Source organism: Sphaeramia orbicularis, chromosome 16 (assembly GCF_902148855.1).
Source record: "Sphaeramia orbicularis chromosome 16, fSphaOr1.1, whole genome shotgun sequence".
Taxonomy (NCBI): Eukaryota; Metazoa; Chordata; class Actinopteri; order Kurtiformes; family Apogonidae; genus Sphaeramia; species Sphaeramia orbicularis.
The window spans coordinates 3,807,742-3,879,830 of record NC_043972.1 but is presented as its reverse complement, the minus strand read 5'-3'; the positions used below and the strand labels follow the sequence as shown (position 1 = coordinate 3,879,830).

Below are 72,089 nucleotides of genomic sequence, written 5' to 3'. Positions count from 1 at the left end.
TTCGGCTGATGATAGTTTGCGTGATAGGAAAGCACAAGGATGGAGTTTGTTGTCATGGGGGGACCGTTGTGACAAAACCCCTCCAATTCCCTCATTGGAGGAGTCAACCTCAACCACAAACTGCAGCTCTGGGTTAGGAATGGTGAGTATGGGGGCTGAGGTGAAGGCTAGTTTTAGGCGTTCGAATGACTTGTTGGCTTGTTGTGACCAGACAAAGGAGGAATTTACTGAAGTTAATGCATGTAGGGGAGCTGCTATTGAGCTAAAGCTTCTAATGAATTTTCGGTAGAAGTTAGCAAATCCCAAAAACTGCTGCACCTTCTTACGGGAATCTGGGACAGGCCAATCTCTCACTACCTTCACCTTAGCAGGATCCATCTCCACCTTTCCTGGGGAAACAACAAACCCAAGAAAAGTTACAGAAGTGGCATGAAACTCGCACTTTTCTGCTTTCACAAACAGTTGGTTCTCGAGTAAACATTCTAAGACCTGTGTGACATGCTGTTTGTGGGACTCTAAGTCCTTAGAAAAAATCAAGATATCATCAAGATATACAAACACAAAACGGTTCAAAAAGTCCCGTAGCACATCGTTAACCATGCTTTGAAACACAGCTGGAGCGTTCGCTAACCCGAACGGCATGACCAGATACTCAAAATGCCCAGATGGAGTGTTAAAGCCAGTTTTCCATTCATCCCCCTCACGTATGCGGACTAAGTGATAAGCATTTCTTAGGTCTAACTTAGTAAAGTATTGGGCCCCCTGTAGTTGGTCGAATGCGGACGCCATTAAAGGCAGGGGATGACGATTCTTTACTGTGATTTCATTTAGAGGGCTGTAGTCTATACATGGACGGAGAGAGCCGTCCTTTTTGGCAACAAAGAAAAAACCAGCCCCCGCTGGTGAGGAGGAAGGACGAATTATCCCGGACTTAAGTGATTGTTCTACGTAGTCCTCCATAGCTTTAGTCTCCGTCTGCGATAAAGAGTACATTCGTCCCTTAGGAATAGGAGCCCCTGGCAACAGATCAATGGGGCAATCATAGTCCCGGTGGGGAGGAAGAGAGGATGCCCGAGTTTTACTGAACACCTCCCTCAAGTGGTGATAGTGGGAGGGTACATTAGATAAGTCTGAAACTTCTGATTTCCCCTGATTCTGCGTGATCTTGGGGTGCTTGGTAAAGGCAGCAGAGGCCACATTGTGTGTATTGCTATCACAGTTTACATAGCAATCTTTTCCCCAGGCCTCAATCCTGCCTGTGACCCAGTCTATGGAGGGACGGTGTTTCTTTAGCCAGGGAAATCCAAGCACAATGGGGTGAGCAAGAGATTTTACAATTTGGAAATCCACCAATTCACTGTGGTCTTCTATGTTCATCTGCAGGGGTTCTGTGTGATGAGTGACCTGAAAAAGTTCCACCCCAGTAATACCCTGAGCCGTTACCCTAGAGGGAAGCTCACACATCTTTAAGCTCAAGCTTTTCACTAAAGCCTCGTCCATCAGGTTCTCATCGGCCCCTGAATCTATGAAAGCCCCCAGCTCTACCCTGCTATTACGTACAATAAAAGTAACAGGAGTCAAAGTGCGTCTGGGTGAGCTAGGAAGGGGGTGTATGCTTGTGAGTTCTTGAAGTTCAGCAGAGGAACGAGGTTTTCTTACCAGACAGGCTGCCCTCAGATGTCCCTGCTGACCACAGTAAAAACACCTTCCCTCTTGACGACGGCGCTGCCGCTCTGCTGGGGAGATGTGGGTGCGACCCAACTGCATAGGTACCTCCTCTCCAGCAGGAGGCGCTGAGGGAACGTTGGGTCTCTGAGCTGATGTGGATGGGTATGGAAGAGCTGACTGGAACGAGCGCCCGCCGTCCTCGTATTGTCGCTCCTGGTCCCTCTCCCGATTGCGGATGTCCAAGCGGGTTGCCATGGAGATCAAGGAGTCCAGGTCTGCAGGCTCCTCCAGCGGCGCCAGTTGATCTTTGATGACTCCCGACAGCCCCCGGCGGAATGCGTCCTTCAAAGCCGCATCATTCCATTCAGTGTTGTCTGCAGCTGAGCGGAAACGGATGGCATATTCACCCACGCTGAGGTCCCCCTGGCGTAGGTTTTCGAGCCTCCGGACCGCTTCGCGGGTGGGAGCAACGTGGTCGAATGCCCGTCGGAGGGCGACGAAGAATGCCTCTGCAGACTGGCAGGAGGCGGACCCCCGGTCCCACTCGCTCGTTGCCCACTCTGCTGCCCGTCCGGTGAGGTGGGAAATGATGAAAGCCAGCTTGGTATATTCTGACTCATAAATCACAGGAGACAGTTTAAAATGAAGGTCACATTGAAAAATAAATGTTCTACAGTCACCTGATTGTCCAGAGAATTTGTCAGGAGGGGCAAGCTGTGGCGAGGAGCAGGGAGGAAGGCTGACGGTGGGTTCAGCTGGCGGAGGCATTGATGAGGCCGCAGGAACCATTCTGACAGGCTGGGTAGGAACGACATTCCCAGGTTCCAGGTGAATTAGAATCCTTTGCATGGTCTGGTTAATCTTCGAAATCTGATTTGATTTATTTTCTCGGTCCCCTCGCTGCTGCTCTATGAGCTGCTGCACAGCTTGGCTTAGAGCAACGAGGTGTGCTTCAGCTTCATGGAGCCGACGTCCATGTGCTCCAACAGCTGTCAAAATTGTCTTCGTCTCGGCTGGGTCCATTCTGGTCAGTGCGTTCTGTTAGAACACGACACTAGGTGTGGACCCAAATGCATCGAGACTCCAGGATCAGTGGTCAAAAAAGATTTATTTTACAAAAAACAAAAGCACAAAAGACAACAAAAAGAGAAAGCACAACGTGCTCTACAAATAACCTAAAAAAACTCTAATGAACTAAAAGAGAAGTACAACGTACTCTATAAAAACTACAAAGCCTGAGAGGATAATACAAGGAACAAGATTCAAGATTCAAAATACTTAACATGAGACGGTCTTCACAAGATCACAGATACGACGCACTGACAAGAGACAAAGGGAACGGGGAGAATATATAAGGGAGGCAGGGATCACAAACAGGTGTGGACAATTATGAGGAGACACCAGGTGCAGGCAATGATGGGACAGGGAAGACAAAGACAAGACTGACAGAGTGCAGACAGAACAGGAAGGAAACCACCATCACCAAAATAAAACAGGAAGAGACAAAAACCCAAAACTAAATCAACATAAACGTCGACGCATGACATTATTTTTATCACCGGAGTACTTCCAGTCTGGAATATCACTGACAGGCAATACATGCTGTTGATGCGCCCCCCCCCAACAACTATGCAATTAATCGCAATTAATCGCAGAAAGCCATGCTATTAATCGCGATTAAAAAATTTAATCGCTGCCCACCACTAGTAAAAAAGCTAAAATTTCCCTTTCCTGGGTCTCAGGAGGATATTTCACTGCTTTGTTCCTGATACATAAATGAATAAATAAAACAGGCTCCGTCCCACTGCAGTCAAACATCCACTGGGTCCATCTTTAACCTCCTGAGACCCAGGAAAGTTAAAGTTTTGGCTTCTTTTTTTTTTTTTTTACATTATATAAGTGCATTCACTGGAGACAACATGATGGAAATTTTTTTTCAGATAATTTTTCATGCTTTTATGAAATATCTTTTTTTTTTTTTTTAAAGTAAACCTGTCAAACCTTTGTCCCCTACAGAGGACAAAAATGCATTGTTGGGTCTCAGGAGGATTTGTTCACGACATTTCACTGCTTTGTTCCTGATAAATAAATGAATAAATAAAACAGGCTCTGTCCCACTGCAGTCGTACATCCACTGGGTCCATCTTTAACCTCCTGAGACCCAGAAAAGTTAAAGTTTTGGCTTTCTTTACATCAGATAATTAATAATAATCATCATCATCATCCTCATAATAATGGATTATTTTGGCTACATTTGCCTGCAGTCTGTGCAGAACATCAGGGGTTTTAGGCTACGTTCAAAGAGTACATGGCATTTAGTTTAATTATTTAGTTATTTTGGTTTTGTTTGCAAATCTACGGAAGCGTATTGCATTCACAAAAAAAAATAATTTCGGCTCTGTTTTTCTGAATTAATGAGATAATTATCTCATAATTACGAGAAAAAATAAGTTAAAAAAAAAATCGGCGCTGTTTTTCTGAGTTTATGAGATACTGTTTCCTGAAAAAAAAAAAAGCTCTGTTTTTATGAGTTTATGAGATACTGTTTCCTGAAAAAAAAAAAAAAAGCTCTGTTTTTATGAGTTTACGAGATACTGTTTTCCGAAAAAAAAAAAAAAAAAGCTCTGTTTTTATGAGTTTACGAGATACTGTTTTCCGGAAAAAAAAAAAAAGCTCTGTTTTTATGAGTTTACGAGATACTGTTTTCCGAAAAAAAAAAAAAGCTCTGTTTTTATGAGTTTACGAGATACTGTTTTCCGGAAAAAAAAAAAAGCTCTGTTTTTATGAGTTTACGAGATACTGTTTTCCGAAAAAAAAAAAAAAAAAAAGCTCTGTTTTTATGAGTTTACGAGATACTGTTTTCCGGAAAAAAAAAAAAAGCTCTGTTTTTATGAGTTTACGAGATACTGTTTTCTGAAAAAAAATAAAATGTGGCTGTGTTTCTCTGTCAGTGGGACAGTGGTCCCTGGTCCAGGCAGGAGCTCCTTCTATCTGTGCTGCTGAAAGCCTCTCGGGGGAGCGTGAAGTTGTTTCCGTTCTCGTAACCGGTTCCGATTACGGATCATGGAACTAGTTTCGTTCACAGAAATCAGAACCAAGCCCCGCTTTGTGCACGGATCAAGCCCTTCAAGCACACCGGCGCTCGGAGCCTGTAACCCGGCTTCCTGACAGGGCACGACCGCGGTGATGGGAGTTGGCATTAATGAAGTCAAATAAAATGACATTCACCAGCATTAAAGAAAATATACACAGCAGAAGAGTGCAAATGTGGATTCATTTATTTGTCGGACCTGATGGAAAGCATTAGTCAGAACTAGATCCATGGAGGAGCGGCTTGGTGTACCGGTTCGTCCCCCCTCCAATAACTTTCCATCAGGTCCAGGTGGACAGCTATCCGCTCCCCGGTGTGTAAGCCGGACTGGAGCGGGTGGACGGAGCAGCTCAACTCGACAGAACCCCGGCGCTCGGAGCCTGTAGCCCGGCTTCCTGACAGGACAGGACGCGGTGATGGGAGTTGGCATTAATGAAGTCAAATAAAATGACATTCACCATGATTAAAGAAAATATGCGTCTTGGTGTCCCGGTTCACCCCCCACCCCCGGACAGCTTTCCATCAGGTCCAGGTGGAAAGCTATGGGGGTGGGGGGTGAACCGGGGCACCAAGAGCTCCTCCACGGATCTAGTTCTGACTAATGCGTTCCATTAGGTCCGACAAATAAATGAATACACATTTGCACTCTTCTGCTGTGTATATTTTCTTTAATGCTGGTGAATGTCATTTTATTTGACTTCATTAATGCCAGGACCTGGAGTACGCTGCTGACACCATCCTGCTCAGCACATCCTACAGTCAGCTGACAGATGCTCTGGGCAGTTACAGTGAAGAGGCACAGAAGCTTGGCCTCCAAGTGAACTGGACAAAAACCAACCTCACGCATGTCAGTGATGGGCCAGATCCACCTCCCTTGCAGCTTAGTAATGACATTGTAGAACCTGTCAAGAGCTTTGTGTATCTGGGGTGATGACAGACAACGGGGACCTAAAACCAGAGATTACCCACAGAAGGGCCCTGGCAGCATCAGCTCTGCAGTCTCTCTGGAAACCACTGTGGCGGAACCAGACCATCTCACGCAGGACGAAGCCCCGGATCTACAACTCTGCCGTCCTCTCCATCCTGCTCTATGGCTCGGAAACATGGCCCTTAAACCAGACTCTGGCTGCCAGAATAGGTGGCTTTGATAGCAGGGCTCTCAGAACCATCGAAAACATCAGGTGGACCCGGCGGGTTTCCAATCAGGTGCTTGGAGCCCGCACACGCCAGCCCAAAGCATCCAGCCTGGCCGCGCAACGTCGCCCCCGCTGGTTCGGTCATGTCCTCCGCCTCCCTCCTGACCATCCAACAAGAGCCATCCTTCAGTTTGACCCAAAGGCCGCAGACTGGAAACGACCACAAGGCAAGTCCCGCACCCGATGGCTCGACGTCATTGCAGGCGACCTCCGACAACATGGAGTTACCATGGAGGACGCAGAGCAGCTGGCACAGGACCACCAGCCATGGAAAACACTGGTTCACCTGGTCGGCCCAATGCACCGGGACAGGACACCTGCCCCATGGCAGGAGTCCTAGTAGTAGTGGTAGTCATTAATGCCAACTCCCATCACCGCGTCCTGTCCTGTCAGGAAGCCGGGCTACAGGCTCCGAGCGCCGCTGTTCTGTCGAGTTGAGCTGCTCCGTCCACCCGCTCCAGTCCGGCTTACACACCGGGGAGCGGATAGCTGTCCACCTGGACCTGATGGAAAGTTATTGGAGGGGGGACGAACCGGTACACCAAGCCGCTCCTCCATGGATCTAGTTTTGACTAATGCTTTCCATCAGGTCCGACAAATAAAAGAATCCACATTTGCACTCTTCTGCTGTGTATATTTTCTTTAATGCTGGTGAATGTCATTTTATTTGACTTCATTAATGCCAACTCCCATCACCGCGGTCGTGCCCTGTCAGGAAGCCGGGTTACAGGCTCCGAGCGCCGGTGTGCTTGAAGGGCTTGATCCGTGCACGAAGCGGGGCTTGGTTCTGATTTCTGTGAACGAAACTAGTTCCATGATCCGTAATCGGAACCGGTTACGAGAACGGAAACAACTTCACGCTCCCCCGAGAGGCTTTCAGCAGCACAGATAGAAGGAGCTCCTGCCTGGACCAGGGACCACTGTCCCACTGACACAGAAACAGAGCCACATTTTATTTTTTTTTCGGAAAACAGTATCTCGTAAACTCATAAAAACAGAGCTTTTTTTTTTTTTTTCCGGAAAACAGTATCTCGTAAACTCATAAAAACAGAGCTTTTTTTTTTTTTTTTTTTCCGGAAAACAGTATCTCGTAAACTCATAAAAAGAGAGCTTTTTTTTTTCCGGAAAACAGTATCTCGTAAACTCATAAAAACAGAGCTTTTTTTTTTTTTCCGGAAAACAGTATCTCGTAAACTCATAAAAACAGAGCTTTTTTTTTTTTTTTTCGGAAAACAGTATCTCGTAAACTCATAAAAACAGAGCTTTTTTTTTTTTTTTTCGGAAAACAGTATCTCGTAAACTCATAAAAACAGAGCTTTTTTTTTTTTTTTCAGGAAACAGTATCTCATAAACTCATAAAAACAGAGCTTTTTTTTTTTTTTCAGGAAACAGTATCTCATAAACTCAGAAAAACAGCGCCGATTTTTTTTTTTAACTTATTTTTTCTCGTAATTATGAGATAATTATCTCATTAATTCAGAAAAACAGAGCCGAAATTATTTTTTTTTGTGAATGCAATACGCTTCCGTACAAATCCTGTCTGTGGTTGGATTTTTAACCTGTAAAGACCCGAGCAGCCACCGGTGACACAAACCATCTACTGATCAAAACTCTGAAATGCCTGTTGATCCACTAATCCTGTCAATGCATGTTAATAATTGGTGTAAAATACAGTTTGTCATCTTTTCATGGTCATCAGATATGACCCATTTGGACGTTCGGAGGCTCTGTAGTTACCATGGAAACACCGTCATCTTCTACAACATTGATTCACCAGTAAAACCCATGGAGTTGGATCAGTGACAGTGGATGGACACACTTGGTTTATGTTCAGTTAATGATAGATTCTACTCAAAAATTCCCTTTTTCTTCAGTTTTCACTGGTTTTGATATAATAACCCTCAACTTTAATCTGAGCTTTTACAAACATTTTCATGATCAGTAAATTTAATATAGGGAAAAAACTTGATTTATACTGATAATATGCAAAATACAGATGATAATATAATAATAAATGGTGATAAATCACTTGAGAAATATTAGATACAGAAAAAATATCATTTGGGAACTGACCCAAAAGTAGCACTTGGGTCTTTATGGGTTAAAAAAGAAAATACATTAACAGTAAAAAAAAAACAAAAAAAAAACAAGAAGAATATAAAACCCAGTATGAACTTAAACAGTATAAAAGCCTATTTACATCTACCACACACACATATTCACACACTCGACAAAAGAAATGAGTCCGACCTCACAAACATTCGACATTTTCGATGTTTTCAGCCAGTTCTTACCCTTCGCTGTGAGCGTTTTGACATCTGTTTTCAGTTTTCTGTCATTTGGTATTGTTTTCCAGACGTGACTGTCCTTTATAAAAATAAGTTGTGGTTTTACAGAAGGATATTTTACAGCTGCTGGTGTCTCTGCTGCCGTCCTGTCTTTGGATGAAACTATGAAGTGACTCTGGTGCTGATTCATAAATACATCTGTGAATTAGTTCCACAAAGCAGAGAAGAGTGAAGCTTTCAAAACTGTTCTGTGTATTTTACTGCACGGAAAAGCACTTAGATGTCGTATAAATGTGTTAAAGTTACCATTGGCCCAATCCAGTCTACACTTAAAATATGTTAATTTATCTTAAGTAATATCCTCAAGGTGACCTGTGACAGGGTTCGGGTTACATTTGAACTGTGTGTAAACTGATGCACTTCGATTGTGTTTCAGCCACATGTTAAATACAGAAAGTAGAAAATGAAGCCCAGTAACATGTGTATTGGATTTACAGATCTTTTGTGTAACCTTATCTTATGGTTTAGGTTCCCAGAAAGGAGAGGATGTGTGACAGGTCTTATACTGGAATGACTGGGAAGTTGATATTGTATTTATAAAGTTAACCCTCAAAGACCTGAACAACCAAAACCTAATCCACTGATCTACAAAAAAAAAAAAAAAAAGGAAAAAAAAAGCCACTTTTTTCCCCTGAGTTTTAACCCTTTCATGCATGAGCTATGGCAACCTTAGTCCAGATTTCTTTTCCTGAGTGTTTTTATTCCTCTTTAGGCATGAAAAAAACAATGTGATTGAAATTTTTTTTATGGACCTTTTCTTCATCACCCCTTTTTGGGCATGTAAATGGAACTATTGTGCTGTTCTTCTAAGATTGTTATGATTGTTGATATTTGTATTATTATTTATGTTTGCTTGTTTGCATTTATGTTAAATTTCACTGCATGTCAGTCCGCAGAGGGATTGAGGGCAACCATGGAGGGGCTCCGTCAATCTGCCGGACTCAAGGAGAAGATCGAAGAATTGCATAGAGACCTCACTGGACAAAAGGGCTAAGGAATGCTGTGGCCAGGTATAACAAAAATTAAGTTATACCAAATTTATGCAGCAATCAAGTCTCCCCCAGCGGTCTAAATTATTTCCCCTGGGAACTGAGGAAGCAGCACATTCTTTCTCTATTCTCACTCCCACTGCAGTCAAAACATCTTCCATGGTCAAGACAACAGTGGCTGAACTGATAAGAACTGATAAGACTGAAGGTTGAACTATGGACAGAGCGAACCCACTGGTGTCTCTTATCTTAGCACACACATTCCACAATTCTTACACAGCTCATGCATCTCCCATTCCCCCATCCCCCCCACCCCCCACTTGACGTCTGCTGTCGGTCTAATTATTCACACTGTCCCCCGACTCCCTTTAAATCCATGAAAAAATTCCAGCATGTGTCCCCGTGTACTATGTGTAAACTGTATGATGTCTTATACTTGTGCTTTGCATTATTCTGTCAAGATTTATGGCGCCAGGGATGCTGGCAGCCTGTTACGTCTTGTGTTGTTACTGTAACAAAGTAATTTCCCCATTGTGTGGATCAATAAAGTCTAATCTAATCTAATCTAATCTAATCTAATGTTCGGAATAAATCCCTAAATCACAATCACTAAACATCTACATGATCAGTAAATTAAATATCAGAAAATACATGATTTTCATTTTTTTAAAAAAGAGGATAATATTGTAATAAACGACAAACCACTTAAGAAAGGTTAAATCCACAGACAAATTCATGTGGGAACAGTCGCAGAAGTAGCAGTGGGTCTTTAGGGGTTAAATGAACAATGACAGCGATTATAAACGTACACTTTTTTACTCGCATCATAAAACTGTTAGTTTTCATTTGTTCTGTCCTCCGTCTGTCAGAATGAAATGTGAGCTGTTCACTGAGTTTCTGAAGTGCCCTTGAGCCATCTCTGTATTTAATTCAGACTGTGACCTGTAGAATGTGTTTGGGCTGAAAACACAAAACCAGATCCTTCTCTTCTAATGACAAATCCCCCCTTCAGACTCAACCAGCTGGGCCTTGTAATTTTCTTTAATTAAGAATAAAAAGCTTGGTTTTTCATGCTGTTAAACACTAACCTTGGACTTTTATGTTGTTCTCATCCACTTAAATACAGCGGAGCACAGTGAAGTGGACATTCAGGTCCAGACCTTCCAGTTGAAGGATGCGTTACGTTGGTCAGATGTACTTTTTCTGTTCCAACCCCTCCCCCCCTTTGGTTGAAGACCATCCAAGCATTCACAGATACAGTATATGACTCATTCATGAGCAGAAGCAACCGTCGAAGATTATTATATCTATATGGAGCTGGAAAATTACACTGGGTTACAAAAAAATGTTTTTTGCAAGTTGTCTCGGTTTTTTCAACTGAATTAGGACCATTTTGCACCGCTAAATCCAAAAATGACATCTGTTTTTCTCAATCAGGTCAGGTTTTTTTGCTAATTTGATTTTGAAATATTTGATCTTCTCACAAAATATAATAATTAATACCAAAATAAGACTGGTAAGCACACTTTATGAAACCTGTGACTTGATTCCTGTTAGGTACAATGGCGTATTCAGCGCAGATGTAGCAGAATACGTCAGGCTTATTTTTGCCAGATCTTCTAGTCGAAGCCATTTCATTCACCTGTAATATTAAAAAAAACATTAATCATAAATTGGCAAAAGTCAAATCTTCAGAACTCGTTTATTGCAAGAAATATGAAAGAATTTTGTATCATATGATGTGAAAATGCCCATAAATGTAAGCAAAAATGTTCAAAAGCCAATATGTAGCATAGTTCAGAAAGTTGACTTGATTGAGCAAAATTAATGTGATTTTTGGATTCAGCACACCAAAATTATCCTAAATCAGCTCAAAAAATGTAAACAATAAATTTGGTGTTGACCAGTGTAATGCTAAACATGTAGAAAAAAGCATTTTCTTATGAGCTGTCATGCATAAAATATCAAAGGTGGAAAAATGCAAAGATATTGCTGATGTTTACATGTTGCCATGTTCTGCACTAATGCGTTGGACAAAAAAAAAAACAAAAAAAAAACACAAAGAATGTGAAATAGCTGAAAATATTGTGTTTAATCCTGCTTTACTCTTCATCAGATCACATTGTATTGATCTTCGGGGGTCTACATTGGCTTCTTGTTGCTTTAACTCTTTCATGTATGAATTATGAGAACCTTAGTCAAGATATTTTACCTGAGTGTTTTTATTCCTCTTTAGGCATGGGGAAAAAAAACAAAAAAAACAATGCGATTGAGTTTTTTGTTTTGTTTTTATTTTTTTAAGGAGTTACAAATATGTCCACTCAGCTGGACACCATGCGTTTAATTTTTGAAGCGAAGAAACATGTATTTAACCATTTCATACATGAATTATGAGAACCTTAATCAAGATTTTTTTTCCTGAGTGTTTTCATTTCTCTTTAAACATGAAAAAAAAACCTCAATGTGATTGAAAAATTTCTTATGAAAAATAAATAAATAAATGGAAAAAAATAGATTAAAAAAAAATTAGTAGTAATAATAACAATAATTTTAAAAATGCTGTGAACCTATTTTTCATGAAGTTGCAAAAATGTCCACTCAGCTGGACACCATGTGTTTAATTTTTGAAGCGAAGAAACATGTATTTACCGATAAATTGCATGAAAACTGTAACTATTACGTTCATGGGGCGGGCACACTGTTGCCTCTCGGGGGGGGGGGGGGGGGGGGGCAGGCTGGATGCCCCCTCTCTGTGGTGTCTGCTGGATGGCCGGGCTTTGGGGCCCTCTTGGTCGGTCCCTGATCCTTGGAGGGGGGGCGGTTGCGGTTGCATGTGTGTGTTCTTCACCTCAGTCTGTTTGCCTGGTTCACTCTGTCACAGCAGATGAATGTGAACAACTGATGTGTGTGGATTTGTTTCTGGTGTTATTTGTTATAGGTATTATTTGTGCGAACGTGGTATACGACATTTTGTTCATGCTTTCTTATATTCTTTATTTCATAGGTCTTATGTATCTCATTGTTGTGTTTTGTTTTGGGGTTTTTTTGTAGTTTGTTTTGTTTTTTCTCTCTCTTCTGCCCAGTTTACTCAGTCCAGGTTGTAGTTATTGTTTCCATTATAATTGTCTCCATGGTTGTTACTGTTTGTATTGTTGATACTTTCTTGTGAGGGTCTTCGCCACCTTCTTCTCTCTTGTTTTCTCCCCTTCTTCTGCCCCCCCCCACCCCCACCCCCCATGTCAGGTCCGGCATCGAAATGTGGTTCAACAAAACTCATAATAAACACAGTAGAATATCAAAGGGCGCTTCATATACTTTATGAAGTTACCCTTGGCAAAGCAAATGTGTTCAGCACCAAAAGGAACCAGACTACCATTCTGCTGTTAGGACGCTGGACAAGACAAGTAGAAAAAAAAAAAAAAGTAGTGTGAGATACTCCCTGGTAAAATGTCCAAATAAAAGAGGATACACAAGCAAAGGTGTCAGAAAAATGGGCAATGATGACTGGGAGTACAGTTGGTGTTGGCTGCTGCCTTATCGGTACAGACAGCTGCCTGTCAGCCAGCTGAGCCCAGAAAGAAAAAAGAAAAAACTATTACGCTCATGGGAGATCTACACAATGTTACCAATTCATGTCAGAAAAGATATGTAGTGTCTTAAAACTTTAATAAAGATATGTGCAAAAAAACAAAACAACAAAAATCCATGAATATACAAGAGAACAGCTGTAGAGCAGCTGTCCACTGGAGTGACCAGTATGTGTGAAAGGGTTAAAACCTTATTTCAGAAAGTGATATGGAAAACTATGTGACAAAAACATTTTTTATGCTGCTAATCAGATGTTTTCTCACATTTAAACATACCCTAATACTAATTACACTGGTCAACAACAAATGTATTGTTTCAGTTTTTTGAGCTGATTTAGGATCATTTTGGTGCTGAATCCAAAAATCACATTCATTTTGCTCAATCAGGTCAACTTTCTGAACTATGCTACATATTGGCTTTTGAACATTTTTGCTTACATTTATGGGCATTTTCACATCATATGATACAAAATTCTTTCATATTTCTTGAAATAAACGAGTTCTGAAGATTTTACTTTTGCCAATTTATGATTAATGTTTTTTTTAATATTACAGGTGAATGAAATGGCTTCGACTAGAAGATCTTGCAAAAATAAGCCTGACATATTCTGCTACATCTGCGGTGAATACACCATTGTACCTAACAGGAATCAAGTCGTAAGTTCCATAAAGTGTGCTTGTGAAAATGATTTTTTTTTCTCTTAAAACCTATTTTGGGTGAGAACTATATAAAAAATCAACTGATAAAGTCACAAAAATGTAATCAATTTTGTGAGGAGATCAAATTTTTCAAAATCAAATTAGCAAAAAAACCCTGACCTGATTGAGAAAAACAGATGTCATTTTTGGATTTAGCGGTGCAAAATGGTCCTAATTCAGCTGAAAAAACCTAGACAACTTGCAAAAAACATTTTTTTGTAACCCAGTGTTATTATTCACTTCATGGAGGTAATATGCAAAAAAAAAAAGTGTTCATTACAGTTTCATAAAAATTAACAATTGGTTTCCACTCAAACATGTTAGTGCAGATCAGGTTTATCTAGAACAGTAAAGTTACAGTAATGGTGTGAATGTCAGTGTATGAGCTGATGCATATGCGTCCACTGTTTTGGCTGAAATGGAACTAAAACAACAAAACCTGTGAATAAACAAGAGAACAGCTGGAGAGGAACTGACCACTGGAGTGACCACTGTGCATGAAAGGGTTCAGAGTTAATTTAACACTATTATTGATTACTTTAAAGTCTCATGAGGCCTCAGCCCTTCTCATCTGTAGGATTTGTCCCATCCTGTTCATTCATCTTGATCTTCAGATACATCGTTTCTTCAGGTTCGGGTTCATTAATAAAGCCTACAGAGCTTTCACAGTCAGGTCTGGAATCACCAATAACTGGGAAGAAAGAGGAGATCAACGCTGCAAACTCAAGTCTAAAGCACCTGTAAAAACCTGCTGTTTTAAAATCACTTGTGGTTGATTCACATTTTATGATCTGTTCATTTTATTCTCCCGTTTCTCCAGCTCATGTTTTAACGCTCCATAAATGAGGCATTTATGGTCTCGGAGTTTCTTTTGTTTTTATCATGAAGCACTTTGGGCACCTGAGACTCAAGGATGAATGTGCTGATCTTCCTATTGTGGTATTTATGACTTCTTACTGTTAAAAAGCAAAGGCCAAAGCACATTTTCCACTAGAACAAATCAATCAAAATTGTCTTTATCATGTATGAACAAAAATACTGAGACACACTGAGTTCAGGTGGTTCAATAGTTGCTTTTCCATTGGACATCTACACAAAACTTTACCGATATTTACCAAATGTCCAAAAAAACACAAGTGCGTAATGTTGGTTTTTCCATTCACCTCCTCAGACCCAGCTATGGGTTTTCTGTCCACATCTGTGGACAAGAGTTTCACAACTTTATCCAAAAAAAGAAAAGAAAACTGTCCACCACAAAGGACATTCCAAAAAAACTTTAAAAACTGCATCTGAAAAAACTGTTGCATCAGGATGTTTCCAATATAGGCACTGATTTAATAAAAAAAAACAAAAAAAAAAAGCTGGTACTTTGCTGACATTTCCTGGGTCTGAGGAGGTTAAATCACACATGCGCTGATTTGTTTATTATTGCGAGATATCACGAGAAGTCATTCCATAAACACTGTGACGAACATAAATATCTGTTGTTTTGAATCTAGAATGTTTGTTAGCCCTCTATCCTGTACTAACTTCAAAAACGATTCGGTTTCCTCATGTGTCCACACATACCGCACCATGCTTGTTTTAAAACTCTTCTTCGCTTGTTGTAACATCCATCAACATGTTTGGTTTTTTTTTTTTATTCACGTGACTCTAGTTGTGTAAAAAGGTCTTTCCGTTGCACTTTTGTCCGATATACCAACTGCGCTACGCCTGAAAAACCACCTCTTGCAAGCAGAAAATTTTTTTTATCAAAAAACAAGACTTTTGGCAAAATTGTTGTTTTCCCATTTGGCAAATTTTTATGTGCAAGTTATATTTGCACAGTTTGAGGGTCAATGGAAAAGCGGCTATTGTTAACATCTGGGTTTCAAAATATTATCATGTTATTATGAGAAACATCATTAAAACAAGAAAAGCACACGGAGAGTGCAGACCTCCGCCAAGACAGATCTGTGCCCCCCACCCCCACCCCACCCCCGATCACCACCAAAATTTAATCATTTCTTCCTTATGCCAGTATCAACATTTCCTGAAAATTTCATGAAAATCCATCTATAATTTTTCGAATTATCCTGCTAACAAACAAACAAACAAACAAACACGCAAACACACAAAGCAAAGCGATCACAATACCCCCTGGCGGAGGTAATAACAGTTTTATTTTGTCTTTAAGGCTAATCTTCTTTGCTTTATCGTTATCTAGAACACTTACAAAATGCTCCAGAGCTTGTTTTAACAAGGGGCAAGGACCTCAGCCCCAAATGAAGCCAATGTGGATGTATTTTACAGCTGTAATACCACTGACAGCCACTAGAGGTTACTCCACACAGCTATGACTTCCACAACCTTTCTGTTACAAAAATTTATCATTTTTTCTCATTAGACCCTCCAATAAGAGAGCTGGTCCCCCTTTACATTTTTCCCCATATTGTTCTTTGATTGACAGGTATATATGACTGCATACTAACCTCAAGTCACTTTCGCAGTTTTTGCTTATTTATTAATTTTCACTGACATACAGCTGTAATGTAGTTATGATAAATATATTCCACCAAAAGACTGTAAAATGACTGTTTGTTAGTTTTAGCATGTTAGCATTAGCTCACCTGGGGCTGACTCCTTGGGCTCCCATAGCACCACCCCTTTTGTCCAAATATGGACAAATCAGCCTTTGAACATTCAAGAAATAGTGATTTGAACATTTTTCATTATATTTCCAACCAACAGGAATGCAAAGTCTTACTTGTATCTCATAGATATTTATTACTTTTTTCTTTGCAAGTTTTCATGACTTTGTCGATCAGTTTGATCCAAATTCCTTCAGGCCATTGTTTTGTGTTTTTTTGTTTCTGTTTAGATTGGTATTTTCAGAGAAATTATTAAAGTGTGAACGTCTTCCCAGTCGACAGCCACAAACTGTGTCCATGCAGTAACAAACAGAACCTAATTTAACTTCTCACAATATGAGGGGACATAAAAACAAACAAGTTTTCTTATGTGCATATCTTCTTTTTATAAATAATATACAATAATAAACAAATGAATCCTAACTTTCCTAAACTAATAATAACACGTTCTGATGATTTCATACCTGACAGTGTTTTTGCGGACAGATAAGCTGCCAGTCCCCTATGGCTTCTGTCTATTTCTGTTTCTCCAGCTGTTCGTCCTTCCAATACTCTGACCTTTAGCAAAATAAACTTTTCTTGCCATGAGCCAGTTACAAAGATCAGTGAGTGTTCAAATGAAGCTGTACAGGGTGAGTCAGAAAAAACGCTCTTTTCATTTAAAGAAATTGTACCACTGAAATGGAAATGCTTATTTTTCTTTTGATTATACAGTCATATTGATGTGGTTATTGAGCATGTCTGGCGATTGAATCATTGATTTATGGCATAGCATAACAGAGGGAATGTCCATTGTTTATTGTGCACCGAAATATCTGCCAACACAGTTTATGCCACCGTGAATGAAACTGAAATTGTCAACCATTACAGCATGTTTACTCACCATCAAAATGTTTTGTCTCAACGAAGTCGTCCGGCACGACCTTCAACCTGGCTACCATTCAGACTGATGCAAATCTGTGCTCATTGTCGCATCTCTAACACAGCTCTTCTCGCCATTCGTGTTTGTCGTAGGGCTTGGATTTCAGCCGTGATGCGATTTCGGAGTTCCTGAAGAGTTTGTGGAACAGTCTGATACACCCTGGGCACTGTCATGTAGGCCTATGTCCTGAGTGTGAAAGCAAAGCCCCGACTCCTGTAATTGTTGTCAATTTCAAGTTTGTTCACTGTGGCATACATTGTGTTGGCAGGTATTTCAGTGCCCAATAAACAATGGACCTTCTCTCTCTTATGCAATGCAATAAATCTATGACTACATCACCAGACATGCTCAATAACTACATCAATATGACTGTATGGTCAAAAGAAAAATCAGTGTTTCCGTTTTTTCTTTTAATTTCTTTAAATGTAAAGAGCGTTTTTTCTGACTCACCCTGTAGATCGGAAATACCATTGTGACTGTAAGATTCTCAAGCACCAAAAAGAGACTCTGCAGAAATTTCACCATTTTTACAAAGATAGAATAAATTAACGGATCTTTGGTTGGTTTCTTATATTCCACAATGAGCCTCATACAAAATAAAGACAACAATTTACTTAGACTTTCATTAATTTAAGCTGTTTGTAGCAAAGAAAATATACATCATTATTTAATTGGCTCCGGGAAAAAAAAAAAAAACAGGAGAAAACTGAAAAAGTACACAGGTTCATAAATGTTAGATTTTTTCCAATGGAGCCGACATTAAAGATAACAAGAGGAGATTATTTATTAAATTGTGTTCATTATTTGCTTCTAATTTCAGATTATGCTCTGTGATATTTCTATAGTTGATAAAAACTGCAAAGACAAAACACATACTGTAAGAAATAAGCTTCTTTTATTCAATCACAGTCACTGAAAAAGAAACTTCATCTATTCGCTAATGTAGAAAACAGAGACTTTCACTCAGCACATACAGTATAATGTCTCCTCTGTGGGGGGGGGGGGGGGGGGGGGGGGTACAGACAACTCTAGCCGACGACTCAAACACATACACATCTAAATCACATCACATTCAGCACTCGATGGCGCAAAATAATCTCTTATATGTGACAGAACTGCATCCAAGAACATGGAAAAGGTGAACTAAATAAAAGAATGTACATCGATCATCCAGAACATTCTGATCACAGACAGGAGAAATAATACTGATACTTTCATTCCATCGCTACCTTTCACTGGGTTGGACATGTTAAGCAGCAAGTGAATATTTATATTTAGTCCATTTTAGACGTTAGATGTCAACGTTTAGATGTGTTGGAAGCAGCAAAAAGAGGAACGTAAGAAACCGAGCGCCTTTTCCAAGGGCCGTATTATAACAGTGATGACTGGACCAGAGCACCTCCACAACTGCAGGTCTTGTTGGGTGTTCCTGGTCTACAGTGGTTCATACTAAAGTCTGACCAATATGGGATTTTTGGGGCTGATACAAATATTGGGGGCTAAAAAAAGCCGATATCTGATATATTAGCCCATATATCCAGTAAGAATATTGATAAACACAGGATATAATAGTCTTATATTAGATAATGGTGGATATATGAATTAATAGTTGCATGAATGTTTGTTTATCTCACAAAGATAACACTGGTCAACAACAAATTTATTGTTTAAGTTTTTTGAGCTGATTTAGGATAATTTTGGTGTGCTGAATCCTAAAATCACATTAATTTTGCTCAATCAGGTCAACTTTCTGAACTATGCTACATATTGGCTTTTGAACATTTTTGCTTACATTTATGGGCATTTTCACATCATATGATACAAAATTCTTTCATATTTCTTGCAATAAATGAGTTCTGAAGATTTGACTTTTGCCAATTTATGATTAATGGTTTTTTTAATATTACAGGTGAATGAAATGGCTTCGACTAGAAGATCTTGCAAAAATAAGCCTGACGTATTCTGCTACATCTGCGGTGAATACACCATTGTACCTAACAGGAATCAAGTCACAAGTTTCATAAAGTGTGCTTACCAATCTTATTTTGGTATTAATTATTATATTTTGTGAGAAGATCAAATTTTTCAAAATCAAATTAGCAAAAAACCCTGACCTGATTGAGAAAAACAGATTTTTGGATTTAGCGGTGCAAAATGGTCCTAATTCAGTTGAAAAAACCGAGACAACTTGCAAAAAACATATTTTGTAACCCAGTGTAATTGGCACAACTTTCAAAGGCTGTATAATAGTCGTATATTAGACTAGTATGTGACCTGTGGAACCACGGGTTGTAGATGTGGTAGTTTTTATGCTGGGGAGAGCAGACTTTTGGGAAAAGATGTGAGTCTATATTTTATAAGTAGTGACATAAAAACTGTTTGGTGAATCATCCTTTAAAATGTAAGCCACAATTAATATACAGTATTAATACTAGTATTAATACCAGTATTAATATACAGTATTAATAGCCAGGCAGAATGAAATTGTGAGGTACAAAGGAAGTGCATGGAGGGGGGGTGGGGGGTGAATAGTTTGTAAGATAGCCGGATAGTGGGCTGTGAGGAGGGGATAGCGGTCCATTCATGTTGGAGCGGGGGGGGGTTGGAGGTCGATGATTGGGATCGGTCGGGCTCTCGTTAGTACTGACCAAAAATGGCCTAAGGAAGGACATCTCAATCTCAGAACAACTGAGGATCCATTGAACGTACTGGATAAACTTGTCCCACCCCTCCCATTTCACAACTTCCAGGACTTCAGGGACCTGCCGGTACAATCTTGTTCCAGATACCACACACTGTCAGAGGCCTGGTGGAGTCTAGGCCTCGGGTCAGAGCTGTTTTTGTGGAAACAGTGGAACCTACACAATATTAGACAGGTGCTAATAATGTTCTGCTGTCATAGATGCTGGATCGGTTGAGATCCGAGTTGTTCATTCGAACACTTTTGGCAGGTACTAACTGATTTACACTGGGAATGAACAGGAAGATCTGGAGATGCTCTGGCCCAGTGATTCGGACATGACAATTTCTCCCCTGTCAAAGCTGATCAGATCCCTACTCTTGAACACTCTTGAATATTGTTCAACTTTCGAAGTCTACACTCTCACTTGCTGCCTAACATATCCCACCAGCTGATAGGTCCCACTGGAATGATACAGTCAACATTAATACCACGTTACATGTCAGTGAGCCCGTTTGTATGCACACCAGTACTCCCATCATTATCCGATTTCTGGAGTTATCACATTATTCATGTGATCATGTAAGCAGGATAATCTGATGGGCTTTATCCGATAATGGCAGTAATCTGATTATGAGAAATCCGATTAACACACCTAGATTTCTCCCCAATACTCCGATGTCTTCACGTACGTATACAGGTTAATCTGATTTTTTTTTTTTTTTTTACATCTGCGCATGTGTAAAAAAAAAAAAAGAAAAAATCTATATAAATGGAAGTTCCGCAGTGACAACGTGAGCCGAAGGAAAAAGGTAAACAAACAATGAAATGAAGGATAGCAGCAACATGTAATCTGTTTACTGACACTGTAGGCGTTGCCATGGACAACAAGACAAGACCGGATGTTTTGAAAATGACAGGAAGTGTACGTCTTATGCCATAACGCATGTACATACTCTGAAATAAATCAAATAATGGACTGAAACATGGAAACCAGGGTTTTTCGATAATCGCATTTCTGAAGTGCTTGTAAACGCATCGCATCTGATTACGGTAAGAGTCAGATTACTCCCAGTTATCGGATTTTAACGAGCTCATTGATCAGAATGTTACGGCTGATCGGTGTAAATGGCATTTCAGGTGGGCAGCAGCGGAAACTTTAAAGAACTAAGTATAAAAGAACAACAAAAAGCACATGACATCATGGCACAGTATGTTGGTGGCAGTGAACTGTTTTACATGTGCCGTCTCTTGCTACAGTTAAATGAACACGAATTCTCTTCAGTTCCAAATAAATAAATGTTCACAGTCTAACCACCAACGAGCAGCGCTTCTTTAGCAAATAACAATCTAAAGAGAAGGAAGTAAACACACAGACTTGGGTGTTTTAACTCAATGAATACAGTTTCATACAAGGCTGCAAACATACCTTGTTATCACATAATGATTTTTTTCTTTTTCCTCGTGGCAGTAAAATCCAACTGTCCGGCAGCACAGACGAAAAACTGCTTTACACTAATTATAGCCTGGCATAACAAATTTAGTGTCGAGAGGAAATTAGAATTATTACAGTATTAATTAGTGCCAATTAGAATAAAATAAATTATTTATGTAGTAAAGCAGATTTGTTTTGACTGGACAAGTAGGAAACACCAGTGCTGAGGTTGCGTTACACTGATAATAACTACAGGATTTAAAGATGCTGAGCTGTTTACAATGTTTCAGCATAAAACGCACAGTAATCAACATCAAACGCTCAAAGTTCATTCGCAAATTTCTGACACATTTTCAGAGACACCGCGTGGATGCTGGGAAATCTGTTAAATCACGTTAAAAAAAGAAATATGGCATGAATGAAAAGTGGCTGAGGTCATGATAAAAAAGGTACTTTGGTTTTGGCTATAGATTCTGAAAAGTAGTGTTGAAATTAAACAACTCGTAATCCACAGGTATCACTCGTACAGTCGACAGGAAACATAAAAAATCTTGCTATCCTAAAATCTTTCTTGTGCTCCACGGAAAAGCTACATTGCATACTGTAAAAGGTTAAGAATCAGTGTCTTGACTATCACTAAAAAACATGTTAAATATTATTCTGCACATAAATAAATCTGGTTTTATCAGTAGAGCTGTGTTATTTAGTAAGTTCTTTCTTCAGAAGATATATTTTCCATTTATTTGTTCATTTGTGGCTGTTGCCGTTAAGTCCGGACCCTGTAGATCAAACTGTGTATCCTGAAGCCACAAAGATCCGTGCGTTGGGCAGGAAAACTGTGCGATACCCTGTTCTCAAACTGCAGAAACGGGTCAAATCACATGAACTGACCGCTAATGATCCAACTGCAACCAAAAGGTCCGCTGTTCTGGTTAGGTCCGACACATGAGAACATCTGCGAAGGGTCCCAGAAGGTTCTTGTTGAATATACACCTGACCCACACCAGGTAGGTGGTGAAGGGTTTGATGTTCTCTGAAAAGGTGTAGTTCTGTTGGGGGAGGATATAAGGCATGTAGGTGTTCTCTCCCTGCTCCTGAATCCACACCTCGTACTTGACCTCTCGTACCTTCAGGTATTTCAGATTCCACGGGATCTGCCAGGACACCGTGAGCTTAGCCTCGCTGGTCGTTTGTACCGACGTCTGACACTGAGGCTCTCTGACCCGGCCTGGATGGACCGTGCTGGCCGGCTTGGACTTCTTCGAGACGGGCTTGGTCTTCATGCCCTCTTTGAGCGCGTCCAAGAACGAAGGTATATCTACTAAAGTGTCCTGGTAGATCCGGAAAAGCCACTCCGGGTTGCGGCAGCACAGGTGCCTCGGGACGTCTTTGCTGGCCAGAATTCGCTCCTGCTCATCTTTTTCCAAGTGGCTGATGCCTCCTTGTTCCCAGGGTCGGTCTGGGTGGGTAACAGTGTTCTCCTCCTCAGTGTTTCTCCACGAAATATAGTGGAGGTCAATGCCAGGAAGGGACGCTAGGGTTTTATAAGGTGTGTACTGTTCAGGGTTCACAGCAAATGGGAAAAGCTCAACCACAACAGCCCCCCTGGGAAGGAAGAGTGAGGTGATGAGCTGGGCTCCGTGCATACTGACCAACATGGAACACCCACTGATGACCTGGACGATACTGGGGAACGACTGCTCCTCCAGGGACACTGTGACCACCCTCTTCTGGAACTCCTGAGCCAGCGCCATAATCAGCTCTGCTTCGTTGAGGATGAGTCTTGTCGTCGATCGACTAAAAACGACAATGTATTCGTCCTTTTTGTCTTTGTCCTTCTCGTCCTCGGCACTGCCTCCGTCCTTCTCGGCCTCTTCCACCCCCGTGATGTTCATTTTCTCCATCAGAGCCCTAGCGAACTGACGGATCTCGTTCCCCGAGACCAGGATGTTCGCTTTTGGTCCCTGTGGCTGGACGAAACCGTACTGGTACCAGGTGGTCATCTTGGACAACCCAACGTAAGATTTAGTGAAACACATCAGCTTCCCAAAGTTCCTAAGCTGTTCTTTGAGTAAAGGCTGCTTGCTGCTGAGGAGTCGGTAGAGTTCGAAGTGCGGCCCTTCACCCCATCCCTCCATGAACACGAGACGGGCCTCGTCGTCTAAGTCCGAATACTGTCTCATGGTATAGAAAGCTGGGAGGAGGTCATCGTGGAATACATGCATTAGGTTGTCTGGGTTAAACCGGTTTAGGATCAGTGTCACATCTGGTACAAATACAGGCTTGGGCATGAACTTCAGTGCAGCAGCTGGGAGCTCTAAGAAGTTGAAGTACTGCGTGTTGTGATCTTCTACCGAGGACAGATCCAGGAGAGCAGGTTGAAAACGCCTCGACCCCAAATTCGGCAGCATGACAGAAGAATTGGAGTGGAAGAAGACGAACTCCTCTGCCTCGGAGCAGTAGCAGAGGTAGTCGAAGCGGCAGATGCGGTCCGTGTGCATCTTCCCAGTGCAGACCATGCGGGTGCCGTGTTCCTGGAGAGCCTGCAGGGCCACGTGGTAGTCGATGCGGGCCTGCGAGAGCTCCTGGGACTGCCGTGTCATGTGCAGCTCTTCCTCCAGCAGGGCGGCGTGCTCGCTCAGCTTGGAGTACTTCCAAAGCAGGGCCGCCACCACGGAGACCAGTAGCCCGTTAAGGAGCGCGCCCACGCTCATCCTGCAGCCTGCCACTGAAGCCCGCATCACTGCTGCTGGCGAGGACCCGCCTCCTGACTCCGACTGACCTCCGACCTCAGGGGGAGGCAACGAGACATCCGCTGCCCGGCGAGGACTAGGGAAGAGAAGAGGGAGGAAAAGAAAAGACAGAATGAGATTAAAAACTAACTCATCAAAAAACAACAAAAATATACAATTAGGTTCTTGCAAAATTGTGTATAAGCGCTTCAGTCAAAACATCAGAATGAAACCTAACCTTTTATCATAGCGGCATTTTTCAGGAAATAATACAGACTTACACTTACTAATTTTAATGAATGAACTTTAACCCTTTCATGCACGAATTATGAGAACCTTAGTCACATTTTTTTTCCTGACTGTTTTATTCCTCTTTAGGCCTGAAAAAAAAAACAAAAAACAATGCCAATGAAATGTTTTTAACAAACCTATTTTTCATAGAGTTACAAAAATGTCCACCATGTGTTTAATTTCTTAAGCAAAGAAACATGTATTTAAAACGCAATATCAGAAAGTGATATTCTGTGTGAAATCTATGAAATTAAAATATTTTTAATACAGCTAATCTGATGTATTCTCTCATTTTAACCCTTAGGGGTCATACTCTAATACTAGCTATTACTCACTTCATGGAGATAAAAAAAAAAAATATATATATATATACATATATACATATATATATATATATATATATATATATATATATATATATATATATATATATATATATATATATATACAGGGTGGGGAAGCAAAATTTACAATATTTTGAGGCAGGGATTGAAAGACAGTGTATGACCAATTAGTTTACTGAAAGTCATGAGAATTTATTTGCCACAAGAGAATGTCCATAATAGAAAATGTTTTCATTCTATGTGTCCTCCTTCTTTCTCAATAACTGCCTTCACACACTTCCTGAAACTTGCGCAAGTGTTCCTCAAATATTCAGGTAACAACTTCTCCCATTCTTCTTTAATAGTATCTTCCAGACTTTCTGGTAATAGTTTTGCTCATAGTCATTCTCTTCTTTCCATTATAAACAGTCTTTATGGACACTCCAACTATTTTTGAAATCTCCTTTGGTGTGATGAGTGCATTCAGCAAATCACACACTCTTTGACGTTTGCTTTCCTGATTACTCATATGGGCAAAAGTTTGTGAAAAGGTATGGATAATAGTGTTAGGTATGATTATGACATCAATATATGTTTGGTTTCAAAACAATTGACGTAGTGCCTGCTGAGAAAAAACAACTAAATGTTCAGTGTAAATTTTGCTTCCCCACCCTGTATACATATATATATATATATATATATATATATATATATATATATATATATATATATATAAGAATACTCAAACATGTTAGTGCGGATCAGGTTTACCTAGAACAGTAAAGTTACAGTAATAGTATGAATGTCAGTGTATGGGATGATGCATAAGTGTCCACTGTGTTGGCTGATATGCAAGTAAAACAACAAAACCCATGAATATACAAGAGAACAGCTGTAGAATAACTGTCCACTGGAGTGACCAGTATACATGAAAGGGTTAAAGCAGCAACACTCAAATGTACTTTGCGCAAACCATTGATCCAGAACAGTACATCCGCTCAGTTTAACACAAATGATAAAAACTTAAACAATGACAAGTAGAGTTGCAGTACAATAATCAGTACAGTTATGGGCACAGATTACCCCACAACAGTTTTTCCCTCTGGTTTAGGATCTTGGCCACAGTTCGTTGGTGATTATCAGGTGCACCTGCCACGTTTCCCTCACCTGGCTGCAATCAGTAAGGTAGTCTTTAAAAGGAGCTGCAGCTTCCCAGTTCAGTTGGCTGTGTGCTGTCCAGACCTCAACATCCCCTCTCTTGGTTTTCTGATATTGCGGCCCTGCTTAGTCCCCCTGTCCTGATCAGTGATTCCCATTTCCACACTACTGTTTTGAGGCCCATCTTTTCATTTTTTAGACTTGGTGGGTGACTGCAAATTGTATTTTTCAGTCACCGTTTAGGACCCCTACAAGGACCCTTTCATGGTTTTACCCCTTTCTCATGGTTATTGTGCAGTTTGTTTTGTTGCTTTACCAATGTATGACCCCTGTCCATGGTTTGTTGGATTTTGATTTTGGGGGAAGTGTACCAATACTATGTTAATTTAAAACTGCAGAAACAAAACAAGTAATTTTGAAGGGGAAAAAAAGATGCCCTCGGCTAAATATCACCCTGATTTTGCCGGAAATGTGTCTCCATTTACTGCCTGGTTGCTTTGTTTTTTCTTGTGTTTGTGCCACTCTTCCTTTTACATCATTTGCGTCCACGTTTGCAAACTTCGCACAAAAGAGGTGCTTACCTGGGCTCAGTTTGTAAAGCTGAGGCTCAGACTGACTGGCGGTAAATTAGTGTGAGTATGTGTGTTGCTAGTGTCAAGTACCTTTGCATTTTGAAGTTGTTTTGTCTTCGAATGCAAAGGATTACATGCTTAAATTCAAAGGCAGTGTCTTGCAAAAAGTACGGCGCGAAACTTTGTCGAATTGTTCACGTTCATCAACGCTTAGTCATACGGCGACACAAAAGAGTGCTGATGTAATTATCAAATCAATATTCCAGCCCATACTGCCGCAGTGCTCTGTATGTAAATGATATGATCCAGTGATTCACCGGGACTGGTCTCGGCTCTCACCTTTGGGAATACTGGTTGTTTACCTTGGCGAATAAACGAGACATTTTCCAAGCCTTACATCCCCTGCCGCCCTCCCTGGATATGTCAGGACAAATTACACTGTGAGGAGGCGCTGAGAAAAAGCACAACTGTATTGCTCTCAACTCCACTCATCTGCATACGGAGAGAACAAGTGAGTCATTGACAGACTAAATCAAACCAGGGGCTAATGGCCAGCAGCTGCCGGCAAACAAGAGGCAACTAGCATGCTAAATAACCATCTGAAGACAGGCCTAAGTATCTCGCAAAAAAAAAAGGTATGGCATGAATTAATCACTTTGTGTTTCAGAGTTGCAGAAAAGCCAACATACGCAGTTGAGTGGAGGCAGAGGGATCGTCTCGAGGATGTGCTTTTATTGCGACGCTCGATACGTGACGGCATTAAATTTAGAGCACTGAGTTTTCCTCTGTGAAGCTGACCCTGTTACGGAACTGAACGAAAGCAGGTCGCACTAACTCAAGACAGACGTCTGGACACACAAACGCAATAATGCACAAACGCTAGACAAAAGTAATATTCCAGAGTGGACTCGTGGGTAAACGTGTCTTATTTAGTTCCTTTTCTTGCTAAGATCATGTCTCAAAAACCTCCATTAATCTACCTAGAATCTCCTTTTTCCTGCAGTTGTCTTTTCTGCATTCTTGCTTTATTTTTCCTCCCATATCTCTCCCCTGTTACTGGATATCTAATACTCTCACTACTTGCTGATGCTCCCTGTTATCCTGTACACTGTCTCATTCTATTCCCAGTTACTGTTTTACACAAACAGCACTTTTGGCTTTTTGTTCCTTGAGTTGTCACACACTTTTGCTCCGTTCTGCCAGAGCCGAGCAGAGTCCCTGGGCTATTTCTGACATCCCGGCAAGTACAATATGTTACTGGCAACGGGGTTGTTCGCTGTGATCAAACTCACAGATGCAGTATAGACGGTTTAATATCCAGCAACGTACAGCAGCTCCAGAGGGGTGGAAGTCAAGATTCAGGACGTTGTGTGTATGTTAAATCCGATTGTTTAACACTTGCAAGTGAACTAAATGTTGCTTTCACTGGCTCAGCAAGTTGCAATACAGGCCAGGAGCCACTGATGTGTATGCCAAGTTCTGTTCTAAATGGAGCAACCCTAACTGTAAACCAGCCACAGCCCATTATGCAGTATAATTAATATAATAGTAGGATCATGGGTTATGAGAAACATAGTGTTTACCTGTGATGCATGTTGAACAGTAAAGCCCTGTAAACCACAGTTAGAAGTGAAATACTGAGATGTAAAACTTTAAAGGGGTCATATTTTGCTAAACTCACTTTTATTAGTCTTTGGTTCATTTATTTGTACGTTTGGTGACCCTCACAGTTCAAAAAGTTTGAATTTGAACCCTCCAGGTGCTGCAAAGCTATCTTCATATTCATTCTGGCAAAAATACAGGGGATTTCTACAACCTGCTTCATTTCCTTCTTAATTTATGATTTATAACTAGTTACGTCATGACATTTGCACATATAGGGTCAAGACTTCAGACAAACATTTCTCAGAGTATGACATAATTGCTTGTCAGCAGCAGCGGTTGTGGTCCATACTGTAAATATGTCTAAACTCTGAGCTGATTACCTAAAACGTTCAGTTGTTGGTTGTATTAACAAACACAAGTGACTGACTGGGGCAGAGCAGCAAAGCCAACAACCTGGAGGGGGTGGGGTCATGTGCATTTAAAGGGCCAGTGCTCCAAACCACCTTTCTGGTGTCATTACTCAGAAATAGGGTTGAAGATGGACCTGTGGAGTTGAATTAATGAAGAATTCAGAACCAAGCAGAGCATTTACAGTTTATGTAGACCACAGGGAAATGTCTTAAAATGTGTAATTCCATTAAAAAAAACAAAATATCACTCCTATAAAAAAAGATGCAGATTTCACTTAACCTGTATCCTTTAGTTTAAGTGGAGGATGCTAATGATGAACTCCAATGAGTTCAAAGTTCAACTCCCTTGTCCAGCTCTAATACTTTATTCAATTAAAGTTATTAATACTACAAACTACCGCTACCGACTAACAATGAAAACAAATCAACGCTATCCATGTATCCACAGACTTTATCACTCACTGACTAAAGGTTGAAGCTCCTTGTTTCCACACATCTGTATTATGGTATCAAGTTTTCTTCTTCAAACTAAAAGTCATGGTTATTTATTTTAAATAACGGCGGCCATGGCTCAGTTGGTAGAGCAGGTCGTCCAATAACCGAAGGGTTGGCGGTTCGAATCCCGCTCTGTCCTAGTCAGTCCGTTGTGTCCTTGGGCAAGACACTTCACCCTCCTTGCCTCCAGTGCCACCCACACTGGTGTATGAATGTTTGGTGGTGGTCAGAGGGGCCGTAGGCACAAAATGGCAGCCACGCTTCTGTCAGTCTGCCGCAGGGCAGCTGTGGCTACAGATGTAGTTTACCACCACCAGAGGGAGAATGTGAGAGCGAATGAATAATGGGTCAATAATGTAAAGCGCTTTGGGTGTCTAGAAAGGTGCTATATAAATCCAATTTATTATTATTATTATTATTATTATTATTATTATTATTATTATTATTATTATTATTATTATTATTATTATTATTATTATTAACACTTGCTCAAAATAACGCCGTTATAATCCTCATGTGCTGCATCACCTGATAGTTTACATTATAGCTCTGTTAGCTTAACTCAGGCACAGCACAACCACAAATCAACTTAATTTTCTGTACAGTTTGTGCTTTCAACTTGTCAGAAAATATATTACATCAGATGTCACTGTTGGGCGGAAACCTCATAAGTCCATATTTGGTCTTTTTTTTTTTTTTTTTCAGTCTTCACGTTGGCCTGACAGCCTTACAAATATTTAACCAATGAAAAGTGTTGAAAATGGCTTGTGACTACATCTCTTAACTCCATTCCTTTATTTAGAATAAACATTGTTTTTCCAGTTTCCTGAAAAATAACCGTTTTGGACATAAGAGGTTTCCACCGGACAGCAATGATATACATATTATACCCAAGGAGGAAGAGCTGGGCACAAGCAGAACGGTTTTACACAGATGAATGAAGATATGCATCTAAAGTTTTCATGTTTCCATCCATCTCTGTCTGCTTATCTGGGTCAGGGGGTACCAGCCGAAGCAGACTTCCCGCTCCTCAACCACATCTTCCAGCTCCTCCCAGAGGACACTTAGGTGTTTGTGGGCCAGCTGACAGAGATAATCCCTCCAGTGGGTTCTGGATCTGTCACAGGGTGTCCTCCACTTGGACAGGACTGACAGTTCATCGAGGAGGCATCCAGAGGGGATCTTAACTAGATACCTAAACCACCTCAGCTGGTTCTTCTGGATGTGGAGGAGCAGCAGATCTACTGAGCTCCTCACCCTAAACCAGTAGTTCCCAATATTTTTTTTTTAGCTTGTGACCCCATTTTAACATCACAAATTTCTGGCAACCCCAGACATTCAAAACAGACATTTTTTTGCTAAAATGTATTTGTTTTTGATCATGTAATAGTTTGCTATACTATGTTGTAAATAAATGTTAATAAATAAATGTTTTAGATGATATTTGGGCTATATAATGTGTATTATTATGGACGGAGGTAGACAAAACACGTGTAGATTACTGCACAAAGGTAGAATTTTATTTTCCTTGGTCAGGATATGTACAGTCAGTAGGGATGGGAATCGAGAACTGATTCCCGGTAGCTCGATTCCTTGGAATCATTTGCCTGCCTGCTAAATGATTCTGCTTATCGATTCCGCCTTCGTTGTACATGCGCAATGACATCATATGTACGCTGCATTGTTTTGGTCAGAATGTAGCTAACATGGTGTTGAGGCAGAAACGGTCTAAACAGACCACACCAGGTCCACTGGAACACTGTCAAAGCTTCCGTGTCTTCCAAAGGGTGGAATCCCTCCAATATCCTCAAACATTTGTCCACAGCATGTGAATCATTTACAGGAATGTCATGTATTTGATTCTCTACTTAGCGACGCTTGTGAATGTAGCAGCAGAGTGAACGCTGGGCCGGTTCCGGTGTGGGCAACAAACATCGTAACTCCTCAAATACAAGTTTCCGAAGGTATGAAGGGAAAGGAAATGAGGTGCACAACAACAGGAGCAGAGCCGAACCGGTTCCACGTAGTAGAAATGCGGCAACAGAGGAATTAGTAAAATGTCTTTAGTTTCACTTACACTGTGAGACCCCCCCCCTGAACCGGGCCCAGCGTCATCTGTTATTATTTGTGCACACTGTATATGTTTTCTGTGTAGAGCTGGAAATATAAGACAGTTAATGCAAACACACCCGTTTGTACTCTTTTATTCCCTCACCCAATGAGAATCGATAAGAGAATCAATAAGGAATCTGATCGATAATCAATATCGACAATGGAATAGGAATCATTAAATTCTTAACGATTCCCATCCCTAACAGTCAGTCCAGCTTGGATTTACAAGGCTGACAATTAATACAGAACAAACAAGAACTCAAACTATGAATTATGAAAGAGCTGCAGCATCTGAAACTGACCACAGTGAACATTTGACAGATAAACAGAACCACAGTGCTGCAGTTTCAGACTCAGTTTGTCGTGTCTTTTATGTATTGTGATTGTCTCTGTCAACTCACCATATATTTTTTATTAGTATGTTTTTGGTTGTTTTTTTTTGTTTTGTTTTGTTTTATCAATTACTAGAAATTTCAGGTGACCCCATTTGAATTTCAGGTGACCCCATGTGAGGTCCTGACCCCAAGGTTGAAAAACACTGGTCTAAGGTAGAGGGCAGAGTAAACCCACTTCAGAATAATCACCATTATTTGAGGAATAAAAAAAAAGACATATGATGATTATGTAATAACTGAAAATAGAGTACATTACTTCAACAAAACTTCTTAAAGTTACTCCTCCTCTGCACGTCCTTGTTTCTGATCTCATTTCTTCTGTCGACTATCAAATAAATCCCCCAAAAGAGAGAACTCCAAAACAAAGACAGTCAACATGAAGAAACTGGAGGGTGCAACCCAGGGAGAAAACTGCAACCCAACAGAAGTAATATATGTTTCATGATGTTTTCAGATTTAAAAAAAGCTGTTTTTCTCCTCAAGTGTTTCCTCTTATAAATAATCCAAACCATACAGATAACACAAAAGCTGAAGTGCTTACACCAAGACAAAAGCAAACGGTCCAGAAGTCAAGAGGAGGTGGACGGTATCTCCACCCCAGCATCATGTTCAAACATTGCATCATGGGAGTCTAGTCTTGTACCCGTAAGATCTGGTTCCTGACGGGGCAGTGAAGCAGAACACAGCGAGGAAGAAAAGATGCATCAGCACATAAAAGTAGTAAAACGCAGAACTCGCTCTCCCTTCAACAAATAAAATGCCCACAATTACCTGAAAGACCCACAAAACTGTATAAATTGTATATAGTGGATCATCTTCTGTCTAGGGGATGTCCGATACTGTCTTTTTTGCCAAAAACCGATATGCCGATATTGTCCAACACTTAATTTCCGATTCCGACATCTACCGATATCGCTGCCGATATATGTGGGATATTAAACTAATTTTAGAGAACATCACATATCTCCTGTCATGGAATTAACACATCATGCTTAATTTTATTGCGATGCCCCATTGGATGCATTCTCAAATGCAACAAGACTTTCAAAATGTAAACACTGTCTGTGCACAGAACACATACTTCAACTTAACTCTTTCCCCACCAGAGCATTTTCCAGTGAGTTGGTGGCCAGTGCCAGCCGTTTTGGTCATTTTCACTAATCTTTGGAGGCTCACTGAAAATGTTGTGTTAGGAGTATGTGAACACTGAATACATCAAAAGAAAGAACAGAACTTCAACTTTTAAACACAAGAAACGATTTTATTCTATCTTCATTTGTTCGTGAGATATGAACCTTTGAATATTGGTCATTTTCAGGAAAAAACTGAATTTTGAGCAAAAAACTGAGAAAACTCCATTTTTTTTTCCCCAAAGATATTGATTTTCAAGATTAAACTGATTTCCTATTTACATTTTTGACTCTTTCTCATTTACCAACAGTAACACTGTATTCCAAATCACAAAATAAAATAATAACAACAATAATAACAAACAGCTCTAAGATATCCCATCATTCCACAAAATATTAGAGGAATCCACACCAAACTTTAGACCAAACATCTTCTAAAGCACCAGGTTCCTTCTAAACTTATCACATTTACATACATCAGTTATAAGTCTAACACATTAGTTTAGCTTTTTGATATAAACACTTCAATATTCGTTTTCAAGAAAAAAAAAAAGAAACAAATGCACTAAATACTGTAGATTTCTGGCCTTTCCTTGGCTGCACCAGGTCCTCCTGTTGGACCAGCTGCTGTGTTTGATCTGGAAATAATTATATGGACATCTAGTTATTTATCTATGTATGAATATATGTATTTATTTATTTCATACTAAAGCCAAATCAGTGTCTTACCTGTGTCCTGCTGACATTCTCCAGCTGAATCTGTTCTGTGTCCTCAGTCTGAATCTGAACTCACTCTAACAGATGAACACTAGCTGTCCTTTGTCTTGTCCCATGTCTGTGTGTCTGTCTTCTCCTTGAATGTCCTCTAGAAATGTCTCTTTTCTTTTCCTCCTGTCATTTTCTCCGTGTGCCCCCCATCTCCGTGTCGGACCTGAGCCGCTCCGTGTTTCCCGTGTTCCGTGTCCGTCTCCCTCACCTTCTATTTCTCCGTTCCTGTCTCTAAATGGTTCTTCTGTAGCTCCATCATATATTGAATTGTCAGACTCTGTCTCCATAATCATCTTTAAGGCTTTTGAAACTGCGCGTGGTTCCTGCACAGTCTGCATTTCCTCATTCAGTGACTGCCACTGGATGCATTGCCATGGGATACGGAGACTCCAGTGCGAAAACGTTAAACCCGGGCCGTCATTTTTCCGAAAAAGCTGCTTAATTGTTTGTTTTTGGACTAAGGAAAGTAATTCACACGATCCACAACAGCTTCAACTACAGTCTAACAGTGAAAACACGGATGGACGGAAAATCTCGTCATTGGCGAAGAAAGAGTTAAGTTGTGGAAAAAATGCCACATTTATTTATTTTCTCTCCCTCCCTCCATGAGTCTATTACAGTGTGGCAACTCTACTGTACAATTTTGAAAACTGCACATTTCTTTCAGCTACAAACAATGCTTCATTTACGCGTTGGTAAATGCCGGTGACATCAAGGCATTATTTTATCAGTTTCAATGATAGGCAAAAAAAACGATAATGATATTCACCGATATTACATTTTTATGCCAATATCGGGCTGATAATATCAGTGGGCCGATATTATCGGACATCCCTACTTCTGTCTACAGAGAAACCAGAAGAATATTAATTACATTCATATTGCAGTGCTGGATTGTTGCTTTAATGGTCTTCTCATTGAGTCATATTTATTTTAGCACCACCATCCTTTGGTTTGTGCTAATTATAACCTCTAAAACTAAAAGGTGAAGGCAACTCACATTCAATTTCTACATTCTGGACGTGACGAAGCTTTCAACACTTGGTAACAACTGTAGGAAAATTCAGTAAGACACAGACTTCTTTTGATCTGTTGTCACGTTAGGTATGTGAACAAATAAAATTTAAAAAAACATGTTTTTTCTTCTGTCTGCGACTGAGCTACACTCGCCTCATTTGCATCCTAGGTACAGTCCCTGGGCTGCATGCATGTGTTATTTTACACCCGACGTCCACAGTAAAGCTCAGTGCCCTTGGTTCGACCATGGCCACCTTTTTTTTTTTTTTTCCTCACTTCTCCTGAAATATAGGCCAGTGTTGACAGAATGATCACCCACACAGTTCCCTCACTGTTGAACTTACTGAGCAAACTGCCTCGAGTCAGCAAGGGCAACACTTCTAATGTATTTTACAGACAAAGAATAGAACAAAATAAGGAAAAAAAAAAAAAAAAAAAAAACAGGTGTTGACGGATAAACGTGGTGAATCCGTAAAAGTAGCCAACGCACAAGAAAACTCAGTAGTTTATATGCAAATAAATGCAGTAAATAAATCAAAAGAGAATGTGCAGTCTACCAAAAAACTCCTTATTTTCACTTCTTTTAAAAATCATCCCTGCATAATAAGAAGATAACGAAAGGTTAATGTTATTTCCTATGACAAGATGTCATCGAGAGGCACAGTAGATGTAAATCAAGGCAACACACACACACACACACACACACCATGCACTGTAGTATCGTCTTGATGCTGATGCAGCAGCCAAAAACGAAGTGAAATGAAGTGTGAGGAGGAGGCTGCAGCTGAGGCCAACATTAGGGAGGCATCCTGCGTGTTCCTTCAGTCCACAAGGACAAGGGCAGCGAGAGGCTTGGCAGTGCCAGCAGTGCTGCTTAATCCTTCTCACTGCACACTGACTCCCACAGGGATGCATGTGAACGCCCTCCGCAAGTCGGCCGCGCAGAGAAACCGAGCGCTTGGAAATGTCACTGCCACTGCGAGACGACGCAGCACGCACAAAACAGACTCATTTGCATCGCCACATGTTCCAGCCAACGAACAGAGGCCCGAAGACTGGAAGCTGTTTTCTGTCCCCGGTCAGGTTATGTAGGGCAGGCGGGCTGAAATCAGACTGTAAGAAAAAGACCAAAATGAAACCTACTGTGTGTGTGTGTGTGTGTGTGTGTGTGTGAGAGAGAGAGAACAGCAAGGAGTAATTTAACCTGACCTTGAAGACAAGTGGTTTTGTATCTCATTAGTGGTGTGAAGGAGGAAGCTGAGACATAATGAAAAAAGCTCAAATTAAGAAAAGGTCAGGACAGTTTCGACATATAATCAAATGTAAGTTGAGCTCTGTGTCCGCAGCTATAGAAACACTGGGTAATATGAAAAGATCACTGTTATGTTGAAGGAGTGAATGGATGTTTTACTATTTCAGACAGATAAAAATCACAGTGCGACCACCAATAAAGTAAATAAAACACCCATAGCAAATTATCAACAGAAAACAAAAGGAAATTTATCCTATTATATAAAAGAAATATTTAATACAATTACAGTGTCATTTATACATCTGAAAAGGAGTGGGAAGAAGTAAACACTTATTTTACCCCACCCCCTTTTCCCTAAATCACGTATTACAACATTTCAACCTCCTGACATTACTATAAGCTACAAGAACAGAGTTAATCACCCAAAAAATGACCATCCCACCAGAAGAAGAGAGAAAAGGAAGAAAAAGACCACCACTACTACTACCACTACTACTGATAATAAGAATTATCACATTAATATTCATAATAACAATCATCGTGATGATGATGCTGCTGCTGCTGCTGCTGCTGCTGATGATGATCATAAGTGGTGCCAGGCACAACAAACCCCACCCCTCTGTTATGGAAAAATAATACTCTACTAATTCGTCTTCAATAAAGAAGGGTCAGCTCAAGCGATCAGTGTCAAAGAAATCACTTTATTTGGAGCTCCATAGAAAGAAATATCACTCAGACAAGAGACTGAGACGGTCTGAACCCAAAAATGCAAATCACAATGTAGTCTTCTGTCTCCCATGAGAAAATTATGATGTGGAAAGTGTTTTGGTTAGTGTCAGGAACTTAGAGATAAGACCCCTGTGAGAAATCTTCTCTATACTACTCAGGTGTTGGCCTGGCCTTCTACTCTGGACACAACACAGAAGAAGTCACAATATCTGAAATAAAGTTAGAAGCCTATATGATATATATGGATATAAGTAATTTAGCCATTACACCTGGCATGAACTGTAGCTTATTTAGGCATGGATCCAGCTGATGTCATCATGTCTATGCATGTGCTGATGTCAGCATAGACACATTTTGATCATTATAACTGAATGGGGGGGAAAATAAATAAATAAATAAAAAATTCTTTAAATTTTAACTTTGACTGACTTTTCCCAAAATGTAATCACATCTATTCTGGGTCACTGGCAATCTATAAACCCAGTTTGGTATGAATTCAACCAATAGTTTTGCTGCTAAAGTGTAAACAAACAAACAAACCGAACCAAAAACAATACCCTCTGCCTCCCTCTTCAGGGGGCGGGGCGATGATGATGATGATGATGATGATGATGATGATGATGATGATGATGATGATGATGATGATGATGATCACTACATTCCGTTTTTCTACCTCACACCCAAAAATAAATGGGAGAAAACCCACCGAAATTCAAACATTGTGGTCCCATATCTCAACAAAATCATATCTCTATACCTCTGTTGAAATATATTTGGATATTGTTTTAACTCATATTTAACACAAATATTAACTCGCACTCATACATCCCATAATTTCAGTGCACAAACAGAAACACAAAAGCTCTTCCTTGTTAGGCGCACCCTCATATTACCTATTAATAAATGTTTTCTGAATATTCTATGGTAATGTTCAATATTTAAAACAAATGAGATAGTTCTCCGCTGTATCTCCACATGCACATGAAGGTTATTTGAAGAAATGAGGTTAAGGCAGACATCGGGGAGCGCCTCCATGTGAACTGCTTCACCCGAGTCCCATACAGACTGCGATTACATGTCAGTGGGGAGGCAGCGGAATATTAAAGAGCTTATACTGCATGTTGAGTACATACATCAGGTATTATAAGACGCCGCAGCCTCCTGAGCTCTTTTGTGCCTGTTCCAGCGTTTACACTGAGCTAACTACTCCTTACTGTGAAGCTGAGCCTGAACGTTACACACAGCCTCCTCTGAGGCTTCGGGGAACAACTCATTAAGATGTACTTCAGCTTAAGTTTTGTTACGTTTGGGATTTATTCCAGCAACAAGTAAAGGTTCTTCCAAGGAGATATATGGTCTGCAGCCTCGTGCAATTAACAAGAAACTGCAACAGAAACAGTGGCAAGAAGGAATGGGATAAAATATTGATACAGTGGCAACTAATATCAATATCTTTATTAAAACCTGTGGGAAACTTGTAGATAGGAGCTGAAGTCGATGTGTGTTAAAGATGCACTCGGCTGAAACTCATCATTATCTAATTCTGTGCAACTGATTCCACAATGCAGTGAATAAATTAGCTTTTTAAGGGGTATTTCTTCTTCTTCTTCACTTACAGAAATCCCAATGCATCATACATTATTGTCTGTAAGTGTGTCTGGTATTGCAGATATTATTGTTATCACAGGTAACATTTGTAATCTAGAGTTAATTTGTGATTCTAAATATAGATAAATTAATAATAGAGTGAATTGGACATTATCGTCAGTAGAAATTACTGCTGATAATAGTTCATGGTTGACAGTAGATTTCTATACTGAAAACACTGACATTGATGGAAACTAATACTTAACCTTGATCTTTTAACAGTTTGATACTTAGGGGTTTTTTACTACTTTAAAGGAGTGATATTTTGCTTTTTCTTTTTATGGAATTATGCATTTTCAAACATTTCCCTGTGGTCTACATAAACTGTAAATGCTCTGCTTGGGTGTGAATTCTTCATTCATTCAACTCCACAGGTCCATCGTCAACCCTATTTCTGAGTAATGACACCAGAAAGGTCATTTTGAGCGCTGGCCCTTTAAATGCACATGAGCCACTTCAGGCCCCGCCCCCTCCAGGTTGTTGGCTGTGCTGCTCTGTCCCGTTCAACCAACAGCTGAACATTTTAGGTAATCGGCTCAAAGTTTGGACATATTTTCAGCATGGACTACAACTGCTGCTGCTGATAAACAATTATGGCGTACTTGGAGAAATGTTCGTCGTAAGTCTTGACCTTTTTATATGTGCAAATGTCGCGACATACCTAGTTATTACCAGTTATAGACGCAACAAATTAAGAAGGAATTAAAATGGGTTGTAGAAATCCACTCGATTTTTGCCCAAATGAATATAAAGATAACTTTGCAGCACCTGGAAAGTTCAAATACAAACTTTATGAACTATTAGGGTCCAAATACACAAATAAATGAACCAAAGACTAATAAAAGTGGGCTTAGCAAAATACAACCCCTTTAACTTATGAATAATGTATGATGTGCGATAAATGGTCAATGCCTCTGTTGCTTGTATTGTGTAGCGTATTTATGATTCACTTCCTGTCAAACTGAATTGCCCATTATGAGATTAATAAAGTTCTCTATCTATCTGAACCATTCAGACTAATGCAGATATTTAGCAAAACATGTCTTTTTTCTCAGTTTGTTCCTCTTGTCTACATGTAAACTGCACCTTTGGTTACAAAAACTGTAAAAACATTTCATAAAGTCTAGGTTTTATGGTCAGTTTTTAAAGGCCATGCGAACAAAAAAATCATAAAAAAAAAAATTAGTGCTTTAAAAAAAGATCCACGTTAGTGAAGACAGGACATCAGTCATATGGTTCCAATATAGTTAATTTCTGTATTAGACTTTAATGGGGTTATGTTCGGGGCTATCGACTCTCCACTTTGTCCGGCTCCGAACTATTATTAATACAATGGTCTATAAAACCACCATTGATTGACCTCTAATTCTAACCCCTATCGAAAAGCGTTGAGAAGACCACTGGTGCACCGCTATCATCTCTGCTGGACATCTACAGCCTGAGACGCATCGACGGTCGAGGCTGCATCATAAATGACCCATTACAGAGAGGGTTCAGGCCAGACCTTCACGCCTGAAAAACATGTTTTATCCTTCACTGGTCAGACTGATGAACCAGAACGTGCACACCTGAACGTAGCTGGGAATTCGTTTATAATTGATTACTTATTAATTTTCTTTGTTGCACAGACAGATTATTAATTTTCCAGGTGGTTTTTAATGTGACGTTATTTTGTTATCATGAATCAACATTAAAATAACAAATAATGGAATCTGATCCTGAAATTTTGGACCAAAACTGATATTAAACCAAACAATTTGGCTGGTAGCTGCTACCTCGACAGATGTTTTATACTGGTTCAGTTTGTTTTTTAGGTTGTTTTATTTCTTACAGATAGCACGCTAATTGCTAACCTCATAATTTACAATGTGATATCATGAATCGTCAGTTAAAGTGGAATGTTATTTGTGCGCATTATAAAGCTTTCCATGTCTATGTTCACGCTGCGTCAAATACCATGCAATTAACGGGAAGGGGTTAGGGTTAGGTTTAGGGATTTTGGATATGTAAACCAGAGATCTTGGTGTACACTGATACGTGATCAGATGGCGTTGAATAAGACTCGAAAGGATAAAAATGTGCACATATTGTAATTTTTTTTTCTTTTTGGTGTGTGTTTTTGTGTTTTGTTGCTGTTTTTTCTTGTTTTTTTTAACATTTGATTTTCATATTTTTGATATATTTTCTAATAATTCCATCCCGTTGTACCACTGGAAAATGTTTAATGTGTGAGAAGAAAAGAAAAACCAATAAAAATTGACTTACAAAAAAAAAAGTGTACGTATAGCACGCCAAATGCCATGAGAACTGGCGTGACACAATGTGATTTTCTGAAAATCAGTCTGTAATTTCCATTAATTTCCTGGACAATTATCACTTCTTATTATAGAGATATGTGACATGTTTTTCGCTGCACAGCCTTAGCCACAGGAGGTTCAAGGAGGATTCTAATACCTACTCCAGAGCATATTGATCTCAATTTGGGGATCCTGGAACAGAAGTGAAAGGACTGTAGCTGCAATCGGACGCTGTAATCAGACACAGACCTCATACAATGACAGACAAATCCATCAGTCACTGCTATCAGTGTACGTCATCTGATGTATCAATGGATCACTGCAGACAATAGAGAATATTAGCCGACACCAGTGTTCAGGAAATAGATGGACTGGATGTTCTGTCCATAGAATCCTAACCTATAACCTGTATCACAATGAGCCCGTTTACATGACCATAAAAATCAGATAATTGTAATAATCAGATCTAATGTGTTTACATGCACTTCAGAAATGCAATAATAGAAAAACCCAGGTTCAGATGTTTCAATTATCAGATTTCTTTTGGAATTACTGCAAACCTGCTATCGTCTCAAAGTTTATTTTGAACATAAGTAAAAAAAAAACAACAAAAAAACAGTGAAATAAAGGCAGAGAGAAAGCATGGATTTAAACAGAACATTCTAAAGTATCAAAGGCAATAACAAAGGTAAGGAAAGGCAAAGAACATAATGCTGAACTACCTCATCGTGGCTCCTCAACAATGCTTTATGTCTGAAATGGAGCAGGAAGAAGCAGAGTTTATATTGTCCTACCCCAATTTTGCATAATAAAATAATAACAATTTCTTCCACTCAAGTTTGACAACATCACATCAATTTTCCACAATTTCTGTCATTATTATTATTACTTTTTTTTTCTTTCTTTTTTTTTTTTTGTGTAAACATGTGCAGATGTAAAAGGTCGAAATAAATCACATTAATGGGTATACATGCATGACGACATTAGGGAGAAATCCAGGTGTGTTAATCTGATTTCTAATAAAATTACTGCTGTTATCTGATAAAGAACATCAGATCATGCTGTTTACATGGTCACTTCAATCATTATCCGATTTCTGGACCAATCAAATTATTGGCGTTTTAGGCCCTGTCCGTATGAAGACAGTTTTGGTCGTATTCGCAAAGGTTTTGTATTAGACAAGCCTTTCATCCACATGAAACCGGTTTCTTCAGTAACTGAAACCACAACTTTTTGAAACCAGGTCCCAGAGCAGATAAATTTGAAAACACCAGTTTCGCGTCTTCATCTGTTCGACCAAACCGCAACTTTTCTAAAATGATGATGTCATAGCCCCACCTCTCTAACCTTTCACCCCGGAAACAAGACGCCACTTCACAACAACAACAATGGCAGACTACAGACTAGTGCTCGTGCTACAACAGCTATTGAGCTTATTGGAAATACTGAATCAAAATCTTCACTACTCTTTCCTTACAATGAGCAACAAACAACCATAGTTACCAATATTCTCTGCATGCTCTTGCATCTACTGTGGAAAGTTGTTCTTCTTCTGTAGTCTATGGTTTGTATACAACTTGCAAGTTTTATACACATGCTCCACGTCCTCTTCTCCGTTTCTGCGAGAGCATTTCAACGCCACATACAGGCCTGGCATTTGTACTACACCATTTCAGTGGATTCGTGTGGACGCAGATATTTCCTGAAACGACTGTCGTTTTAAACAAAGAAAAAGATCGGATAGGAAAAGATGTGGTTTCGTGTGGACATGGCCTTAGTGTGCAAGTAAACGACTCAATGTTTTCCCCTGCTATAAAATGCAGGCCAGTTACACACCAAACTATGACTGCTGTCTCTGTTTTCTGGAAGATCGGGTTTTGTGTCATGGCTTTTTACCTCCACCAGGAGGTATTGTGATCGCTTTGCTTTGTGTGTTTGTTTGTTTGCATGTCTGTTTGTTAGCAACTTTAGGGGAAAACTCTTCCTCCCGTCTTTCCCAAATCTTCCCCACAGATAGGCCTAGGCCCTGGGACCAACCCATTAAATTTTGGGCCTAGTAGGCCAAAGTTCAAGGTCACATCATCTACAATTTTCCATCTGTCATCACTGAGCAATTTTTGAAAATTCATAAAAAATTCAAAACGATTCCGATTAGCCTCCAATTGGATCCACCTGTAGCTTATAACAATATCTTGTATCTAGCGCAAAATTGTCCACATCCACTGTGGAATGTGGACTCTGTGGACATTTACATTTAACAGTGAAAATCCCATTTACCACACATTTAAAATTAGAACTCAACAAATATTGATTGGAATTTAATGTAATTTGACATACACTTGACTGGTACCAAGCTTCAACTTCTTCCGCTGTATGGAACAACCTGGAAACTGTTGAATTTAAAAAGAAATAGTCGATCCACACGTGCACACCGTTTGGGGTGCTTGGCGGAGGTTTGTGTTCTCTGAACACTTGTTGTTCATGTTATCTCAATTGAGATTCTGTATTTTTGCATGACACAAAAAAGTCACGTTGGGATCCTCAAGCCCCCAGAAACCTTGGAAAGCATGTTACAGCCAAATGTTTGATTGTGAGAAAGTGTGATTCGGTTCATGGATTTGGATCTGAGCTTTTAGACACATCACCAAGCACTTCAGTCCAATAAACAACGTGAAATAAAGTCATTACCTTGGCGACAAACCTGTAGTTCAACGCTCTCTGTAAAACACTAATTACACTGGTAAATGGGTCATTTAAAACTAATGTTTGCTGAGTGGAAAGTTTTGGCAGCTCTGTTACTTTTTTAATGATGCAATCTGCACAATTCCATACAGCAAATTAAGATGGATTACAATCAAAGGTTGTGAAATCGCCCAGACTCAGTTTGAGGTTTAGACACAGTGTCTGCAGTACAACCAACAGCTTGGACATTAATTTTCAACAGTAAAATGTCTTGTGTAGTAGAAATCCTGGCTGTTATTGGTAAAATGCAATCAATACTGTTATCGTGCGTCATCACATTCCGAATATGAAAAGGGCAAAGTGAGGAAAAATGCTTCTAGTTAATTACTGGTTGCTATTACTGCTATGACTTGCTTGTTCTGAACATGCTGACGCACATTTTCACTTTATTACTGCAGTTTCTGTGCATTTGATGAATGCGAGTCCACTATTCGCACTCATTTCCATTCATTTCCAACCACTTTTACAGAAATGATCACTTCAGCTCCCACTCCATTTCCCAGCCAGCTGCTAACACCGACAGCTGTTAGGTAATGGGCAGCTACACTTTATTAGAGGTTCTTTGGAAAAGAAAAAAATGCTTTTTGAAAACAACGGTGCAACGGTGAATCACACAATAAATGCAGTGTTAAAACAAACCCCAGCCAAAAGGCCATAAAGCTCTGTAGACCTGCTGAGTTTCTTTTCTACTTGGTTACTCCGAGCGAGTCTTTCTAAATTGAAATCAGTCATTTGATTTAATGTAAGTTTAAAAATAGTGATTAATGGGGTTTTAAAGGCGGCCATGATTAAAGCATTAAACCTTAATGATGTGTGCTTCGACACTGAAATAACTTTCACCAAACAGGATCCAGATCTAGTGTTTCTAAAGCAGCACAGCAACAGTCGAGATGTGAGCCAATAACAACCCAGCTCCGTTAGCCCAGTTACATCAATATTTGACTTTGTGCTGACTGTCATTTTCCAAAACGCAAATAATTAGAGGAGATTTAACAAATGCACGCGCTGGGGGTAGTCGGAGGCTGACCTTATTATGATGAAATCCATGCACAACAAAACAGGTTCTGACACAAATTTCCAAAACATGCAAATAAAAATTCGGTGCTAGAGCCGAGCACAACAGAAGTGCCTCCAAGTTCAGCACAAACATGGATGGGAAATTTAAAAACGCATAACCTTTTCACACAATATCAGCACTTCTACAGCTGAACTTTTCTGCAAACCCTGCGGCACGCCGCCTACGTGTGGTACATTTCTTCTTTTAAACGTCTAAAAGTAGAATATGTACAGTATATATGCACGCAATGTAGGAAAGATATTGTCCTGACAAGACTTTGGGGGAAAACAGTTTGTCAGTTGTATGCAAATGTGCTGAGTTTCCTCTCCAGGCGTCTCTGTTCAGTAAAACTCTGAACTGTTGATGAACTGATTATTGGGAGTATTTAAATCCCTCCTGTTAAATGTGAAAACTGACAATCATTGTGTTAAAATATTATTGAACTGCAATTTATTAATGTGATTTGACAGTAAAAACAGTTGACCAAAGTTTTGTGCTGGAGTTAATCTAGACATTTAACATTTAATGCAAACATATTGTTGTATACTCGCTCAACTCTGTGGTTACAACTAATAACGAAAAAAACATCAGGTAGAGTCGCACAAAAGCGGGGTGGGGGGGTGGGGGGGGCTGTACTGTTGGCAGCTGCACCTTTTTGTACAGGGTAGAATACATTCACTGGAAATACAACAAAGGAGGGAGGGGCATGACCGTGTCTCAATTCCATAAATACACAACGCATATCATTTCCAAATATGTCTCAATTATTTCTATTATACTGGAAAAATTGCATATTAGTCAGCCCCTAGATTAACCACACTGTCTACAAAGGCAGGTGACATGGTGGTGCAGTGGACAGCGCCCTTGCCTATCAGCAAAAAGGTCCTGGGTTCGATTCCAGCACCAGCCCATAGGTGTGAGAGTGACTGTTTGTCTCTATAAGTCAGCCCTGCGATGAACTGCTGACGTGTCCAGGGTGTACCCTACAGACGATAACTCTTCTTATTAAATTACAAATTTGACTAATGTTTTGCTTCTTTTGTTGGTTGATACTAGCTGACGGTTAGTTTTTTTCATTGCCACTGATGCCCCATCGAAACCAACTAGCACATGTTGCAAAATCATAATTTTTCTTTAGATTTCAGCCTCTTGTTTACATGCAAATTGTGTTTTAAAAGAGTAACATTTTGCTTTGTTTTTTTTTAATGGAATTATGCATTTTAAACCATTTCCCTGTGGTCTACATGAACTGTAAATGCTCTGCTTGAGTTTGAATTCATTAATTCAACTCCACAGGTCCATCTTCAACCCTATTTCTGAGTAAAATACGCCAGAAAGGTGGTTTTGAGCGCTGGCCCTTTAAATGCAAATGTGCCACTTCATGCCCCGCCCCCTCCAGGTTGTTGACCATGCTGCTCTGTCTCATTCAGTCACTTGTGTTCGTTAATACAACCAACAACTGAACATTTTAGGTAATCGGCTCAAAGTTTGGACATATTTTCAGTTTTTGCTACATCCGCTGCTGCTGACAAACAATTATGTTCGGAGAAATGTTCGTCAGAAGTCTTGACCTTATATGTGCAAATATGACATAACTAGTTATAGACTTAACAAATTAAGAAGGAATTAAAACAGGTTGTAGAAATCCACTCGATTTTTGCCGGAATGAATACAAAGAAAACTTTGCAGCACCTGGAGGATTCAAATTCAAACTTTTGGAATTAATTAGGGTCCAAATACACAAATAAATGAACCAAAGACTAATAAAAGCGGGTTTAGCAAAATATGACCTTTTTAAGTGATTTAGAAAAGATGAGTCTGTGGTTTATTTGTGTCCACGTACCCAGGGAAAATGAATAGATAAGAAATCGATGGCATCACACCCCATTTTGCTCATGTCTGTTATGTCTTTGTGTAATAAAGCTGCACCTGAAACATCAAATCCAGGTGCATAAATCAGTGTATGACCTGCAGTAGACCGAGCTCAGCACGGACACGTTTGGGAAACCGACAAATGTACCGGTGCAGCAGAGAAAACAACTCATTGCTTCTCAACTTCATGACAAATGAAATCCTCCACATCTGTTGCATCCAATATTATTCACAGTTTATAACCCTCGAACACCTAACCAGCTGCCAGCGACCAAAAGCATCTACTGATCTGAGGTGTTTAATAACTTCTGAACCACTAATCTGATCCATACATGTAAATAATTGGTGTAAAATACAGTTTGTCATCTTTTCATGGTCATCAGATATGACCCATTTGGATGTTCGGAGGCTCCGTAGTTGCCATGGAAACTGGTATCTTCTACAGCATTGATTGAACATGAAGTCTGGTGAAATGACAGTGGTTATAGATGCTTGTTTTTACTTTAACTCGTAAAGACCCAAACATCCACCGTCGACCAAAAGCATCTACTGATTTAAACTGTTGATCCACTAATCCTATCAATCCTTGTAAAATACAGTTTGTCATCTTTTCATGGTCATCAGATATGACCCATTTGGACGTTCAGAGACTCCGTAGTTACCGTGGAAACACCGTCATCTTCTACAACACCGATTCACCAGTAAAACCCATGGAGTTGGATCAATGACAGCAGATGGAGATACTGGGTTTACGTTCAGTTAATGATATTTTACTGAAAAAGACACTATTTCTTCTTTTTTTTCTATTTTGATATAATAACCTTTGAATTTACTGTGAGGTTTTACGAACATCTACATTCTCAGTCAATTAAACATAGAGAAATAGATGATTTCCACTGCAAAAAATGCAGAATTCGGTGGCTAATATTATAATAAATGATGATAAATCCCTTAGGAAAGGTTAAATGGAAAGAAAAATTCATTTGGTAACCACAACAAAAGTCACACTGGGTCCTTATGGGTTAAAGTAATGATATATTTGAGGAAAAGTGACTTTTTCAGTGAATTTTCTGTTTTGATATAATAACTTTCAAATCTACACTAATTTACTGACCATGTAGATGTTCATAAAAGCTCAAATGGACAAAATTCAAAGAAAAATGCCTGATTTTCACTTAAATGAAGAATGATATTATAATAAATGGTGATCAATTACTAAGAAAGGGTTAAATGTGGAGGAAAATGAATTTGGAAGTCACCACAAACATTCAATCAAAATCAATGGAACACATCTTGCATTGGTTCCCTTTGGCCCCTCAGTGCTCCAACCAAGACCTTCGGAAAGCAAATAGCACTGCCCCGGAACAGATTCGGTATTGGTGCGATAAGATATGATGATGACCACAAAAATTGTAATAGGTTTTTAAGAGTTAAACAATGGTTTCTCTGAATTGTACACTGATTCATAGTCATTTTTGTAGGACAACACCCGTTTAGGTAAATATCCATATTAGTGTGTACAGGGTAAAAGTTAGACTAGGCCCCCCATTGTTAAAAAAAAGTGAAAGAAATTAACTCCAGCTCTACCATAATTCACACAAATTGCTTCCATAGTTTTAACCCCGTCCTTCTACCAGATAAATGAGAGCGATCCCTGAACTTTCTTGGTGGAGCTAATGAATGAAAATGACAGAAACAGGTCAGAAATGATGCAAACAATCCTGTCATTTGCATAAAAACTACATGCTGGAATGAAGCAGACTTACAGACTGACAAAACGTAATAGCATCATTAGAACAACACTTAACGCTGATGTATCTTGTCATAATACTTAATAACTCCCATAACTGTCATTTATGCTCTAATACGTTCAAGACAAGAGGCCAAAAATACAAGCGCCACTAGTTAATTAGTCAATAAACTGGTTTTCAACATGGACGTCTTGTGAGAAAAACCTTCTTCTCAGGTTTGTTGTGGCTGTTGCAGACTGCAGTGAATGTCCTACTTATAAAATGACCCTTTTGTCACAGTTTTGTCACAGACTCGGAGTAGAGGCTGATGCTTGGTGCTACTTTCACATGGTGAGCGTTTACTGCTGCAGCTTCTACTGCACCCAGAGTAAAAACGGCAACGCTACGAGGTGATTGAGTCTAGATTCGGTCTCCTCTAAGTAAAACTGAGAAAGGCACCACTTTAACTGACCTGTCCCATTCGATTTTTCATGTTAAGTGATGAAAAAACTCAGCAAAAGTCAAATAGTTTGCTCACCAGAATGCATCTGGACCTCATTTAGAAGTAGAAGTATAGTTATTATTCTATTCTATTCTATTCTATTTAGCAAAAAAATGTCTGCATTTTCAATGTCTGGGGTCACCAGATATTTGTAACGTTAAAATGGGGTCACGAGACAAAAATGGTGGGAATCACTGTCCTAACCCTCAGTGCGTCATATTTGATGCATCAATTCAGGTTGCTAATAATGGCGTTAACATACATGCGGAAAGTTTATCATGTGTACAGATAACACGCCAATTAAGTGGCCTGTATATTTACACGAGTCATGATATCACGTTGTAAAATTGAATATCATAGCACAGGATTTAATTGTGGTGTCTAAATGAGCACTATAAAGAGTTTACTTTGACTCTAAATATTTCAGTAGTCGCTTTTCCATTGGACATCTGCGCAAAACTTTACCGATATTTACTAAATGTCGAAAAAACAGAAGTGCGTAATGTCGGTTTTTCCATTAAATCACAAATGGAATGATTTATTTATTATCGCGAGATGACATGAGAAGTCATTCCATAAACATGACGAACATAAATATTGTGTTGATTTACAGATATTCATTATTATTATATATTACCCCTCTATCTCCTACTAAATTAAAAAAAGATTGGGTTTCCTGGTGTGTCCACGCATACGACTTCTTCTTCTTCTTCTTCTTCTTCTTCGCTTGTTGTAACGTACGTCAACATCAGTTTTTTAATTCACCTGACTCTAGTTGTGAAAAAAGGTCTTTCCATTGCAGTTTTGCGTGACATACCATTTGCGCTACGCCCAAAAAACCACCTCTTACCGGCGCAAAAATTTTTAATCGAAAAGTGAGACTTATGCGCAAGTTATATTTGCGCAATTTGAGGGTCAATGGAAAAGCAACTATTGAGAAATTGTGAAAGTGATGAGTTTAACTGATTATGAGTACAATCCTGGCCTAGATCACCGTCGATGCACATTAACAACGTGAAGCATGTGGTTGGATCAGTGGACCTTCTACTGCTTCTGTCATTCTACAGGACGTCAACAACACTGGGAGAGAATTTAATGCTGCATTTCTACTGCGTGGTACCGGCTCGACTCCACTCGGCCTTTTTGCATTTCCATTACGAAAAAGGACCTGGAATCTGGCACCCGGTACTAGTTTTTTGGTATCACCTTCGCCGAGGTTCCAAGCGATACTAAACCATGTCATACAGGGGTTGGACAAAATAATGGAAACACCTTCACCTCAAGATGATAATGTCCCAATCCATACAGCTAGAATTGTTAAAGAATGGCATGAGGAACATTCTAATGAAGTTGAGCATCTCGTATGGCCGGCACAGTCCCCAGACCTCAACATTATTGAGCATTTATGGTCAGTTTTAGAGATTCAAGTAAGACGTCGATTTCCACCGCCATCATCTCTAAAAGAGTTGGAGGGTATTCTAACTGAAGAATGGCTTAAAATTCCTTTGGAAACAATTCACAAGTTGTATGAATCAATACCTCGGAGAATTGAGGTTGTAATTGCCGCAAAAGGCGGACCTACACCATATTAAATTATATTTTGTTGATGTTTTAAGGTGTTTCCATTATTTTGTCCAACCCCTGTATAACACTGCAGACCACTGATTGGTCAGACAGTTTTCTCTGTGACCCACCGTTTTACAAAAAACAGAGCGGAAGTGGACAGTAAATATAGCGGTACATTAATCCACATGACAACAGCCCAAAACTACACCATGGTCGGCCCAGGAGATTCAGTCTGTGGTGGCCGACATAAAAATTCCGACGAGACAACACGCAACAAGCCAGTTTATCAGCAACTCTCTGAACAGACGAAGTAACGCGCCGCATCGGTACTACGTTCAGATACTGTAAAGTCAGTAGTATCCTGGAATGGAAACGGTCTGCAGGAATACCGAGTCGGGTCGAGCCGGTTACACGTGGTGGAAATGCGGCAGAAAAGCCCCGTCAGAGTTAGAATTTGCATGGTATTTTCTTTGGACTTGAGGATAAATCGACTGTACGTGTCATGTCTCCTTCATTCTTTATCACTGTACCTAACAGTGGTTCACCCCCTCTTCATAAACGTCCACGCGCTGCTGTCACTGATGCTGGGGCTTCCCTGCTGTTACTGGTTAGCATATCTGTTTGCTCTGGAGATGATAAGCAGCTCGATGATGTGCTGGAATGCAGCGCAGGGCAGCCTAATGCATTTTAATGAGAATCCTGGAAAGCCGGAGCTGGGGGGTGGTGGTGGTGGTGGTGGTGGCAGGAACCCGCCTCTGTTTGGTCCCTGGTGTTCATCATTCCTTGAAATTTACAGTCCACCCCACCCCCCCACTGGCTAACCTTCTCTTTCTCCACATTTTTCTCACCTTGACATGATTCTTCAGGAGACAAATCTGAAAAGCAAAGACGCCCAGAGCTGCTCATCTCTTTCCCTTCCTGACTCTTCCCTCTGTTTCCCCTTTCGGCCACTTGATTGCGGATCCCTTTTGCCCGTCGTGATCCGTCCCTATTCGCTGTCATCTTTATTCCTAGACCAAATGTGGCTTGTCAGGTTGGATCAAGCTGCATGGAGCTCAGTGTGGCACTGGGGAGAATTAATGGCCCAGCAGCCATTATCTGGCTGTACAAAGACAACTCTCATAGCCTTTCTCTCACTTTGCATCTCTTTCTAAAACATGTTTGGACAGACCGGCTAACACACACGCACACACACACACATATACACACACACCATTGTTATATAAATGCAGTGTGATGCCATCTAGTCCAGTGGTGAAAAATAGATTTACTGCTTCATAATGACTGGCAGTGAGTGTCAGAAAATGCTCCTAGCCTATATTAGACACATCACACATCTGACTTCTCGCCGGTTCCAAACAGAGGCTGATTACTCCGGCTGATTGATAGCCTGTGAGTTAATAACACTGCTGTTCGGCTCCGTATCCTTCTCTAAAAGTGACCTACCTTACCTTCTGAGATGCAGAAGATACGAGAGCAGGACTGGGCCGTCTCTGCTCCCGAGGGACACGAGGGAAACGGAGGCTGATGTGGACAATCTGCAGACGGTGTGTGCTTGTGTGGAAGTGTGGAAGTGACAGACAGACAAAGAGGAACAAAGTGAAAAGGACATCCTCTGAAAACACAGCAGCGCAGCATTTCAGCACTGCCCCAGGACAACAGGCAATATTCCAGAAAAGGACAGAAATAGAATCCAAAGGGTGAACATACACTCATGAAGGATTTCTGCGGCTGGCGGGGGCAGGAGCTCAGTCGGCATCGGCTACTTAACAATTTCCTCAAGAATACCGTGAAAGAAGTAGTTTAGTTATGAAGATTATATATCGGGATGGGAATTGAGAACTGATTCTTGTATTGAACTGATTCCCAGTAGCTCAATTCCTTGGATTCGTTCATCTGTTCACTTAACAATTACGCTTATTGGATCCGCAACAGCATCACGTCAAATGCCTCACACAAGGGATGTCCCGATCCGCTCTAAAGATCGTTATCGGCTATCGAGCTGGCATTTTTTTTTAGAAGTTCGGATTTAGTCAAGAGATCAGGCCGATTCGGGCCCCGGTTCTCGGGGGGGGGTAAACAAACGTCCTGCACCCTCAAATTAAAGTTTCCAAAGGCAGGGATAAGAAAAATGAGCTGGACAACAACGGGAGATTTAGAGGAATTAGTTACATGTCTCTAAGTTTCACTTTCAGTTTATGGTCCAGTAGTGATGCGCGAGTCGGTTTTTCTCAACCCGTTCCGTTTCTGCAGAATTATTTGACCCAACCCAACCCACAAATAAACTGACATTTTTTTTTTTACCCGCCCGAACCCGACCTGCTGATCCATCACTAATGTACGGCACAGAACACCCCCCCATAATCCCTGGATGGACCTGTCCATAGATGCGCTACAGCAATGGCAAACATATGGCCCACAGGCCAAAACCGGCCTGCCAAAGGTTCTAATGTGGCTTACAGTATGAATTTGGAAACTGCAAAATTTATACTAAAGTTATGAAGAGTCAAAGGTGTCATGCTTGTTTTAGTTCAGGTTCCACATTCAGCCTAATTGTGGTGTCAAGTAAAATAATAGCATGATAACCTATAAATAATGACTCCAAATTTAAATCAAAATTTCATTAAAAAGTAAAAAGTCAGTATCGGCAAAACTAATCCTTAAAAAAAATCTGATCAGAAGCAAAAAAAACCCAGATAGGGACATCCCTACCTCGCACATCTTTGTTCAGAAGCCTCTAAAGTATGGTTTTATTTCACCAGTAAAGACACCACTAGGACCATTTGTAACAGTTGCAGAGCTTCCATTACGACAAAGGGGGAAATACCCCAACATGCACAAACATTTACCCACAGCATCCAATCAAACTACACCAATGGAACATCTCTGGTTGGCTGCTTAGAGAAGGGGGCGGAGTGTACAGCAAGGTGTCCTAAATCACAGCTGCTGACATTAAACTCCTCAGAGTTCTGTCGATGCTGCTAATGTTAGTATCATTTCACTGTGTAATTCTAGAACATGGAGACTGGTTGGTTGACATTTAGATGATGACGAGGCTCAGAGGCTGCAGCAGGTAGAGCTCACACGCCTTTAACTACACCTTTATAACCCTTTATTGTCAAAAGAGTTCAAGCGAATAAAACCATTTGTATAATAGTTTATTCTTTAATCCAATGAGAATCGATAGGGAATAGACTTGTGAAGTGATATCAATTATGGAACCGGAATTGCTCAATTTTTATCAATTCCCATCCTTAATCATATAGTTTCAGACACAAACATCTGATGAGAACTTCACCAAAGTAGCTCATAAGACCCTAAAGTCATAGCCAGGATTGTCCAAAAACACACAGCAGGCATCTTCAGACATCATACCAAGACCACAACCACGAACAAAACTGCAATTTATAGTCAATGTTCTCAAACACTCACCTACCACGTCCAGACCTTTTTATAGACAATTCTCTAGGTCAAACAATAAAGAAACTTATTATACTTGAAATAACCTGCCAGTGAGATCATTTAAGTATAAGTCAAAGCCCTTTACAAAAGGTGGAACTGTAATTTTTCACAGTGCAGAGGTGAAACATCAGTAAGGGTTTTCAAGAGTTAGTTCAGGGTGTTTTAAGTGTGGATGTATGAAGTACCGCGTCCATGGTCGATGAATGAGCTACAGCACAGAGGAACTGCTGTAGCCACCTAAGATGAATCAATATCAGTTTAAATGTAGGCTATATTTAGTCGACACATAAACTGATATTGATTTGCGTTACGATCAGACAGTCTTTCCAATAGGGAACTGAATTCATTACGTCGGTCGAAGCCACCAGACGCCTTTGACTAAAACAGAAACAGGAGGATCTGATCCACCATTAGCATCATTTTTACACATTAGTTTGCATCTTTGGATCAGTCCTTCAGATCTGCTTTTGTTTTTAGTTATTCTGTTACGCATCTGTAGCATACTTTTACTCTACTTTTGCTGTTTCTTAGGTTGCTTTTATGTGTTGATTTTGTTTTACTTTTGCTCTAAATGACTGAAAAATTGATTAATCAGCAGTATAACTATTATGAGTGCCGCCCTCGAGTCCCATCATGCTGTTACTACACATTAGATTGGATCTAAACTAGAGCTGGATGATGTGACCAACCAGTTAAGTATCTCTTTTTTTATTAAACGTGTGATATTTTGCTTTTTTAAATGAAACTATGGATTTAAAATCATTTCCCTGTGGTCTACATAAACTGTAAATGCTCTGCTTGTGTCTGAATTCTTCATTAATTCAATCCCACAGGTCCATCTTCAATCTTCTATTTCTGAGTAATGACACCAGAAAGGTGGTTTTGAGCGCTGGCCCTTTAAATGCACATGAGCCACTTCACACCCCATCCCCTCCAGGTTGTTGACCGTGCTGCTCTGTCCTGCTCAGCCACTTGTATTCATTAATACAACCAACTGAACATTTTAGGTAATCGGCTGAAAGTCTGGACATATTTTCAGTACGGACTACAACCGCTGCTGCTGACAAACAATTATGTCGTACTCTGAGACATGTTCGTCGGAAGTCTTGACCTTATATGTGCAAATGTCGTGACATAACTAGTTATAAAACGTAACAATTTACGAAGGAATTGAAACAGGTTGTAGAAATCCACTTGATTTTTGCCAGAATGAATATGAAGATAGCTTTGCAGCACCTGGAGGGTTCAAATTCAAACTTTTGGAACTATTAGGGTCCAAATACACAAATAAATAAACCAAAGACTAATGAAAGTGGGTTTAGCAAAATATGACCCCTTTAAAACTATATGCCATGTCTGACTTCAGAAACACATTCACAAGTAACATATTATACAAACCAAATAAGTTCCATCTTGAAGTTTAGCAAGAAACTCTATAGAGGAATAATCTTTTACCATTTTTCGGCATTTTTCACACTTTTCAGACAGCAACACCTGAAGTAAATCTGAAATAAGGTTTCAGTACAGTGCTGAAAGGGTTGCTTTTGGGAACTAAAGTAAAGGCTGATGTTGCTTTTGTCTACAACAGTATTCTTCTGGGTTGATAGTCCTGTCAGCTTCTGCAAAATGGCATCTAATGTAATTAACACTAAGAACAGATACCTCATATAACTTGACTTTACTTGACTAATGTTAATGAACACTTCTGTATCAGGGGTACTTTCCATAGGTCTGTAGGCTGCTGTCATTCAGGATTAAGTAAAACTCTCTCAACAGCTGCTTCGGAGTCTGCAGTTAAACCAAAATGCAGCCACTTTACAAAGTTTTATTGCTGCGGGACAAAATCTGAGGGTATGCCATCAACTTCAGAACTCCTCTTAACCTGTTTGGACGTGTATAAAAGCTTGAGAGGCTTCAGCCGTGCAAGCAGATGGCTAAGGAAATCAGAGCCGCTCAACTCCAGCTGCACTTGAAACTCAGAGACCTCACACTGATCAGGTGAGGAAGGCGTCACTGAAGGGGCTGCAAAAAATACTACTACACATCAACAGACTAAAAGCCAACATTTAGCAAAATATGTAATAAAACTGCATAATTCATTAGTGCTTTATGACTATAGCAATGTACCAATCTGACTCAGTTCCAATGGTGGTACATATTCTCAGTCACTCAGGCCAATTTAGGCTGGCAGAACAAGCGTACGCCTTTTTGACAGGAAATACACTGTTTTAAAAGGGACACTGAAGCTGTTACCGCTGAATTTTTAAGTTTATCAGTTATGCTGGATAAAATCCCAACATAACCCAGCATTGCAATGATGGCTGTGAGTTTGTGGATTGTGAATTCACCAGAAAAACTAAAGGTTAACTTGCTTTATTGTCCTTGTACGTTTTACCTATCTTAATACCTACACAGTACATAGCATTAGCATTAGCACACATTAGGAGTAGCGAGCTGCAATTGAAGGCCTTTGGGGACCAACTCCAGATTTTCATCAGCACCGTGTAGGGATGCAAATTATCGATTAATTCATTAATCGATAGCTGATTGCCCTTATTGGTCGATTAACGATTAACTGATAAGTGGCAATTTTCCTGAGAACCTGAATTTCTTTTTCAATACGGTCTATAAGAATAAAAGCTAAATATTGTTTATACACTTCATGATAAAAGCATGTCATATTCCTTGATGATTGATTTATTGAACCATTGGATACAGTCAGTGTTTCCTGTGGAATTCATCTGTTGATGAGGTGTATGTAATGGGGGGGGGGCTACACGTGCGTGCATTTCGCCAGTGCGTGGTTGGGTGCACGCACGGGTGTTTCGTCGGCGGGAGGGGAGGTACTCACACGCGCGTAGTACAGCTGGGGGATGTGTGCGTGTTGGTTGGTAACCGTGCACGTGTGTCACTTTCCGTCCTACTTCAAATACTATAGGGGTACGGGGCGGTGCAGTCCGTGCCCCTGCAGAAGTGAACGTGAAACTTTTTGCTCATTTATCTTTAACTCCCGAAGCTTCGCAAATGCATTACATACCTGTCTTCCGAATCAAGAGTCTGGAGGATGTTTTCAACTTCTGTCTCACTAACAGTGGATTTGACCAACCTCCAGGAAATACACTCCGATACCGACCCCGCATTTGTGTGTGTATTTAGTCTGGGGTACACCGCTCCCACAAACAGACGGTCGGTCTGTGTTTGGTTCCATCATGTCCATAAAGACATTCTAACTCATCAACGCCATTATTCAGTTCAATGACCGGCTATCCCAGCAGCAGCGTCGCAGCGCGGACAAACCAACAGCCTTCGGACAGGTGTGGACAGGCGGAAAAGGGCAATTAACCAACAATTAATAATTTAATCGAGCAAATTCTTATCGACAATTACTCGTTAGTCGATTAACTGTTTACATCCCTAGCACAGTGGTCAAGAAAACTTAACCTATATGTACCTGTTTATAATGAGCTCTTTCTGTCTTTTCTTTCAACTGCTAAGCTGCAACTCAGTCAATATGTACACTACCAGTCAAAAGTTTGGACTCACCCTCACATTTAAATGACATGAGATGGACCACAGATCACCAACAAGTGCTCAGCATCACTGGAAACTCCTTCAAGACTTTTAGAAAACATTTCAGGTGAATACCTCGTGAAGCTTAGCGAGAGAATGCAAGAATGTGCAAAGCAGTAATAAAAGCAAAATGTGGCTATTTAGAAGAATCTAAAATATAAAACATGCTTTGAATCTTGTCACACTTTTTTTAACTACATAATTCCATATGTGTTCATTCATAGTTTTGATGCCTTCAGTGAGAATCTACAATGTAAATAGTCATGAAAATAAAGAAAAACCAGGTGAGTCCAAACTTCTGACTGGTAGTGTAGGTGAAATAAAAACACATTTGCAAATTACAGCATTAGCATGTGGCAGAGATCGATGAGCGGTAGGCTATTTTTTTTTTTTTTTTGCACCATTTGAGGATTTTCTGCTTCATGTGCTGATCTGCATCTCCTTTAAGTAACAGGTTCAGGTCTTCAGGATGTAATAATGGATGATGGAATAAGGGCTAATATTTCGATCACACACAACGGTAGAATGTGATTCTCCTCCATTCTGCTATGTGCGTATTGAAACTTCCTGAGGTTGAAGGTTGCTGAAAGAGTAACGCCTTCCAATATCTAACTAATCCTGAAAATTGGAGGTTCTGACAAAGACACGCATCTTTTTACAGGGGGATTTATCCATTTTAATACCATGGCACACTTCCTCATGTGCCTACACCGGTGAGTTACTCTCACGATACCTAATCTAGCTGTATCATGCCACAGATTGGTGCATCCCTACTTTCATTGTCTCTAAATTTCATAACAACAGTAATGGACTAGAGATGGAATAAAATGTCCCACAGCTAGGGTACACCTTGGAAAATAAAACAAAACCCACTTGTTAACAGTTTTGGTTCCATACTAAGATAATTATCCCAGAAACAGCTCTGACACACAGGTCAGATGATGTCAAGTACATACACAAATTTCCCTACGAGCCTCTGTTATGAATGTTTGCCTAAAATAATCCTGCTGAGACGTTTATGTGCACATTTGCAAAAGCATGTTTTGAGATTTACCCTAATGCATAATCTGTTTCCTACCAAAGTACGGAAACACATGCTGTGTGAGAGTGCATCTACTGTGACACTTTGAAAAGCGAAGTGTTTTCTGCTCAGCAGTCAGGGGATGTGGAAACACATACTAAATATCAGTTATTTTACAGACGAGACTGAGAGCAAAAGTATTCACAGAGGGTGATCCGAACTCATTTTTTCCTGCACAAGTCAGCATTTCAGTTTTGTGAGAAGTTGCAAAGAATGGCTTTGAATTATTCCCAAAGACGAGCAGAAATTGAGATCAAAGTGCCGGAATAATGGGGAGAGCTGCAGGTCTATAGCGCAAGACCCTGTTGAACGTCCCAGCTCATTTGACATACTGTAAAAGGGCTGCGAAAATAAAAGAAACTGCAGTCAAATGAAGTGGTAACATAATCTAGTGGTGACCAGGGACAGGAATTGATAGGATTTTATCAATACTGATGGAATAAAGTTCCCCTGCTTATCGGTCCAAGGCTTTATGGATTCTCTTATTGATGAATTATTTTTCTGAGTTCGAAAAAACCGAGGCCTACGCTGGTTCTTAGCATCAGTTGGACTATTACCACAGCATCTGAACCCAGCGTAGAAACAGAGAACACAAAAAGAAAAACATCCACTGAACCGAAGGCACATATTAGACCGTGTTGTCCTCTCTGACACCAAGTTTCCAAATTAGATGCATGAATTTGACATTATTGTTTTGTAGCGTGCAATTATCATTAAGGAACAAATGGAACTGACAGGCTCAGAGGCATCTGATTGTAATGAATCAGACAATTTGGAACCGGTTCTCGATTTCTGCTCTCAGTGGTGGTGTGATTTCACATTAAGTTACAACTAATACACTGAACTCATCTGAAATTAAAGCAAATGCAAAGTGGCACATGAGTTTTCCAACACTACAGTGCTTTTTACAATGTGAGTTTACTGACAGTATTATTCCTGTTTATAGTATCTTTTATTTTCTATGCCTGCCAGTTCTGTAAATTATATCACTGTTATAAAGCATTTGTAACAATGTCCTGTAAATAAACATAAAACAAGGGTATATTATTAGCATTACTGCCATTGATATACATGCAGTTTTTACATAAATGTCCAACCTTTGAATAGCAGAGTGAAATAAACCAAAGTTTCACCTCAGAAAATTCCATATACATCCTATTTGTTTCAGATCTCAAGCTGAATAATACACCAAACTTCAACCACTTGAAACATCATCTCATCAGGAAGATGCAGAATACAAATACCAGCCAACAAGCACCACTGTGGCATTTCATTTGCATAATTGTGGGACACTTTAAGACCTCTAGTGGAGAGAAATAACCTTTTTTCATTAGCTCAAATTGTTCAGTCACAAAGCTGATACAGAAAAGCCCAAATATTATAAGCATTTTCCATCTTATGTCATGCTTTTCTAATGCTAGAATGAATGCAAGCGAGATGGAGATGCAAAAGGACAGTAAAGAGTCTAGTACACAAAAGAAAAAAAAAAAAAACAATTATGAGGATGATCAACAAGCATGGATTGTAAAATAGCCTATGTATGAAAAAAGATTTACCCTTTTTGTAAAAACATATCTAATGTTAAAGCCTACAACATTCAGCAAAACTGCATCTGTTATATGCAGACTGGGAACACAGTGATTTAAGAATAATTTATCATTGCATTTCGATGTATTCTGATAATTGTGGGACACGTTAAGACCTCTAGTTGAGAGAAATAACACATTAACTCAAATTGTTCAATCACAAAGCTGATACAGAACTCAAATATTATGTGCACTTTGCATCCTATGTTATCCTTTTCGATTTCAATAATAGAATGACTGCAAGTAAAGAGACTAACCCACAAAATATCCCATTATTTATCTTACCACCTATGAGAACAGATTGTAAAATATGTATGAAAAGAAGCTTTTTGTTAAGTTTCTCCCTTTCTTTAATCATAACCTGATGTTAAAACCTAGAATATTGAGGGAAAAAAAGCATCCTTTGTAAACAGACTTGGTATAGCTTTCAATTCCAATGAATTGTTGGAAACTTAAAGACCTCCATTTGAAAGAAATGACCTTTTTTATGAGCTCAACCTATTCAGTCACAAAGCTGACACAGAACAGCCCAAGTCTTAGCAGTATTTCACATCCCATGTCAATAATGGAGTGAAAAAAAAGATGGTGATGCATAAGGGAACTTCAGAGACTAACCCACAAAAAAAAAAATCTTATATGGACAATCTACAAGCACAGATTGTAAAATATGTATGAAAAGAAAATTCATCCCTTTGTAAAAAATAAATAAATAAAAACATAATCTGATGTTAAAGCTTTCAACATTGAGCAAATATGCATCTTTTGCAAACAGACTTGGAAAACAGTGATTTAATAATAAATTACCATTGCATTTAGGTATACTCTGATCATTGTGGGACACTTTAAGACCTCTAGTTGAGAGAAATTACCTTTTTTATGAGCTCAACCCATTCAGCCACAAAGCTGATACAGAACAGCCCACGTATTAGCAGCGTTATGGGGATGCATAAGGGAAGTTCAGAGACTAACCCACAAAAAAAAAAAAAAAAAAACTTATATGGACAACCTACAAGCACAAATTGTAAAATATGTATGAAAAGAAATCATCCCTTTGTAAAAATAAATAAATAAAAATAAAAATATAATTTGATGTTAAAGCTGTCAATATTGAGCAAAAATGCATCTTTTGCAAACAGACTCGGAATACAGTGATTTCATAATAAATTACCATTGCATTTAGATGTACTCTGATCATTGTGGGATACTTTAAGACCTCTAGTTCAGAGAAATTACCTTTTTTATGAGCTCAACCCATTCAGTCACAAAGCTGATACAGAACAGCCCATGTATTAGCAGCATTATAGGGATGCATAAGGGAAGTTCAGAGACTAACATACAAAAAAAAAAACCTTTAATGGACAACCTACAAGCACAAATTGTAAAGTATGTATAAAAAAAAATCATCCCTCAATATAAATAAATAAATAAATAAATTTAACAAATTTGATGTTGAAGCTGTCAGTATTGAAAAAAAATGCATCTTTTGCAAACAGACTTGGAACACAGTGATTTCATAATAAATTCCCATTGTATTTAGATGTATTCGGAGTTGAAATCCTCCTTTGTACACCCTGCTGCAGTTCTGGATATTGATAGCATTAATAAGGTCAGAGTTTCCCCTCATGTATTGGCAGGTTTGGTATATTTCTCTTCATATTTAGAACTCTCTGTCCGTCAGCTGGAAGCTTCCCGGACACTCACACTGAAATAAACCAACACCTGCAAAGCAAAAACCCTGTGACAGTCAAGCCGAGAGAAATTTCGCGACACAACACCCAATTCATGTGAAACATAAATGATCCAAAAGCAGCATCTGTGAGCGCCTCTTACCTTTAGTCGGAGGGAAACTGTCTTTTGTGCAGACACTTGGGTTAGCTCCTGTCATCAGTGGAGCTCAGTATGTTGCAGAGGCGATGGTGAACAGAAGAAGCAGGAGACATGGAGTGGAAATAAACGCCAAAACAGCCACGGACATGGGCAATAGTGGTAAAAACAACAGCGGGTTCACTCATTAGATTTTCCCCCACACAGCCGGGGCTTTTTGGTGTTGTTTACATGCTAGCATAGCTGTCAGAAAGGCAGATAGAGAGCAGCTGCCTGGAAACCGACTCCACTCCGCTGTGTCCAGGCTCCACCTACCGCCCAGGGAAATCTCGCGCTCAAATCTCGCGAGAACACTCCATAGCCTTTTTATTATTATTATTATTATTATTATTATTATTATTATTATTATTATTATTATTATTATTAATGTATTTATTTATTTATTTTATTTTATTTATTTATTTATTTATTACTTTTTTAGCCTTAAGTCTCTCATGTACATAATCCTAACAGTCTCTATATGAGTGACTATTTTTAACCCTTTCATGCACAAATTAAGAGAACCTTAGTCACATTTTTTTTCCTGAGTGTTTTTATTCCCTTTCTTTTTGTTGTTGTTGTTGTTGTTGTTGTTGTTTTTATTTTTGGTTTTACATCAGTCATTGTACTCAGTACATCAATTGTAATAAACATAAAAACCAGAAAAGGAATAGGCTAGAAGCAAAAGCTTATTTTTTTGCCAATCCTTTTCAACTAATACACTGCTTACATCAACTTAAATGTGTATAGCATCGAGCATTTACACCATAATAATAACAAATGAAAAATGAAAAAGAAAAAAAACTCTTTAAGCCTGGAAAAAAATGTGATTGAAATTTTTTTAACAAACCTATTTTTCGTAGAGTTACAAAAATGTCCATCATGTGTTTAATTTTTGAAGCAAAGAAACATGTATTTAAAACACTATCAGAAAGTGATATTCTGTGTGAAATCTATGAAATAAAAATATTTGTAATGCAGCTAATCTGATGTATTCTCTCATTTTAACTCCTAGGGGTCATACTCTAATACTAGCTATTACTCACTTCATGGAGATAAATATTCATATATATATATATATATATATATATATGTATGTATATATATATATATATATATATATATATATATATATATATATATATATATATATATATATATATATATATATATATATATATATATATACTCAAACATATTGGTGCAGATCAGGTTTATCTAGAACAGTAAAGTTACAGTAACAGTATGAATGTCAGTGTATAGGATGATGCATAAGTGTCCACTGTGTTGGCTGATATGCAAGTAAAACAACAAAACCCATGATTATACAAGAGAACAGCTGGAGAAGAACTGTCCACTGGAGTGACCAGTATACATGAAAGGGTTAATAACAGAATGAGATTTTCCCTTTGGTGAGATAACATATTTGCAAAATAAGAATGTTTGGTCTTGTCTTGACTTTATTAACAATTGTAGAAAAAAAGAAAAGGAAAATATACAGGTGTGTGAAAAGTACTTGCTTACAGCCACACTTTTTGCTCTCTACCGCCCTCTAATGTATTTGTATATTTACTACAATTATGAAATCAAGTTGAATACATGATGTCAGGAATAGATGGTGGATTTGTTATGTTTTGTTTTTGTCACTTAAGTTTTTATTGAAATTTTTTACACATATTTGACAAAACAATAAAAAACAAACAAACCAACATTGCTTGGGTACATACACCTATTTCAACACATTTGTATCCAGTCTTTCCATCATTCCCAGCTCTGTAAACAGTCCATTTATTCCAGTTTTTGTCCATTTGTGCTTCCTGTAGTCGCAGTCTATGAGTCGCCCTTTCCATTGTAAATATTCCATCAATAATTTCAATCCACTGGTCCTGTGTCGGTGCCTCTGTCCTTCCCCAGTTCCTTGTAATAGTTTTTTTGCAGCCACTAAAAGTATCTTAACCAAGTACATGTCGTTTCCTGCTACATTTCCATCAGATAAGTTACACAAATACAGAACATCACAGCACATTGGAATCTCATACCCCATTATTTGTTTTAGTTCTCTACACACCATCTCCCAAAACACAGTTATTTCATCACATTTCCAAAAAACATGTGTGTGATCTATATCAAATTCTCCACATTCCCTCCAACATTTCTACTGTCTGTTTAACCGCTTGCTTTTCTTCTTAGGTGTGATAAAGAAACGCACCAGATTTTTCCAGGAGAACTCCCTCCAGATCCGTGAACTAGTAGATGTTTGGTGTATCTTCCACATATTGAACCAATCAGCACGGTGGATTTGTTTTAATGTTTATTGTTCTCGTAATTAAGAGGCAGTATCAGACAAAAGGATGCAAAATGATTAAAAATGCTAATTCTGTTTTGAGAGAGAAGCTGTGGAATGTGGTGGATGCACACCGAGATGATGGAGAGCATCTTGGGAAATCCAGATCACCTTCATTTCATTTTGGCAACAGAAGCGACTAAGCTTATTAAGATGCAGAACTGAGAGGTATGAAAGATCCCTCATGAACACCGCCATCAGTCTGATGATTCATGGATGATGATTGTTTGTTTTTGTTTAGTTTTCTGTCTTTTTTTATTGAGACGATGAAAAAAGTAAATTTCCCCCCAGGGATCAGTAAAGTGAATCTGTATCTGTGATGTTATGTTCAATCTGTTCTCTATATTTTCGGTTTAGTGGGATAAAATCCACCACTGAGATACTTCCTTTAACACCTTTAAGACCTAGAACTGTTTTTGTTTTGACTCCTAAATTAATTTAACCTTTCCTAAGTTAGAGCGACTACGAAGGGTTTTGGGTTTCTGTCAGCGGGGTGAGACTGCGGAACGGATTTAATATAGAGTTAAAGCAACGTCCAAGCAGGAAAGAATTTAAAAAGAGGTACAAAGACACGGTTTTTCAGAGGTACAGGGATGAGGGAGGGGAGGGGGATCACTGGGTGTGATAAAGATGTACAAGTGTGTGGTAAGTGTGTGTAAATGTATGTATAGGTGTGTATGTGTGTGTGTATATATAGGTAGGTGTATATGTGTGTGTGTAGATCTGTGTATGAATATGTATTTACATATATGTGTTATTGTATTATGTGTTTATGTAAATCATATTATATTTGTTCATGATAATATAAAGCCAGAAACCTAATTATTTACTAGTAAGTATGAGTCAAATTATAGCATAGTGTATAGATCTGATTAGATGAGGAAGGTTATTATTGTTATTAATTATATAAGGAGAAGGGGTGGAGTTTATAAGTTGTACTTCTTCTCACTCCTTTTCGAATATGTATTATATGTCTTATGTTTAAGGGTTTTGTTTATTTATTTTCTTCTGTTTGACATTCATGTTCGAAATAAATACATCAATCAATCAATCAGTTTATTACCTGTTATTACAATACTATCCCCTGCATTTTGTGTGTTTCAGTGAAAATCACATAATTTACTTTATTTAATCAACTGATCATATAAATTTTCATTAAAGCTTAGAATAAATTCTGAAATTATTATAAAGGAGCGACACGGTGGTGCAGTGGTTAGCACTGGTGCCTCACAGCCAGAAGGTCCTGGGTTCGATTCCAACACCAGTCGATGGGGGTGGGACTTTTCTGTGTGAACGTGACAGTGGTTGTTTGTCTCTATATGTTCAGCCTGTGATGAACTGGTGAAATGGTGCACCCCGCCTTCACCCCTATGTAACTGGGATAGGTTCCAAGCGACCCCCATGACCCTAGTGAGGATAAAGTGAGTTCAGAAAATTAATGACTGAATTATTATATAGAGAAAATTGAAGAATGATGTTGTACTGATAAATCTGCTGTAATTATTGAAGAGAATGTTTGATTTGTTGAGTCTGTTTGTATGACTGCACTGACATGAACAGACTGTTGTGGATAATTCAGTTACTGCATTATGGATTGTTGTGGTTCGATGCTAAAATTAGGGAAATAGTATCGGCTGATTGTTGTATAAAGTTAATGATAAAGGTGTAAAAGCACTGAGGGGTAGGATTAAATAAGTTTAGACTTCTTCCTACTCCTTTTCGACCACGCAAAATTCAGACTTGTATGTGCTTGAAGATAGATTCTGTCCAATTAAATGTTATTTTGTTTGTGTCTTATTTTGCTTTGTTTTGTCTTATTTTCTTTGCATGTTCAAAATAAAATAAAAAATAAAATAAAGAAAAAGTGAATTTTGCAGCTAAATGAACTTTTACAAGTAAATCAGTGTTACGTAAGATGATGGTGTTTCCACATTCACATTGATTCCTATTATAATTATTATTATTATTATTATTATTATTATTGTATTATTATTATTGTATTGTTTGTTGTTATTATAGAAAAACGGAGAAAAATTAAGAAAAACTGAATTTGTCATCATTATCTGAACACAATTAAGTGTCTACAACTCCTTTAATGTGCGTTTCATGGGTTTTACTGGTGCGATGCTTCTTAACGTCAAATATAAGACACGTCTGACGCTGTTGAAAAGCTGATAAACTGAATTTTACCTGAATTATTTAACCATATTGATAGGATTAGTGGTTCAGAAGTTGTTAACCCCTTTAGCCCTATCAGCCCGCCCGCAGGCCGAAAAAAATTATATTAATATTCATCTGCTATAAGAATATAATAAATCAGGACAATGAATGTTTTTTTCAACTTTTGCTCAAAGTTTAGACCCTAATGTTAATAAAAGTGCATCAAAAGTGTATTTTAGTGTAAACTTTAACATTCAAACATGATTTTTAATCTTTGTGGGGTGAAATATATGCTATTAAAAATCTCAGACACAAACGATTAATTAATGCATATCATCGTCAATCCAGCCGAAAAAAAAACAGGTGAGGATAAAAAAATTCCAATTTCTCTTTTAGTTTGTTCCAGTTTACTCAGGCAGAGTAATAGATACAATATTTTAGACAATGGGAATAGATTCTGTGAGGTCTGTAAATGTCCACAGACACCATGAACATCCATATGAACCTTATTATTGTGGAGGAATTCTTCATTTACTTTGGGTTTGTCTGTTTAGGCGTTTTTCCGCTGAAAATATGGTCAGGGTTTAACAGGTTAAACATTTTAGATCAGTATGTTTTTGGTCATTTGCGGCTGTTGAGAGCTTTGGCGGTTTACAGACAAAACCTCCTATAGGACCACACTCAGGTAGTTCTGATGAATGGAGAGTGGAGAACAAAAAAGAAGAGTATCCTACAGAGAAATAACAAACAAACAAACAAATGCTAAACACATTAATGGGGGGTGTAATCTCTAATCAGGAATACAACACACTGTCATACCTGCAGCCAGACGTTAGTCTGGTTTTGTCTGTCTTTTATGTTTTGTTTGTCACTTCCTGTTTTATTTTGTTAAGTTTCCCCTCATGTGTCTTGTCTGTCGTCTTTACTTCCTGTTCCCTGTTCTCCCTGACCTCTGACCTGATTACCTGTCTCCGCCCTGATTTGCTCCACCTGTGTCTCGTTGTCTTCCCTCCCTTTTGTGTATTTAAACCCTGTCTCTTCCCCCTGTCAGACGCCAGTTTGTAACTCTTGCAGTTCTTACCAGTGTTTTGACCTCGTCTGTTCGTTTTGTCTGCCTGTTGTGACCCGTTTTGGATTCCTCGGTTTTTTGCCTTCTGCCTGCTCCCTGTCGGTTTTGTCTGCCTCATCTGATTTCCTGGTTCTGATCTTCTCGCCCTGACTATCGGTACGTGAGTTTTGCCTTGTCCTTATGTCCTGTTGCCTGTTTGATAGCCTACCTGTGTATGACCTGTTTCCGTCCCTGACCTCCCTTTGCTTTTCCCCAGTCGGGAAAAATACCCCAAACGCCGCACGGGGAGACGGGCCGTCGCCCTCGATCCGGAGAACGAATCAGAGGAGGATATCTCCAACCATTATCCTCAAGATTCTGTCACTAATATTATTTTTACACGTGTTTAAATAATAAATCTTTTGAACCTTATTTTTGTGTCCGAGTTTCTGCATTTGGATTCAGAGTTTGTACTAGCGTTATCACACACAGCTCCAGAATCAGAGATACCTGCAGAAAGGAACATGGAGAGAGACAGTGTTCCACAATGATAGACAGCATGGAGGCAGAAAGACAGGAGAGGAGCGCAGTGCATCATGGGAGGTCTCACAGCAGCATTACTAAGGGCAGGTTCAGGGTCATCTGAGCCAGTCCGAACTATAAAGAAAGTTTCACATCTGATCTTAAATGTATGAGAGGGTGTCCGGGAGCTGGTTCCAGAAGAGAGGACCCTCATAGATAAAGGCTCCTTTGGAGACTCTGGGTACCTCCAGTAAAGCTGCACTTTGAGAGAGAAGTGTTATCGGGATCATATGGTGCGACGAGCAGCTGTGGCCTAGGAGGTAGAGTGGGGTTATCGTCAAACCAGGAGGATGGGCATGCATGGATTTCATTCAGATACTGAATCAGAAGTTGCACTGAATACTACTGGACATTAACCCTTTCATGCATGAATTATGAGAACCTTAATGAGAACCTTAATATTTTTTTTTCCTGAGTGTTTTTATTCCTCTTTAGGCATGAAAAAAAAACAATGTGATTGAATTTTTTTTTTTTTAAATCAACCTGTTTTTCATGGAGTTACAAAAATGTCCACTCAGCTACACCATGAATTTTATCCTTGAAGCAAAGAAACATGTATTTAAAACCCAATATCATAAAGTGATATGAAAACAGTGAAATGAAACCATGTTTAATGCAGCTAATCTGATGTTTTCTCACATTTTAACATATTCTAATACTAGTTATTACTCACTTCATGGAGATAATATGCAAAAAATAATTATTAACAATTGATTTCCAGACTTCCTACAAGATGGCGAACGATACAAGAAGGTTTTTTTTTTGTTGCACATTATCTCGATGAAGTAAGGAATCAATAGCATTAGAATATGTTAAAATGTGAGATGACATCAGATTAGCAGCATTAAACATGTTTTTATTTCATTGTTTTCATATCACTTTCTGATATTGGGTTTTAAACACATGTTTCTTTACTTCAAAAATTAAATGCATGGATATTTTTGTAACTCCACAGAAAAAAAAAAACTTGATCTCATTGTTTTTTTCATGCCTAAGGAGGAATAAAAACACTCAAGAAAAAAACCTTGACTAAGGTTCTCACAATTAATGCATGAAAGGGTTAAAGAAGATGACAGAAGACAGAGAAGTCGTGCAGTCCAGGTGTTTGAAAGCCAGGCCAATTTCCTGTTGCATGCTGGGATTGTTGCTGTTTGCGTGTTTTGCATCCTATATCACCTACATCTGCTGGTAACTGATCGGCCTCATTAGCATCTTTCATTTCACTCATGGCTGAAATGGTTTAATAGATTAAATCTGGAATGTGCATGTTTTTTTTTTTTAGTCTAAATTGTTCTTTTTTTTTTTTTTTAAACCACTTTTCTCGATCTGATCCTCCCAGTACACAGCTGGACACAATTTGTCCACATGTAAAGCTTTACATTTTTCACATTTCGATAGCATTAGCTCATGAATTCTGTTCTTTCTTTGTCCTTTCACTCCAGACTACGCCTATAGGACCATCATGTTCTGTTCTCGTCACTGTAAGCCGTATGAGGCCCTGAGAAAACATGTGAAATCATTCAGGATCGTCAACAAAGAGGAGCAGAAGATCCTCCTTGAACCTCGGCCCCAGTGAACTGAACATAAGGACTGAGCCCTGTACACAAAGGCACAGCCCTCTGGGTCTTCAGCTATATTTAACTACTTTACATTCTGTTAGAGGCATCATTTACTGCAGGAAGTGTATTAGAATCACTTCAAACTGATTTTTCTAACCCATAAAGACCCAGTGGTACTTCTGTGGCGGTTCACAAAGTAATTTTTTTCTACATTTAACCTTCCTTAAGCAATTTATCACAATTTATTGTAATATTATCCTTTTTAGTTAAGAGCTTTTTCAGTGTAAATCATGTATTTTCCTATATTTAATTCAGTGATCATGTAGATGTTCATTCCTCTGAACCTCATCCTATCAATATGCTTAAATAATTCAGGTAAAATTCAGTTTATCAGCTTCTCAGATGTATCTTATTTACAAGCATTGCACCAGTAAAACCAATGAACACATTAAACAAGATGCACATGCTTTAATGTGTTCAGATAATGATGTATTTTTGCTGAAAAGGTCAGTTTTCCTTTAATTTTCTTCGTTCTGCTATAATAACCTTTGAATTTACGCTGAGTTTTTATAAACATCTACATGATCAGTGAATTAAATGTAGGAAAACACCTGATTTTTTGCAGAAAAATGCAAAATACAGAGGATAAAATTCTAATATGCTGCAGACTAGGAGAACACTCCCTAACCCATAAAGACCCAGTGGTACTTCTGTGGCGGTTCACAAAGTAATTTTTTATCTACATTTAACCTTTCTTAAGGGATATCACAATTTATTGTAATATTATCCTTTTTAGTTAAGAGCTTTTTCAGTGTAAATCATGTATTTTCCTATATTTAGTTCAGTGATCATGTAGATGTTCATAAAACCTCAGAGTAAATTCAAAGTTATTGTGTCAAAAGCAGAGAAAACTGAAGAAAAAGTGACTTTTTCAGTAAAATCTATCATTAACTGAACATAAACCCAGTGTCTCCATCCACCATTATTGATCCAACTCCATGGGTTTTACTGGTGAATCAATGTTGTAGAAGATGATGGTGTTTCCACGGTAACTACAGAGCCTCCAAACGTCCAAATGGGTCACATCATCAGTGGCTGTTTGGTTCTTTATGGGTTAAGTCTGCAAAATAACTGCAGGATGTAAATCAGTGTCTTTTTTTGTAATATATTCAAGTACATCAATGTTGACTTTAGAAAATACTGTGATTTAAAAGAAGCAGTCAGTTAGCTGAGTCAAAAATGTTCTCTTGTTAAAATGTTTATAGTTTGGGTTCAGTATGAAGACTTTTCTGTACCTTTGACCAGAACAAGTCGCAAAATATTCCAATGTAAATCAGAACTCTTCTATTCTTCAGAGGGTTATTGTCTCTATTTGTCCCCATGCAGTTTGTATTTCACACAATCAATACAAAGATATAACTCATTCAGTATTTTATTAGATAGGTGAGTATAAATTGTGCTACATCTGCAAAATGTGAAATAAAAGGCGATGTATTAGGCAAAAACAACAAAAAAAAAAAAACAACCCCAGATACATTCTCATCAAAATGATTGAAACTGTATTTTCACTTAAACAGAATCCAGTGGCTGCCTTGAAAACCATCACTGAAATTCACCAATAGGCTGTTTTTCTGTGGATCTTTGTTGCCCAGTATTACATAGTTCTATTAATGAAATGGGTAAACAGAAGATTTGGTCAAAAATATAACCCCAAAATAACCCATTCAAAGTTACTTGTATCTCAAATGCTAATTCCTGTGTGAACTGTTCATAGGTCCACAGTGAAGGAAAGAAAACCAAATATAAGGCAACACTCCCATCTTGAGTTTAAGAAAAGAAAAGCACGTATTACTGCTGGATTTTTCCCCTGAACTATATGTGTCTGAAACATCACCTTTTTTTTTATAAGACCAGAAACACACGCCTGTTTTCAGCTGGTGATGGAGGAGGAGGAGGAGGAGGAGGAGGAGGAGGAGGAGGAGGAGGAGCAGGAGCAGGAGGAGGAGGAGGAGGAGGAGAGGAGGAGGAGCAGGAGGAGGAGGAGGTAGGAGGAGCAGGAGGAGCGAGGAGGAGCAGGAGGAGAGCGGAGGAGGAGCAGAGAGGAGGACTTTTTCAGCTTCACACCTTTAGTTTATCATGAATATTTCACATATGTATGAGGAAGACTTTCACTGGATAGGAGAAAGCTGAGAATCTGAAATCAGAAACAGAGAGAGAATTAAAAATAAAAGATGAAGTAGAATAGTGATTTTTGTAGAGTTTTTATTATTATTATTATTATTATTATTATTATTATTATTATTATTATTATTATTGGTATTATTATTATTATTGTTGTTGTTGTTGTTGTTGTTGGTGTTATTATTTTTATTATTATTATTATTATTATTATATTATTATATTATATTATTTTATATTATATTCTTTAATATTCTATTCTATTCTTAAATGTTCTATTCTATTCTATTCTATTCTGTTCTATTCTATTCTATTCTTTAATGTTCTATTCTATTCTTAAATGTTCTATTCTTTAAATGTTCTATTCTTTAATGTTCTATTCTATTGTATTTTATTCTATTCTATTCTGTTCTATTCTATTCTATTCTATTCTATTCTATTCTATTCTATTCTATTCTATTCTTTAATGTTCTCTTCTGTTCTCTTCTGTTCTCTTCTGTTCTCTTCTCTTCTGTTCTGTTCTGTTCTCTTCTCTTCTCTTCTCTTCTCTTCTCTTCTCTTCTCTTCTCTTCTCTTCTCTTCTCTTCTCTTCTCTTCTTCTTTGTGACTCCAGCTCAGTTGATTTTAAACACCTGTAGTGAATGACTGTCAGGTGTTCATCACTTTATTTGATTCTCAGTTGAATCCAGATGGGTGTAGTTTTCAGTTTTATGTCCGAGTATGTGGAACCTCTGCCTCATGTGTCAGGTGTGTTCCAGATGTTGGTCCTGTGTGTTCCAGATGTTCATCCGTCGACCTCAGAACCGATCATGAGGCGGTTCTAGACTCTTCTAAAACGTTCCTCCATCTGGTGTTCCAGTGATGGAAGTGGAGAACTCTGAAACCACGTTCAGACATGAGGTCTACTGTAGACGTTTGTTCATTCATGTGTACGTTTGTTTTCTAAAAGCACTTCCACTGCTTTTACAGCCCAGGACCTGAAACAGAAGGGTGTCTCCTCAGATGTACA

General features: G+C 39.1%; 1 protein-coding gene across 3 annotated transcripts; it reads right to left on the bottom strand.

Annotated features, from left to right (window-relative positions):
* Positions 1-21,251: 21,251 nt before the first annotated feature.
* On the bottom strand, positions 21,252-61,469 carry pomgnt2 (protein O-linked mannose N-acetylglucosaminyltransferase 2 (beta 1,4-)). Of its 3 annotated transcripts, none has more exons than XM_030158674.1 (2): positions 61,177-61,469; positions 21,252-24,074 (listed from the first exon to the last, which is right to left on the bottom strand). In XM_030158674.1, the coding sequence occupies exon 2, from the start codon at positions 23,984-23,986 to the stop codon at positions 22,178-22,180; it is 1,809 nt and encodes a 602-aa protein (XP_030014534.1). In that variant the 5' UTR covers positions 23,987-24,074; positions 61,177-61,469; the 3' UTR covers positions 21,252-22,177. The 3 variants fall into 3 exon arrangements, with proteins under 3 accessions (XP_030014534.1, XP_030014535.1, XP_030014536.1); XM_030158675.1 differs by lacking the exon at positions 61,177-61,469 and adding an exon at positions 51,099-51,185; XM_030158676.1 differs by lacking the exon at positions 61,177-61,469 and adding an exon at positions 25,759-25,824.
* Positions 61,470-72,089: the final 10,620 nt, after the last annotated feature.

Excerpts from the sequence above, each read along its gene's own strand:
- pomgnt2 (XM_030158674.1), bottom strand. The coding sequence starts at position 23,986 with ATGCGGGCTTCAGTGGCAGGCTGCAGGATGAGCGTGGGCGCGCTCCTT.